At 39.5% G+C, this 60,948-nt stretch overlaps 1 protein-coding gene across 2 annotated transcripts; it reads right to left on the bottom strand.

Annotated features, from left to right (window-relative positions):
* Positions 1-347: 347 nt before the first annotated feature.
* WNT3 (Wnt family member 3) lies at positions 348-12,660 on the bottom strand. 2 transcript variants are annotated; one of them, XM_039331586.1, is made up of 4 exons: positions 12,093-12,660; positions 7,278-7,543; positions 5,884-6,369; positions 348-1,993 (listed from the first exon to the last, which is right to left on the bottom strand). In XM_039331586.1, exons 1-3 carry the CDS (start codon positions 12,388-12,390, stop codon positions 5,890-5,892), a joined length of 1,044 nt encoding a protein of 347 aa, XP_039187520.1. In that variant the 5' UTR covers positions 12,391-12,660; the 3' UTR covers positions 348-1,993; positions 5,884-5,889. The 2 variants fall into 2 exon arrangements, with proteins under 2 accessions (XP_039187520.1, XP_039187519.1); XM_039331585.1 differs by lacking the exon at positions 348-1,993 and having other exon boundaries at positions 4,863-6,369.
* Between the last annotated feature and the right edge of the window lie 48,288 nt (positions 12,661-60,948).

Below are 60,948 nucleotides of genomic sequence, written 5' to 3'. Positions count from 1 at the left end.
AACTAAATGGTACAGATAGCAGAGCACTCAAACCACACTGTAGGGAATGGTTTGACAGATAAAGCCAGTTGAATGCATTTGGTCAGCATGATATAGTGCCACGTAAAATTAGTTAGACCAGTGGTGGCGAACCTATGGCACGGGTGCCAGAGGTGGCACTCAGAGCCCTCTCTGTGGGCACACGCGCTGTCGCCCCACTCCTAGGCCTTCAACTGGTTTTATAAAACCTTTTCACTTTAGGTCGCCGCCGTTGTGTGCAAAAAAAAAAAAAAGGTTCAATCAGTCAATTTCAACTTCTCGCGGGGAAAAAAAAGATCTTGCAAAGTTGGAATTGATTGATTGAACTTTTTAGTCCTACCCAGTCTGCCATTACCACTGCAGCCACGCCCACCTGGCACTCGATGCATAAGTGGGTTTTGGGTTGCAGTTTGGGCACTCAGTCTCTAAAAGGTTCGCCATCACTGAGTTAGACCATCTTTTATGCACAATATGTGCTATTTCAAAAAAATAAACAGTTCTAATCCATTCCAAATTTTTCATTTGGAATTAAATTCTCACACCTCTGGGATACAAAGTGGGACACTTTGAGAAGGCTTAAGAAAACAGCATTATGCACAAGGGGTGCAAATGGCAAATTCCAATGAAGCCAGGATCTATATTAGTTTGGACCAGAAGGAAAGAAACTGTAAGATAAAGCAGATGCTAATTACATATCTCAAATACTTTGGAACACTTTGTAAGTATAAAATCTATCCTTATTAGTAACAATCATCCTTAATTTTTCAGTAGAGTTCAAATAATTGGTTCAACTTTAGATGGGTTGACTTAGTGGTACCACTGCAATATTTTGGAAGGAGTCAGAAGCAAAACTGTGTGTGAGAAAGATCAAAATAATAGAAAACTTAAATAATGCTCTCCCTGAAATTTTAATAATTTTAAGAAAAATGTGTCCTGAAGTTAGCAGGCAGCACTTAAATCCATTCAGTTGGAAAAAAAGAGTATTTATAGGAGGGGTAGAAAGCTAACTTAGAAAGTCTCATTGTCTCTATGTAAAGGAATTAGAACACCCCAGAACAAGATAGTTGGTAGTGTCCTCTAGGTATCCAGAAACATGTAGGTTTATAAATAAAGGTAAGCAGTATCAACATTGTCTGAGTATGTTCGATGTTCTCCAGGAACCATGACATTTTGAGACGAATACTTGGTGCTTGAATGAGGAGAGAGAATTGCTCACTTGAATCATTGGAGGGAGAAGCAAGAACAATAATTAACTTTGTTGGTTAAAACAGAACAAAAAGAACATGCCCCATGGATTGGTTGCCAATCATAACTCTTTCTTCTATTAATTCAGTTTAACTCAGCAGTCCCAAGCAGGTTTAGATAGAAATTTGGATTTTGAAGAAGGAGCTGGCTGCTGATATTTCGGAGTCTCACTTTCCCTTCTTCTAGTCTCTATGTATTCTGGGACACTAATATTTAAAGATGTATGGGTACGCATGTGTGTTTGTGCATATTAAACATAATGTGTTTTTCTGTATGATGGATCACTGTTAATCAAAGGACTAAAAGTTGTACTAAGCAAAAGCTTGGTCAATTGAAAAAAAAATGAAATGCTGTCACTCTAATATTTCAACTCCAAAATCCAAGCTATGTTACAGATTTAAAAAACTTGATTATAGGGCTATGTATTTGGAAATGGAAGGAAGATTCACATTAAATTATTCATAAAATAACTGCACTTGATGAAGAGTTTAGGAAGAATTGCCTGCTATCATTTGATATTCTTCCTTTCACATATTTTTGAGCCTAGCTCTTACTCCTGTGAATTTTTAACATCATTTACCACCATGAATAGTTACAGTGAGTGCCACATTAAACATTTTTGCTCCTTTTTAAACAAATATATTCTCATATGTGCAAAACAAACAATCTTTAAATATTGGGAACACTACCTCAGGAACTTCAGAGGTCACCGCAGCCGCCATAATGCAACCTGTTCAAGAAGAAATGCAGGTGTTGCTAAGTAATCTGAAGAAGTCTGGTTGGATTGTTTTCAAGGACTTTATTTCATCATTGCCTGCCTTAATTGAGAAGGAAGCTGGGTGTGCTATCTTTTTCTCTTCTCCATTGTCCAGTGTTCCCAGACAGTCTCTCACTTTTTCTTTATCCTCCAGCTATACCATAAAGCTCTTTCCACAGAAAATTAATCAGCAAATGGTATGATCACAATTTTTTGTTGTGACATTATGAACTTTCCTAGTTCCTTGTCTAAATTGTGCTTCTCTTATCTCTGAATGGATTTGGTTTTCCTTAAGTTAATAGCGTTCACAAGGTGAGATAGAAATATGACTTCACTTTGAGAGGAACAAGTTAGTCTATTGACCCTATACTTTTTTCTTATTCAAATTTGTCCCTTATTTTTGCAGTATTGTTTAGAGATCTCAAACAAGGAATCCACATGAAAAAAAATTCAACCACCATAGTTGGACTAATCTCATTGACACTCATATTTGATTTTTTTTAACAACTTTGCCTTCAATCCAATTGTGACCTATTGTGATGTTAAGAGCATTTCATACTTTGAATGGAAGCAAAGTATTGCATTTGCAAGCATATTTGTTCATTCAGATGTTGTCTAATAATCTGTGTTATTTTGGTCCATTGTTCAAAATAAAAAATATATAGGTTCAAATGCTTATTATGACAAGCTAAGTAGCATAAAATATTGGGCAGCCATTCGAATTCTTCAGAGAACTTCTTATTTGAGCTTGATTTATGACTTTACACGTTTCCACTCTTCTAACTGAAGTTATGAAAGAAGTGGTTTAGTCAATTTACCATTTAGGTCTCCTCCAAAAGTTGGAAATTGAATGGTGATACAACCCCAATTTTGATAACTCTGCCATGCTTTCTGTATTGTCCTTTTGCTCATAATTCATTTTTCCCCAACATGGGTGAGTTCCAGATATAAAGTTCCAGACAGCACAAGAACCAGATCGGAATTATGGGCCTTATGGGCAAGCACATCTGAAAGGTAGTAAGATGTTGTATCTGTGTTATTGTCAGTCTAATTAATGTGTTTTTCTAAATAATTTTATTTTTTTCAGTCCTCACAGAATTATTTCCTTCTGTATTTCAAACACAGCCTTATTTGTTCTCCCCATATGATTTAGCCTCTCATATCTTGTTTGCTGCTCTCTTGGGTGGTATTCTCCAATCTTAAGAATTATATGAAACCTAGTTATTGGGATAGTGACATATCCATGTTCAGTTTTAGAAAATATGCACCCTTTTCAAATTCCAGCGTCCTTTGTGTTCTGCTGAACAACTATCCTAGGAAGATCACATTTGGGGCACCACTTTGCATACTTGTGTATGAGAAATAGTAGCTAATTCCCAAAAAATTGGGAAAGAAATCTATAGTTTTAACTTAGGGAAAGTTCTACATGGCACTAAAATTCATGCAAGATTTTATTTAATAATGAGTGCTCTTGCAGAGCATTTTGTGTTTTCTGAGCATTTCATGTAATGAGAGCAAAGGAGTCTTCACAAATGTTTCATATATGAGAGATATCCACACTGCATGCTATTTAAGATTGCTTAGGATGGAGGTGAGCTTCAAACTGGAGACTTTCCTTCTTATATTCTTTAACCACTATTGCAGTGGTTCTCAACCTTCCTAATACCGCGACCCTTTAATACAGTTCCTCGTGTTGTGGTGAGCCCCAACCATAAAATTATTTTCATTGCTACTTCATAACTATAATTTTGCTACTGTTATGAATCGTAATGTAAATATCTGATATGCAGAGTGTATTTTCATTGTTAAGAATTAAACATAATTAAAGCATAGTGATTAATCACAAAAACAATATAGCAATGCTCGCTGGAGAAGCTCTTCCTTGCTCAAAAATGTTGGGAGGGAGGGAAGGGGAAGGAAGGAAGGAAGATTGAAGGGGAAAGGAAGGAGATGGAGAAGGAAGGAGATTGAAGGGGGAAGGAAGGAAGGAAGGAAGGAAGGAAGGAAGGAAGGAAGGAAGGAAGGAAGGAAGGAAGGAGAAAGATTGAAGGGGAAGGGATGGAGATAGAGATGGAAGGAAGGAAGATTGAAGGGGAAAGGAAGGAGATGGAGAAGGAAGGAGATTGAAGGGGGAAGGAAGGAGAGAGATTGAAGAGGAAGGGATGGAGATGGAAGAAAGGAAGGAAGGAAGATTGAAGGGGAAAGAAAGGAGATTGAAGAGGAAAGGAAGTAAGGCGAGATTGAAGGGGAAGGGATGGAGATGGAAGGAAGGAAAATTGAAGGGGAAAGGAAGGAAGGAAGGAAGGAAGGAAGGAGAGAGATTGAAGGGGAAGGAATGGAGATGGAAGGAAGGAAGCTTGAAGGGGAAAGGAAGGAGATGGAGAAGGAAGGAGATTGAAGGGGGAAGGAAGGAAGGAAGGAAGGAGAAAGATTGAAAGGGAAGGGATGGAGATGGAAGGAAGGAAGGAAGATTGAAGGGGAAAGGAAGGAGATGGACAATGAAGGAGATTGAAGGGGGAAGAAAGGAAGGAAGGAGAGAGAGATTGAAGGGGGGAGGCACTGCCAAGGACGCACAAGCAGCTCCGCACAATTGCCCAGGGAGAGAGGGAGGCTCTGGCGGAGAGCCTGGTGGAGAGCCAAGCAGAGGCATATCCACCTCAGAGCCGCTGGCCGCCCTCTCACACCCGCCAAGGGATGGAGATGGAGATGGAAGGAAGATTGAAGGGGAAAGGAAGGAGATGGAGAAGGAAAAGGAAGGAAGATTGAAGGGGAAAGGAAGGAGATTGAAGGGGGGGAAGGAAAAAAGGAAGGAGAGAGAGATTGAAGGGGGGAGATGCTGCCAAGGACGCACAAGCAGCTCTGCACAATTGCCCGGGGAGGGGGGAGGCTCTGGGGGAGAGCCTGGTGGAGAGCCAAGCGGCGGCACATCCGGGGCCTCGGAAATTGCGTGGAGGATCCGCATGCCTCGGAGCTGCCGGCTGCCCTCTCACACCCGCCAACCTGGAGCCCCCCATTCTCATCCCAGCACCTCTTGCCCTCTCCCAGCTTGCCCCCGGGACTTGCCCTCCTCTCCAGCCTCCTGAGCGCCATCTCAGTGGTGGGGTCGCAGGAGCCCCTTTCCATGCCGCACAGCCCATCGCACGCAATAGGGGCATGGCCGGAGCACCAGCTCCCGCTCGGAAGGCGCTGCTTCTCCCCTCCCGGCCCGGCCGGCTGGCCTCCGATGCACATGTGGGCATCGCCACCACCTCGCCCTCTTCCCCGCCCCCTGGCTGCTTCCAAGACCCGGAGCCTGGCAAGCCGGGAAGGAGCCGCTCCTGCCTAGCAGCCTCACGGCCGCGCCAGGTGCTAGAGGGCCGAGGTGACCTCCAACGGCGAGGGAGGCTGGCCGGGCGGCGCGGGGAAGGCTCCCGCGCGGCACGGAGGGCAGCCAGGGATGGAGCGTGGCCGGGCAACTAGGAGGCATGGAGACCGACTCGGTGCTGCAACTTAGCTCAGCTGGCAGCGCCAGCAGCGGCCCAGACCCGGCTCAGCTTGGACCAGCCGCTGAGCCAGCCCAGGGTGGCGTCGGGGCGCGTGCGATGGCGCTGCGGTGGCAGGAGCAGGCGCTGTCGGAGGACAAGGGCACCCTGGAGGCGGAGGAGCCAGCAGAGGAGGAGGAGAGCGGTGATGGCAGCGGCTGGATAGAGGAGCAGTGTCTCGGTTTCTAAGACCATCGGAAATATGTGTTTTCCGATGGTCTTAGGTGACCCCTGTGAAATTGTCATTCGACCCCCAAAAGGGTCGCGACCCACAGGTTGAGAACCACTGCACTATTGCAGCAACAAAATTTTGTTCTAGGTAGTCCTTTACCCCATACATACCTTTTCTTATTTGCAGGTATGAACATCATAAACACGAATGCATTCCTGGCAGCTGACATAACAGCACCAGTGGAAAATGCAATGGCATTTCTCTTTCCTTTTCTCTGTTCTAGTGTTATGGCCACGGCCACAGCAGAGCAAATCACACCCATCAATCCCATGTGAAGTCACATTGCACATCCTGTCCCTTGTACCAAATGACCCAGTCTCAGGGTTGGGTTCACAGAAATTGGGTGAGTTCTCATAATAGACCAAGTCATGTTCTGTTGGTGGTTTAAAGAGGGCATACTTGGCACGCAGTGTCTCCACCCAACCACGGGATTCCCGATGCTTTTCTACCACCATCTCCGAAGCACTGTCATACTTGTCCTTCAAGTAGTCACCAATAGCCCGAAAGTCTGGCTGGGCCCACCAGCATGTTTTAACTTCACAGCTGCCAGACAAGCCATGGCATTTGCATTTTAAATGCATGTGGTCCAAGATAGTCTGCAAAAGAAAACAAAAAGTCAAGTGACGTAAAACTGGGGAAGTTTTTAGGATCTCTTCTATACAATTTTCATTAGGACAATTTTGTCCTTATAGTCTTTTGACCTGCTGATAAAATACAAACTCATCTGTTCTCTCTTCTAGAGGAGTAACTTTAGTTTGACCAATGACTATTAATCAAACTGTTAGGGTATTGTACTCTTCTAAATTATTTCTTCTTAAACAGAACTATTTTATTTTAAGAATTTATAATGAATTGGGATAGTATGAATTTAGAAACATAATCAAAATGGATCGTTCCTCAACTTCATGCTGTCAAGATGTGTTAAAACTCAATTTGTATCATTCTCAGACAGCATGGCTTTGTTGACAAGGGGTGGCGGAAGTTGTCACTACAGCCTGCCTGGAAATGCAGGCAATCATTCTCTTATCATGATAGTTTAAGCAAATACCTTAGGAATTTGGACAAGCCAAAATGTAATTGAACTCTTCAACTGGCTGGTCCCTTGCCTGAGCCATCAAATACTTCTCTCTCTACCTTTTTTTTCTAATCTCCAGATAATGCTATTTCTTAGAAAGCACTATGGACATATAGTTGCCTTCAGGACAAAGGTTTTTATATGTTTTTCTTCTATTTCTTGATCGGTCATGAGCCATGGTGACAAGAGGAAGATGATTGAATGGCAGGCCTTGAATGGCTGCAGCTGATAAGGAGAAAAGAGAAAATAAGTTTCTATTTGTCCACTGATTGAAGCCATCAACAGTGCTTTAGTCTGGATCAGAGGGCTGCTGAGATTTGGGCTCTTGCATTGGCAATTTTTTCCAGCAGTGAATCCCCAGGAATGCAGAGCACAAGTACTCTGTTGCTCATTCTTTTTCAGAAGAATATAAAGAGGGGAGGCACTCACTGTTCTTCCAGCTTCATTATTGTGCCTGTTCATGGCAGAGCGAGCATCTGGACGGTTTTCTCGGGCATCTGCAAACTCTCGTGAGACAAGTACCCCGAAGTCAGCATCTTCACTGCAGCCTCCCCATTTCCATCCTTCACCAGGTGGTCCCTTATGGTGTGAGTCACAGCCACAAATGGTGGAAGTACCCTCAGCACATGACCGTGTGACAGCAAATGCCACACCAGCAGAGGCAATGGCATGCACAAAAGCTGATTCTCGTGTGGCTGCAAAAGGGTAGAAAGTCCCAATTTAATTACTTATGAATAATCAAAACCATTCCATGGCAAAATAAATATATGGGAATATGAACAATTAAAAAGTACTAAAGTAATTCTATTTTTAACTATATACTGTAGCACCAGAAATCCTAGGTTAATTCCAGCATTACACTGAAGTGATCCTTATAGCCATTGCTATAGAAAAGAATTTAGCAAGTGTCTTGCTTATTTCAGACATGAAAATAATTAGTTTCCTTGGCCAACTGAAGCTCTTAAAGTAGCAGAGACGTTATTAAAACAGAGCACCAAGATTAATATGCGGGACAATGCAACAAAACATGAGGAAGTTACTTAGCTGATCTCTCCAAAATGACATAGGAAATATCTGACCTTTTACAATTGTGGGTGGCATAGTGTTAAGATGACCCAGTGAACATGTTCTGTGCAAAACAGACTCTTAGTTGGCTACAATGAACAGTCTTTTGCAAATAACTGGATCAATCATTTACATCCCAGCATTAAAAATGTGCTCCTGCCCTTACTTTCTTTCTATCTTTTTGACGGGTTTTGTACTTTCATTAATTTTTAATAAAATACTAGCTGAGTTGACTTGACACATTGCATTAAGCCAGAGCCTAAGCCATAAATGTGGAAAAACACCACTTTTAAAAGAGGAGAAAAGGGAGAAGACTATCATTCTGACTTGGGTTTGAAGAGTCTTCTGGCCCTTTGAGGTTAGTTTTTAAAATAAAATAAATGTGAAAAAGTGAAATTTATCATTTAAATAATTGTCCTCAGCAAAAGTTTGAACAGCACAATAACTAATGCAGTAATGCCAAGGGTAGGCTCCAGTGAGGTAAATAATTCTTCCGCTCTGAAAAGGAAAGTAGTGGGAGAAAGCGACTCTGTTTTCATTAGGCAGGATTCAAAGTTTGGGAAATAAACTCTAGGATTCAAAGTTTGGGAAATAAACCAGAGTAACTGGATCTGGGATGCTATCTTAAGAATGGGAATCCAAGGGTAATGCAAAACTGTCCTGGAGCCTATGTATACGGAAGGATCAGCCCCCATTCCACTGCCCCCTCTCAATTATACCCTGGAATTCTCTTGCAGATGGGAAGAGGGGGTTGGGGATAGCTGGGAAAGGCTTCCCAGTGATACAAGTGAAGTTCTCAGAAGCATCAAGGGGCAAGGGGGGAGCAGAGCTTGGGTGGATTAGGGACTCTTGACAGAGCTTCACTGTCATGGCCTCCTATCCAGACCCTGTTACCTGCTGGGACACTTGATTTGCCATTGTTTGTGGAGTGTCACACTGTATTACCCACATAATGTGGAATGTTTCCGCCAGGCGCGGTGGTGCCCATGCTGGCATTCTCTGCGGCCACCTCTTGGCAACGGGGCCTGTGCTCACCCTGCCCTGCCATCCCCCTGAGAGCCCACCAGTCAGGCTCGGAAATCTCTATTGAGTCCTCTAATGCTGTTTCTCCCCTCCTGAGCTCTAAGTGGCCAAAGGGCGTGTGAATGGTGCGGGGTTGTGAAGCAGTTCGAGGCCAGGAATGATATCCCTTGCTCTGGTGCACAGTGGGGATTGCAGCTTAGCTCTTTTCTCTTGCCCATAAGCTCATTTTCTCTCCCTCCCCACCGACTGTGCTGCCTTGAAATCTCTGCCATTTAGATCCCAGCTCCTCTTTAAATGCAAATTTGTCATCTGTGTCACAGCTGAAAAACACTGCTGGGTTATCACAATGCTATAGGCCATTTGCAGCCTGCAAAGCCAAGCAGTCTTCTTTTCTCAAAACACAGAGGCCCTCGAGATACAGGTTTTGTTGTACTTATTTGTTCCACAGAAATGTGGGCAGGCTCCTTTCCTCAATTTGCTACGGAATTCTAAAATAATTATCTGTAAAAATAGGTTACACATTTTAACCTCACTCCATACCATGTGACCCAAGTGTTTATTTTTTTTCCATACAACCCACTCACACCTCAACCCTTTCACCTGTCTTTTTACTTTCTTAGGCTGAGCATTTCCTGGGGAGAGAATCTTGTGTAGGGTTCACATATTTGCTGATTGCCCTATACAAAACAAACAAAAGTCACATGTGTATACAAGGATTTGTGCTATTTATTTATATCAACAGAACTTTATTGCACAGAAAAAATATGCGCATCAATCTGCACCTCCACACTAAAGTGATTCTGACAAGACATAAATTTATCCTTTTAGTGAAAAGCAAGTCATCCTACACAGGTAGTTCTTGGTATACTACCAAGTTATTGGTATACTAAGGAGGCCGCATTGCTCAGGCTTTTTTTCTGGATTTAAAACACAGAACAATTCTTGCTGTATTGCTAGATTTCCAGATCAGATGGATGCGTGTCTCAATGAAAAGAGTGTAACTAAATTGGAGCTCCTTATTCATTCAGCCAAAACAAAATAAATAACCTATGTCTATTAAATGTAGTTAATTTACTACCTCAGATCCTATTATAGTAACATTCACATAATGACGTTATACGTAATAGTTCCTGGATGTAGTTATTCTGTAGAAGTCCTGTTTTTAAATGTTTGAAATAATAGTCCTGACAGCCAATTTGATGTAGTGGTTAAGGCATTGGCCTAGAAACTGGGAGACCATGGGTTTTAGTCCCATCTTGGACACAAAGCCAGCTTGTGATGTTGGACCAGTCACTCACTCTTCATCTAGGAAGAAGGAAATGGCAAGCCATTTCTGGAAAACCTTACCAAGAAAGTATCCCTATGCAATCTCCAGAAGTCAAAACACTGACTTGGAAATGTGTGTGTGTGTTTCTGCGTCTGTGATGTTTGTGTATGTATGTGTGTTTATGTATATCGGTGTAAAAATAAGTAAACAATTTAATATTGCTTCTGAAAAAAATTAAGTACTAACTACTTACATAATGTTGCCAAAAAACTAATACGGATGTTTATTTAGTCATTGAAAGTTGAGATAGATTTTATTCAAAATAGTACCGCATAAGTACTTTTGTATAGGATTGTTTCTTTTTTAGTATGAAAGATAATGTACACATTTTTCCTTCTCTTTGCATGTAATAAAATATAAAATGAGATTTACCATGCAAAAACATGGCATTTCTGCAGCACTTCTATTTCACTTGATTGGGACATACAGCATGAAATAATAATAATAAAATGATATTATTATTTGTGTTTATTAATTAGGAAATAACAGTCCAAAGAACAAACAAAAAGAACAATCTCTTTGGAATTTTAGTTCCAGCCAGGAACCTGGGAGTTATCCAAGTAACATCATGTAAAATGTGCTCATTCAAAGTGTTTTTTTAAAATTCACAATTGATAAAACCAAATCATTTAGTTCTCATAAACATTTACTTAATTATAAATATTTGCTTAATTAAGTGAATTTGTTGTTTTATGTAATGCACATGGGGACATCTTTGCAAACTCTCCCCTCCCCCAATACTTACTTCTTGCTAACAGTAGAGCTCTATATTTTACATTTTTCCTATTCTTTTTTTTGTGTTCTTCTACCCCCAGGTATTGCCATATCTATAAAAATTACTTCTATCTTTTCCATTGCTTTATATATAGTGCATTGTGTTCTAGATGGTGATCAGTTTCTGTGTGAAAATCCCACAATTTTTTAAACACCTTTTCAGTAACTTTCTCAGTTTTCTGAAGAAAACATATTCAGTAAACTCAGAATTTTTTGCTAGCAATGCAGCAAAAATAATGCCTCATTCTTTGGGCCTTGAAGTTCTATTCATTTTCTCTGGACTGCTGAAGTGAAATTACGTTCTCACAAAATGGTCAGTTCTTACAAGTAGGACAATTTTATTTTAAGATATCTCAGTTATTTCCCTCTTGGGAAATGTAGATAAACATTGGAGAAAAGAAACAAACAAACAAATGAAAGAAACCTTGAAATTATGATTAGCACTTACTTTGAGATACCTTGACTCTGGTTTACAAAATAACTGAATAATCTCTCTCCCTATGAAAATATATTTGGGGATATCTTACCATCCTCTTAAAATTGCTTCTCTGGCATATATGTTTCCTTTAATTTGTTCAGGACTACACTTTGCTACAGTATGGAACTGAATTCATGTGAAGTATTAGAATTCAGTTTATAGAATTCATATTAAGACTTTAATATGACCTATATACAATATTTTAAAAGAGTCTGAGTTCATAAATTACACTATGCCATAACAATGGTGGTTTTAATATATAATGTATTAAACCATTTGTGGTTTACAAGCCAGTATTTATGATTTAGCATGCAGAATTAATTAAATCACAATGACTTATTCAACCAAACATAGGGAAGTCAACTATGGCTAAGCACAATATGTGAGTATAGTCACTTTGGTTTTCTTATCTTCATCTAACCATTTTTTGTTCTGATGGAATTTATTTTCCAATATCAGAGTCTTTCCCAGTCCTGACCCTACAACGTTCCTAATACTTGGAGAACACAGAAACTATTCTTCCAGCATATAAAACATGTTGCCTAATGCCCCCCCCCCAGCATACTATGTATTATACCTTTATCTAGAACAGGCCCAAAAATAGCCAAGCTGTCATCAATGGTGGTGCAATTCCAGCGTCTCCCCCGGAACTGATGTTGGCACTCTTGAATTCCCAGCTTCACACCTTCCGCCACACTGGGCATGATCTCAATGTAGTTTCGGCAGAAACGAAGTTGCTTAGGCACTAAGCCAGGAATTGAACCACAGAGAATTGGCTGAGAGCCCAGGGATGTATATTGCTGGCCTAATGCAAGGGACCTGCATGGAGAGAATAGATATAGTCTATAGCTGAAAGTGTACTGGGCCTCCAACATGTCAATTTCCACTAACTTATGTTTGTCCAAAGTGGATCTCACATAATAATTAATTAATAGATTCTGCCCTTGAAAGACATGATGATTACTACATCTTCTTCTACATGATATTTAGTTGAGAGGGTTACACTCAGAAATCATTGGTTTATCTATAACATAACTATGTTAGCCAAATGCTTCCTTCTTCAACTATTCCTACTGAAGATTTGTTAGACTTAATTTTGCGTAATATAGAAACATTTTAGCATAAAATTGGTAATTTACATACTGACCCAGGATAACTTGTTGTTTAAAATATTTCAGTTACCTTTTAACTTTTTTTTTTCAAATGAGCAATATTTTTCTGCAACAAGGAAGTAGGCAATATGAGGTTTTCATATAGGAAGAAGGTAGCTCCTATCAAATTAAAGATGCAATGATAGATACCCCAGAAGAGTCAGAAAACTATTCAGAATATTCATAGTCAGTTTCAAAGTTAGACAAAAAATTCTAACTGCATACACTGTAATATGATTTGTTTTGTATTCTTAATGTTCAATATCTTTCTCATTTGAATAAATCCAGGCAGGAAATCAGGATATTTTAACACAAATGGCCAGAGAATTATCTTATCTTAAACCCCAAACCATGTTTATGTTAATGTATTTGAAATAGATTCTGGGGAAAAAATGCCATTTAATTTTACACCATTTACTTAGAATAGCGGTATCCAATCCACATTGGCTAAATGTGTTGGGAATTGATATCAAAATATCTTGAGGTAATGTGGAAATATCCAGAGAACCAGTTGTTAAATTATTAAATAATTTAACAACTGGTTCTCTGCCCTAATGACCATTTTAAGTATAAAAAAATGATATACCGAAAGGTAGTTTATTATTTCATGCATTTAATACTTAAATAAGAACAATAAAAGAGGTACACAAAACTAGATTATGTTACAAGAAAGAGTTTTAAAATATTAATGAAAAAATATTAAACAATACCTGACAAAACAATAAAACTGTTATTTAAGATATTTCCATATTGCTTCTTGATTGGCGTCCTCACTTGCAATTTTCTTCACTTTTATCCGAGCATCATCAGCTGTGTCATTTATCCTTAACCATCTGTTCACTGTAAGAGTAGAATCTCAGTTGTGGCAGGAAACTGCGAGGCTCGTTGCTCTGATAGTACCAGTGCTGCTACTTGCGGCAGGAGGGTGCCCAGCACATCACGCCGATGGCGGCGGTGCCACCACTCACACCAATGGGCATGATGAGCCTTGCGGCCTCCTGCAGTGAGCAGCAGCACTAGCGCAATCTGTGTGAGCTACGCAGTGTCCTGGTGTGAGCAGCAACAGTGGTGCAATCAGTACAAAGAGCCACACCACGTCCTGATGCGAGATGCAATGGCACAATCAGCAGAAAGAACAACACAGCGTCTTGCCATGAATGGCAGTAGCGGCACAATGTGCCACGTGGTGTGTGTTCACAAGTGGCCATAGAAGAACTCAGATTTATCATAACCAGTTCGCCGAACTCAACAAAAAAATAGGTATCAATTCTGCCAAACCGATGCGAACCAGCTGAATCCCACCATTGGAAATATCCCAATTTGGCTGGGATAAAATTTATATTTGATGCCAATACTCTGCCTGATGAACTTCACAGTCAGGCAAGCATTAATTCTGCGTAAATGATTCATGCCAAAAAATAATTATATAAACAATTATATAAATAAATGATCAAAACTATATTACAGTATAGCATAAAGTTCTAAGTGCTTTTAGACAGCTTAAATTCCATCATTCAAAATATTTTTCTTACAACCTGGAGGCACCATTACTGAAGAATTACAAAACATTACTTTTGAATGGGATAACTGTTATCTCTTCTTTGAATTATGGTTTGCTCCATTAATGAATATAATTTTATTTGTTATATTTATATTTTGCCTCTTCTCCAGGAGCAAAATATGGCTTATCTAAGAATCTCCCTTCATTTTACAACAATGATTTTGCAAGGTCAGTTGGCCTGAGAGTGAGTGAGTTCCCATGGCTAAAGAGAGACTTGTACTAGCTTTAATCCTTAGGTCTTATTTATTTGCTTAAATATGTTTATTTGCACAGATATAGGCAGAGAATATTAGAATTACACATTCATTTCATAGGATATGATGGTAAAGTTTAGGAAGTGGTACTTTAAAAAAATATGTTTGTGAAGCCAGACGATGTCTCCCTGCCCCCACCCAAATCCTCTAGAATGCACAAGGGCCCTTGTAGTACATGGGCAGGCAAATAAGTTAATATGTTGTTGTTGTTAATTGCGAAGTTGTGTTCGATCCATCGCGACCCCATGGACAATATTCCTCCAGGTCTTCCTGTCCTCTACCATCTTCTGGAGTCCATTTAAGTTCACACCTACTGCTTCAGTGACTCCATCCAGCCATCTCATTCTCTGTCGTCCCCTTCTTCTATTGCCCTCAATCTTTCCCAGCATTAGGCCCTTCTCCAGTGAGTCCTTCCTTCTCATTAGGTGGCCAAAGTATTTGAGTTTCAACTTCAGGATCTGGCCTTCTAAAGAGCAGTCGGGGTTGATCTCTTCTAGGACTGACCGGTTTGAACGCCTTGCAGTCCAAGGGACTCGCAGGAGTCTTCTCCAGCACCATAGTTCAAAGGCCTCAATTCTTTTGCGCTCAGCCTTTCTTATGGTCCAACTTTCACAGCCATACATTGCAACTGGGAAAACCATGGCCTGGACTATACGCACTTTTGTTGGCAGGGTGATGTCTCTGCTTTTTAGTATGCTGTCTAGATTTGCCATAGCTTTCCTCCCCAGGAGCAAGCGTCTTTTAATTTCTTGGCTGCAGTCCCCATCTGAGGTGATCTTTGAGCCCAGAAAAATAAAATCTGTCACTACCTCCATTTCTTCCCCATCTATTTGCCAGGAATTGAGAGGGCCGGATGCCATGATTTTGGTTTTCTTAATGTTGAGTTTCAAGCCTACTTTTGCACTCTCCTTCTTCACCCGCATCAAGAGGCTCTTTAGTTCCTCTTCACTTTCTGCCATTAGAGTGGTATCATCTGCATATCTTAGGTTGTTGATATTTCTCCCGGCAATCTTAATTCCAACTTTTGTTTCATCTAGCCCTGCCTTTCTCATGATGTCTCTGCATATAAGTTAAATAGGCAGGGCGACAGTATACAGCCTTGCCGGACTCCTTTTCCAATTTTGAACCAATCAGTGGTTCCGTGTCCAGTTCTCACTGTTGCTTCTTGACCCGCATATAGGTTTCTCAAGAGACAAATAAGATGGTCTGGTACTCCCATCTCTTTAAGAACTTGCCACAATTTGTTGTGATCCACACAATCAAAGGCTTTTGCATAGTCAATGAAGCAGAAGTAGATGTTTTTCTGGAACTCCCTAGCTTTCTCCATGATCCAGCGTATGTTGGCAATTTGATCTCTAGTTCCTCTGCCTCTTCGAAATCCTGCCTGTACTTCTGGTAGTTCTCGATCTACATACTGCTGGAGTCTAGCTTGTAGGATTTTAAGCATCAACTTACTAGCATGTGAAAATGAGTGCAATGGTGTCGATAGTTTGAACATTCTTTGGCATTGCCTTTTCTTTGAATTGGAATGTAACTGACCTTTTCCAATCCTGTGGCCACTGTTGAGTTTTCCAAATTTGCTGGCAAATTGAGTGTAGCACTTTTACTGCATCGTCTTTAAGATTTTGAATAGCTCAGCTGGAATACTGTCACCTCCACTAGCTTTGTTGTTGCTCAGATTTTCTAAGGCCCATTTCACTTCACATTCTAGGATGTCTGGTTCGAGGTCAATGACCATCTCATTGTGGTTATCTGGGATGTTAAGCTCATTCTTGTATAGTTCTTCTGTGTAGTTTTGCCATCTCTTCTTAATCTCTTCTGCCTCTGTTAGGTCTCTGCCATTTTGGTCCTTTATCATGCCCATCTTTGCATGAAACGTTCCCTTCATATCTCCAATTTTCTTGAAAAGATCTCTGGTCCTCCCTATTCTGTTGTTTCTTCTATTTCTTTGCACTGTTCATTTAAGAAGGCATTCTTATCTCTTCTAGCTACTCTCTGGAATTCTGCATTCAATTGGGTGTATCTTTCTCTTTCTCCTTTGCCTTTTCGCTTTCCTTCTTCCTCAGCTATTTGCAAAGCTTCCTCAGACAGCCATTTGCTTTCTTGCATTTCTTTTTCTTTAGGATGGTTTTAATTGCTACCTCTTGTACAATGTTGCGAACTTCCATCCATAGTTCTTCAGGCACTCTGTCTATCAGATCTAATTCCTTAAATCTATTTGTCACCTCTACTGTATATTCATCAGGAATATGATTTAGTTCATACCTGAGTGGCCTAGTGCTTTTCCCTACTTTTTTTCAATTTAAGCCTAAATTTTGCAACGAGAAGCTCATGATCTGAGCCACAGTCAGCTCCTGGTCTTGTTTTTACTGACTGTATAGAGCTTCTCCATCTTTGGCTGCAGAGCACATAGTCAATCTGATTTCTATGTTGACCGTCTGGTGATGTCCATGTGTAGAGCCGTCTCTTGGGTTGTTGGAAAAGAGTGTTTGTTATGACCATCGTATTCTCTTGACAAAATTCTATTAGCCTGTGCCCTGCTTCATTTTGTACTCCAAGGCCAAACTTGCCTGTTATTCCGGTTATCTTTTGGCTTCCTACCTTAGCATTCCAATCCCCCATGATGATAAGGACATCATTTTTTGGTGTTAATTCTATAAGGTGCTGTAGGGCTTCATAGAACCGGTCAATTTCATCCTCTTCAGCACCAGTGGTTGGGGCATAGATTTGGACTATTGTGATATTGAATGGTTTGCCTTGGATTCGAATTGAGATCATTCTGTCATTTTGGGGATTGTATCCCAGTATTGCTTTTCCTATTCTTTTATTGACTATGAAGGCTACTCCATTTCTTCTGAGGGATTCTTGCCCACAGTAGTATACCTGATGGTCATCTGAGTTAAATTCACCCATTCCTGTCCATTTTAGTTCGCTGATTCCTAAGATGTCGATGTTCAGTCTTGTCATCTCTTTTTTGACTACGTCTAGCTTGCCTTGATTCATGGATCTTACATTCCAGGTTCCTATGGAGAAAAAATCTTTACAGCATCGGACTTTCCTTTCACCACCAGATATATCCACAGCTGAGCGTCCTTTCGGCTTTGGCCCAGTCGCTTCATTCTTTCTGGCGCTACTAGTACTAGCCCTCTGCTCTTCCCCAGTAGCATATTGGACACCTTCCGACCTGAGGGGCTCATCTTCCAGCGTCATATCTTTTTGCCTTTTAGTACTGTCCATGGGGTTTTCATGGCAAAGATACTGGAGTGGTTTGCCATTTCCTTCTCCAGTGGATCACATTTTGTCAGAACTCTCTGCTATAACCTGTCCATCTTGGGTGGCCCTGCACGGCATAGCTTATAGCTTCATTGAGTTACGCAAGCCCCTTCGCCACGACAAGGCAGTAATCCATAAAGAGGAAGTTAATATAAAAACACACAAAAAAGTTAGTATGGCATGAGTTTTATAAAAAAAAGTAGATAATCTAAGAAAATTAATCCCTTCTTCCTTCTCTGTTGAGCAAAGGAATCTCATGTAACTGTTCTATTCATGGTCAGCTTCCAATTTTTATATCCTTCACCTCCTTTTCTACTGCCAGAATATAGGCTACCTCCATGTGGAAGTATCCCCCCCACACACACATACAGGTAGTCCTTGACTTATGACCACAACTGAGCCCAACATTTCTATTGATAAGCGAAACAATTTTATGACCTTTCTTGCCATAATTGTTAAGTGAATCACTGCAGTTGTTAAGTTAGTAACATGGTTGTTAAGTGAATCTGGCTTCACCATTGATTTTGCTTGTCAGAAAGTGGCAAAAAGGTGATCATATGACCCTAGTACACTGCAACTGTCATAAATGTGATTCAGTTGGCAAGTGTCAGAATTTTGATCTCATGAACATGGGAAGACTGCAATGGATGGAAGTGTGAAAAATGGTGATAAGTCACTTTTTATAGTAACTTTGAATGGTAACTAAATGAACTGTTGTAAGTCGAGGACTACCTTTACTGTACACTTTTATTAATCTGTAAAAGCTCCATTGTATGTTGATGGCATTAATACTTAAGCCTAGTAAAGCCTAGTAAAGTGCTGCTTTCCAAACTATGTGGCCGGTTGGTTCATAGTATCAAATCTGCTATACTTGGGTGCTCTATAGACTATAACTTATACTGTGCTTAAACATTTGAAAAAGTCATTTTCTTAGTTGTTTAAAAGGATGAATGTCTATAACTTGGGCTGGTCAGTTTTTTTTTTTTTTTTGCCAAGGGAGCTATCCAAGAAAAAGTGCTGAATCTGAGCTTCTGGGGTTTAGTACCTGCAGAAGAATTTTATTACCTCAATGTGTGCTGTATGGTTTGACCTAGCAAAGTCTTTGTGACTTATGTTCAATTTAAATTTATCAACTTTATTTTCTGGTTCAATTTTTCCTACCCAGATATTTTCAACATATGATGAATTGCAATTTGTGTCATCTCTACTCAATACAGATTTTTAGAGCTGTCACCCAAATGCCACAAGGATTAGTTAATAACTGCATGACAAATTGATGGGGCAGTGAGAAGGGCTTTAAACCCATTATCTTAAATTCAAACATAGAATCTAAGAAAAATAGGAAAAGAAATAATTAAAAAACAATAAAATTATTTTATATTATGTAGTTTGCAGGTGGGAGACTAAAAGTATCATAAGCCTGATTTATATTGAGAAACATTAATCATTCATTGCCTAAGAATGGAGTCCAGAGGCATTCTTAGAAAACAGAGTGCTAGAAAATAACACTTTACCTTTCAGCCAAACAGCAAGTGGCACATTTCTATTTTTTTCCCTATTCAAAGAGTCTGTCGAAAATTAAAACCAATTATTAGCAAACCAAAAGCCCCAAGAGTGTTATGTAATGCCTATTATACACATATTGATTATTCCTATTTTACACTTCTACTCAAAAAGATCCTTTATTGGGAAAGAGTTTTTTGGCTATCCAGAGTATTCACAGCACTAATTCGGGGTCAGCCCTTCCAGGCAATCCAGACAAGCAACCAAAATCATAAACATTAATACTTATCTTTATTGTAAGGTTATAGTAACACAACCATGCAACTCTGAAAGCCTTTCTCCCTTTCCTTGCCTTAATTTCAGAGAATTAGGAAGGATCCCTTCTGAGATCCCTTTTCTGCCCCCATTTCTTCTGTAGGCTGAGATATTTCTTGTCTGGCCACTGCCGAATCTGTGGCTCCTTTTTCTCCTGTCTTCTAACATTACTTTCACAACCCATTACAGCAGGTCATTCCCCATTTGCTACATAAATATAAAATGAATTGTTCCATGTCATTTTCATGTTTTACATGCCAGTACTATCAGTTGAGAACCAATACAACATCATAAGTTTATTGTCCTTTGACCAGAATCAGTAATGTAGAATTAATGGCTTAGCTTCACAACTTCTTGCCTGAATCACTAGCTCACAGCATGTTCCATAGGATTACTACAATGGAGGGGGGTGGTGGAAATACTGCATCCTGCAGCTTCTTGAAAGAAAAGAGGGATGCGGTCATGATAAATTATCCACTCCACTCACTTGTATTGCTGGTTCTGAACTGCTTTTGCACTTTGCTTCCTTTGCATGTAAATACATAGATGAAGCTACAAACAGATAAAGCACATAATCCACAAGATTTCCAACAAAGAAACAGAAAAACCAAGAACTCAGACAGATACACAACAGGAACTCAGACAGCCAGTTTGCTGTAGTGCTTGAGGTAACAGGATAGAAGCCAGGAGACTTGAGTTCTAACCTTGCCTTAGGTGTGAGAACTGGCTGGGTGGCTTTGGGCCAGTCACTCATTCTCAGCTAAAGTCACCTCACAGGATTGTAATTGTGGAGAAAATGGAGGAGGAAGGGACATTATCTATGTTTGCCATTTGAGTTATTTATAAAAACAATAAAGGTGGGACATAAATAAATTCATACCATGATAGGAGAGTTGTATTAATGTATGGAAGCCATAGGTCAGAAGGAGTTTGGTAGCACCTTTTCAGACTAAATCAGTGGTTCTCAACCTTTTTAATGCTGCAACTCCCAACCGGTCGTAAGTCGAGGACTACTCAACCGGTCGTAAGTCGAGGACTACTCAACTGGTGCAGCATCGTTTGCAGAGTGGGACTTTTGGCGGGCTCAGCAGGGCAGAGACAGCCTGGACAATTCCTATTGGCTTTTGAAAGCCAATAGAATTAGACTCTATTCAAGAGAGTCTATTCTATTGGCTTTCAAAAGCCAACAGAATAAAAGGGAGTAGCACAGCTAAGGAAAAGGGGGAAAAAATGGCGGACTGCATTGTTTGGCAACCCCTGTGAAATGGTCGTTCGACCCTAAATGGGGTCCCGACCCGCAGGTTGAGAACCGCTGGACTAAATGTTTTATTAGTTATAGCATATTTTTGTGAACTATAGCTCACTCCATCAGATGTATGGTGTAATTAGGTCATGGAAGCTTATAGCTTTTAATGTGCTAGTCTGAAAGGTTATAGCATATTCTTGATTTTCAATAAAAACACACAGGCATTTCATTTCAACAGACAAAGATCTTTCTCCAATTCCTCATAAACATTTGGGCAAAAAAACATGCCACCAAAAAAATAGAAAACAGATGGCTCAGATATTCCAAAGTTGATAAGATATTTGGAGTAGTATGGCTAGCAATATTATGGATGTCTGAAAAATAAGCTAGGAATGGGCCAAACAAACCTTGTTGACTTGATTATATGTATGAAGTGGCTGATCATGGTTAAGACATTACTTGTTTTACTAAGCCACAGTAGATTCACATATAGTACAGATCAAAAAGGCTTAGTATAATGTGTGAGTGGAATCGTTAATTGAACTGAAATAGAACGTAAGGATTTTAGCTTTTTTTTTTTAACAAACTATAAGCACATGAATTACAGTGTAGGCAAAATGGTCTGGTTCACACATCAGACTTACCCCAAAGCAAAGAAACTACAACATAATTTTGTGTGATGAGCTGTTAGACCATGTATTTGTATGCAGATGTAACCCAGCTAGAATAGAATAGAATAGAATAGAATAGAATAGAATAGAATAGAATAGAATAGAATAGAATAGGAGACACAAGGAATTTGTCTCCAATGCATAAGCTCTCAGAGTAATAATAATCATAATAATGATACCAACAAGAGAAGGTAGTAGAAATGATGAGAAGGATAATAGTAATACAGCCATATTAAATGAGTAAATATACCTAAACATATGATTGTACTGTGGGAATTAGGTGTTCAGCAGTGATGGTACAAGGGAAAAACTTTCTGTGTCTGGTTGTGCCCACATTATTCCTTTTGGAGCTGAAAAACTAATTAAATTAATTACAGTAACCTCCCAACTTCATTCATGCAGAGGTTTTTTTTTTCTTTTGCTCTCAAATGAGCAAGTATCACATCAGCTGCTATCCTAAGTACCTTCTCTCCTGTAGTTTAATTCCTCCAATTGATGTTTATGTTGAGTTATTCATATCACAATCCCATACAATCACAATTTCAGTCAAGAGGGAAGTCAACATCGGCAACTAGCCGTAAAGTATTAACACCAAGTACCTGTCTGTCTAAATATACAATGGCTTATATAAGTAAAACAACTGTAACAAAACAGAGTATGTAGCCATCTTCACTAATAAACCAAGTTAAAACTTGTAAAATGGAAGATTGTAAACTTGTAAAATATGTAAAATATCAAAATTCGAGTCCGTATGTTTGAAAAAAATGAAATAAAATATAAAATACAGATGTTATTTGAAATCTATAATCATAAGATTGTGACTGAAGATTTCTAGGGTGCTATTTTCTCTCTTTTCCAAAGTCTAAGATTCACACACAAAATAATATAAATTGATTTTACTATCGCAACATTACATAATATTTGAGGACTCTCTTCTAGAATCTCTAAAATTAATTTCAGGTGGAATGAATGGTAATTCTGTTTCCATCATTTTAGTCTTTGCTTGCTACTAGGTATGTATGTATACTTTCATTTAGTCACAATGCAAAAGGAATCAGACTATACTTGCTTAATCAGAATAATATTTTTGTTTGCATGGATTTAATTAAATATCCATCACTAATATGCATAAAAAGGGTAGCTAAAATTTGGAAGAAACTCCATATGTGAAGAGATCAAGAGAAAGTCCATAACAATTAAAATAATGCAGCTGTGCTGCTCCAGAAATAAGACTAAGGAGTTTGCATGGAACCTGAACATTACCAGAGAAATAGAAAAGTTGAGAATTTCTCAATTTCCAGTTGAATGCAGGGGTGTGTCAACAAATGCCATTGTCTGAACTTTATTATATTTATTATATAATAAATACAAGAGGAATGTCCAACAGCCTCAGATGTCTTAAGGACTTTATAAAGCTTCTTTTCTTTGTGATCCTTTCTTTTCTCCCAGCTGAGAATGCTTCTTATCTAAATGGCAACCACCGGGGTTGATGGCATCCTTAACCCTAGTGGGCCGTTTCCTTGGCTACCTCATTAGAAGATGCTTAAATCCTCTTGTTCCTATAATGGGAGGTTTCTACTATAGACCTCCACAACAGAATCAGCCCACCATGTAAGAAACACAAAATCACCCACATCTGTACAGTCAAATGTACCCTGTAGCATCTATGACAATTTGTGGAAACAAGCTCCATCAACTCAATAGAACTTGTTTCTGAGTAAGGTCATTTTGAGTCTGGCTTCCCAACTCCTCCAACCATATTGACAATAAAATCTAAAATGCTACACATTGCCCCTAAATGCCTTTTTGTGGCATTCACTAGTATAAAAGGAACTGACTTCTCATTTGGGAGATATATGTACCAGTATATACACTGGAGAGTAGAGCAGAGATAGGGACCCACTTTTCTGTTACAAGTTGCATTCTCTTGAAGGTAATCTAGTAATGCCAGTGAGTGGTATCACAGCAAAAATATGGCTAGGGATGGTCTTTCTTCCTTCCCTTCAGTGGAGTATGGGGTTAGTAAGATTATCTGCAGATTGTGGCAAAAAAAAAAAGTGAAGCTAGGACCTAAATGGTGCAAGTGAAGCTCTATGTCAATGGCATACATAAAAATGGGTGTAGTTTTGATTTTGATTGACATTTTTCTATAGAAATACCCGTTAACTGAAAACCAATTAACATTGATAGGCAAAAAAAAATCCAGCACTTCCTAAAGTAAATTGATTCTTCGGCTTAGAACTAAAAATTAGCTAATGGACTAATCTAATCTTAATGGACTAAACTGAATCCTAACAAACACTGCTAGCCTTGTTTCATGAAACTGTCTTCATTGGATTTTAGATTTTTAATGCAAAATTACTGGGGAAGTATGATCCTGGATGATCAAATCAAATCTTCATTATGGCACAAGGAAGGTAAGGTACACTCAATTAAAAGCACAGACGATACATAAAAATTATGAAAAGCTAGAAGATATTAAATATTAAAACAACAAGTATATGCTATAAAAAAGAAGAGTAAAAGAATCTAAAAGGAGGGTTAGGAGTATTAGATGGATGTAGTGGTTAACAGAGAAAGATTATATCTATCCAATTACAGAGTACTTTAGTATGGTGAATTAGATGCTGATTAAATCTAGAGCGTGGCACAGCTCATCATCCAACAAATTTTAAGCACTGCTGCACAGAACTTGGCAACTTCCTACATTCTAGCAGAGTTGGTATCTAAAGCACAGCTGGGTGGTATGGAATTGCCCTTTGCACTCTGGATAATTATGCAATAATGGTGAGATGAGGATGGTACAAATTTCTCTGTAATACAGAGGTTGGAGAATATGCTCTGCATTTCCAGAGCCATAGGGGCATTGTCTTTCAGGGTATTAGCCTGGGGCCCTGGCTAGATCCAGTTGGCTCTGTGTCTGCTACATGCAATTTAATGAGTGCTTTGGCCTGATCATGTCCCACACCGGACAGAAGATCTGGAGAGAAACCCAAGAATGAAATTTTAGTTCTTAGTGCCTATTACCATGTGGACTGAAAATCATCACTCACAATTACAGTAATAGGGCAAGGCCAAGGGGAAAAAAGGATAAGTCTGAACCAATATAGTATGGTTATCCATACTCTAACTTCCTCTTTCATAAGACCTATCTCTAATCTCTGGTTCTCTTTGCAGTGCTGTTTTCCTGTTCTCAGTATTATTTTAAGGCCAGTGAATATTCTTGAAAGTATTGCTGTATTGTCTGCATGGAATAGAATAAGACCTGTCTTCCAGAAAGTTTTGGGAAATGTGTTATGGAAATGAACTATCAAAGAGTAGCTATAGAAACTGAGTAAGAGTGGAGCCATATGCAGCCTTTCTTGATGCCTTCCCCAGTTTCAGTGGCACTGGTGAGTTGGCCATGCGGGGATTCCTGGTTGATGAACATTTCCAGTGGACATTTTCTACAATAAATATGCTTCAAATTTTGAAAATGCTCAGGAGAAAACATCAGGCCAGGTTTTGGGAATTTGTTGGCAGGTCAGGATTGAACTTCCTATGACCAGGGCTTTTTTTTCTCATAGAATGTTCAGAATGGAGTTCTGGCACCTTTTTTGGATGGAACCTTGTAGGGTAAGCAAGGTGGGTTGTATGACATGTGTGAGTTCCGGGACCTTTTTTTTTTTTTAAGAAAAAAAGCACTGCCTATGACCATGTAAGATTCTATTCAGTGTGGGAAGAGGTGTGGCCAATCCTCTCTGTCTTTGCTTTGGGAACAGCATCACCTGTTTGCTTGCCTGAACTCTCTGCCCCAGGGAGCTGATTAGGCTGAGATAATTTTTCTTTAGCAGGCTGCTTGTTTTGTTGTTATTACCTCTGGAGGGAACCTGACTTGAGGGCAAGAAATGACTTATTTTTAGCATCCAGGCTGCGCCAGCTAAGTTGTTGGCACCAATTCCACTCCTGCCAAAGAGAGATGACAAGTTAGGTCACCAAGTGTCCTCCACACCCTATCCAAATGAATGGCTGACATAAAGTTGGAACATTCTTGTTTGATTATTCCAAGGCTACAGTAAATTCTAAAGCCAGAAATGGTGCTAATGATGGGGAAACTTAGAAATGAAGAATAAGATGGGGGAAATAAGCTCACATAATTTTGGTGGCTGTAGTGGACGTGGACCAGTTAAAAAGAGGAACTAGCAAATTCTTTTAAAAAAAAGTTTTATTGAGTTTTATAAGGTTGAGGAAGGGATGGGGTCAGTATGGGAATTAAGGTTCAGGGTGAGAGTCAGGGTTGGGACAAGGATGGGAACAACAATGGGGTTGCCCTCCACTTACATTTTCAAGCTTTAGCAAACAGACTATTGTCCGGTTACATATGATCAATGACACTAATTAATATAATAGTAAATAGCTATGATAAATATGGGAAACGATAATCATAAACAACATCAGTACATATCATTCATCTTACTAATATATATTCACGATAACATATCACATTCATTTCTCACTAGTTCGTTTTCCTAACCATTGGTAAAAATTATCCCATGTTTTGAAATAAACTGAATCTTCTTTCTCTTTATTCTCTAAAGTTAATCAATCCATTTCTGCACATTCTAAAATTTTCTTAATTAGGATCTCTTCAGTTGGTACATTTTCATTTTTCCAATATTGGGCAAATACTATTCTTGCTGCTGTCAATATATGCAATATTAAATACTCATTCTCCTTCTCATACTTGGCTCCTAGAATTCCTAACAAAAACAATTCTGGTTTAAATTCTATCTGTATTTTAGTCATCTTTTTCAACCACGTATGAATCTTAAGCTAGAATTTTTTCGCTCTAGGGCATATCCACCAGATATGGTAATAGGTACCAGGTTTTTGTTTACATTTCCAACAATTATTCGAAGAATTTTTAAAATTTTCGCTAATCTTACTTTATATGCCATCTATAAAACATTTTATACAAATTTTTTTTATATGAAGTTGCTTTAGTCAATTTAATGTTTCTATCCCATAACTTTTGCCAATCTTCTAAATTTATAGAATACCCAAAGATTTTTGCCCATGTTATTATCATTTCTTTTACTTGTTCTTCTTCCATCTTCAAATTTAGAAGAAATCTGTAGTTTCTTAATCAAGTTTTCATCTGTTTTTAACAATATTTGATCTACCTGTAAAATCCCATTGTCTTTGCATCTTTTTTGTATCTTGTTTGAATTTGCAAATAAGGTCACCATGCTAAGTCAATACCTTGTCATTGTAGATCTTGTCTATCTTTCAATTTTCCTTCCTTGTCCAGGATATCTTTGTAAGTTATGACTTTGTTATAGTTAATTAAATTTGGATAAGCAAAAGCTTCCATTGTCGAAAGCCACTAGGTAGTTTAATATAGATTTTCTGCTTTATTTTTCCCATTCTGAAAGGAGTACATTCCTTATAAAGGAGTTTTGGAAGTAACAACAACAACAATAATAATAATGTTGGAAGGGACCCTGGAGGTTATCAACTCCAACCCCTAGCCCAGGTAGGTAACCCTATACCATTTCGGACAAATGGCTGTCCACTTTCTTCTTAAAAACTCCAATATTGAAGCATCTATGTGTTTTTGTTTTTATTTTTCTCGTACCATAGGAAGGCATGCCAACCAATTTGTAGGTCATGCCCCACTAGGTACAATAGTCTTTTATTTCTCAGCGTTATCCATTCTTTAAGCCATGGTAAGATGGCTGCTTGATAATATAGTCTCCAGTCCAGGAGTCCAAATCCTCCACTATTTTTAGCTTCTTGTAACATTTTCACTTTAATTGGTGCCTTCTTCCCTTGCCAAATAAATCTCAATATTGTTACATTTAGATCATCAAAAAAGACCTTTCCCAATTTTACAGGAATCGTTTGAAATAAGAAGAGTACTTTTGGCAGAACATTCATTTTCACTGTGGCTATTCTTCCTAGCAGCGACAGTTGAAGATTTTTCCACTTTTCTAAGTCTAGTTTTATTTGTTTCAACACTCTTTCATAATTATCTTCTTTTAATGTTATACATCTTGCTGTTAAATAGATTCCTAAATATCTAACTTTTTTGACTATTTGTCAATTTGTCTTTTTTGTAAGTTGGGTTTTCTGTTTATCTGTCTTTTCTCTATTTGTTTTCAAACCTGCCACTTCTCCAAACTTTTCTATTTTCTCCAACAATTTAGTAGCTGTTTCTAGTGGCTCCTCCAAAATGAAGACCAAGTCATCTGCAAAAGCTTGTAGTTTATATTTTTGCTCTTTTATCTCCAGTCCTTTGATTTCTATGTCTTGCCTAATATTTCTGGCCAATACTTCCAGTGTTAGTATAAATAGCAGTGGGGATAATGGACATCCCTGTCTTGTACCTTTTTTGATGTCAAAGTTTTCTGTATAATCTCCATTTAGCATTATTCTAGCCAGGAACTAGCACTCCAGGAACTAGCAAATTCTCTTGATTCCAAAGCACTCTTTGCTTGAGAACCTGGAGTTGGCTTCTATCACTCCATATTTTCCAGATGTGTTGGATTAGACACGATGGCTATTGAAATTCAACATATCTAAAAGGCATGCTGGGGAAGACTGCTTTGAAAAATCTAAAGTAGCTAGTATCAACCTAATTGGACAAATAGGCAGTTTCTGATAATGCCACGGATGCCACATTATGGGATCTCAATCCTTAATCAGAGCAGTTTATAAGTTTGCAGCATATTTTGAAACATCTCCCTTCTTAACCCCACTAATAGAGATGGCTCTATTAAACTGTTGTCTTCCACAATTTGATGCATCCAGCTATGTTGGATTTTTATGTTCCAGCACCTATTCAGCAAGGAAAGCTTGCATTATGGATCAGCAGATTCTTCCTTCTCAGATTACTTTCCTCCACTTCCAATCACTTATCTCAATATTCTATTTTTGATGTGATGAAAATATATTTTTTTATTTTTTTTAAAAAAGCATCTATTAATACATACCCACAGATTTCCCAATTAGCTGGAAACTACAATATTGTACCATGCTTAGTCAGCCTTTGTTCATTTTTAAAGTGGCAGGCTTGGAGACAATATACTTTGGCTTGTGAGCAAAGTGTTCCAGAAAAAAGCCATAGCAATTTATTAGGGACTCTTGTCTTATGTGGTTGTATGATTGTAGCGTACAGACTATCAGTTCCTTTTTGATTTATTCAGTGAAAAAACTGGTAGGCAAAAGCAAGTTTGCAAGTGAACTGTACAAAAATATAGTTATACTAGATCACTTAGGAGAGAAGTTTTCTTGATTGTATTAATATGGCCTGTTTTGGGAATACACTACCTAATTCCTGTGCAAAATTGCATACTTTACCATATCCATTAAAGTCAGATTGCAGCAGATACAGTTCTAGATACTCATTTAGAGGATTAGGAAAGCCCTTCTGGAGTGACCTAAATCGTACTGTTGGCTGTATTTTCCTGAATCCTTATTCATTTATATGCATATTTGCAATCATTGATATGTAGGAAAATCATAATTTACATTTTATTGGAGACAGTTCTCCACTTAAAGTTTGAGAAACAAAAGATGGAAGAGCAAGTGCTTTGTAGGCAATAGGCTAATCAAGTACACAGTTCCTTGATCACAATCTTCCTTCTATTTTGAGATGGACTGTATTGCCATTTAAGTTATCATATTTTTAAAAATTTGCATGCAGATTAAGAATGCAAATCAAAATAAGCAAGAAAATGGTAAGAGAACACCTATTCACTGCAGATGAGTTCAAATCACCAGGATCCAAGATTCTGAAAGGAATTGACAGATGTGTTCTCCAGCATGATAGATGTAGCCTCCACCAATTGGGTAATCAAAGCCCTCCTGCTCAGATTTAGACTAAGACCAAACTTTAGCCAGGCCTCCCTTGGGTGTTCCTTTCCCAGTTTTGTCTTAGTCTATGCTCAGAGAGGACACAGTTTTGTTAGCTCCTCAGCAATTGTCAGTTTAAATAGCTTCCTGTAGTGTACTCTTTACATAATTTTTGTTTTTTTAGTAAAGGATTGTGAATTAGCAACCTTGGAGAGTTGCTTTCCAGAGGGCCTAATTGGCCTCGTGGATCCTCGGAGCTTTGCCACTGAGGCATTTTTCAGCTCAGAGTATCTGTTCAGCACACCGAGGGAGGCTTCCCTTGTGTCTGATAACAATTTTTATTGCCAGCCTTTCTGGAGAATTCAGCCGATTACCAGAGCTTCTCTCTTGCCTCGTGGCCACGAGGCTCTATCCAGGATTGCACAGAGACTCCCCCAGGCTGCAGAATCGCAAGTAGTTTGTGGTGCCTTATAGCTGTAAGGGGGAAAGTGTGTGTAAGGTTCCCTCCGTCCTTTTGCCTGCCTGAACGGGGACTTCAAAGACGAGGCTGGAGAAGCTGTCTTACAACTCTGACTAAGAGGAGAGGCCATTTTTAGGCACAAAGAAGACCTGCGGCAGCCATTTTGAATTTGGTGCTGGGCGTGGTCGCCATTTTAAGGTTGCTGTTTGCCTCCAATTTAGGCCTAGCATTAGTGACTCACTGCGTTGGGTCCTCTTGGGGGTTTAGCTGTTGTTTTTTCGACGCATTGCTTCTCAGAGATTTATTACAAAAGTAAAAATAAAATAAGATAAAATAAAATAATAATAATAATAACAATAATAACACCTATTATCTTAAATTGTGGGGTTCCTGACCTGTTCTGTTTAGCTCCCGGCGCTGTGCCGGCAGGGCCCAGCAGACAGTTTTAGACAGCTGTTCTGGCTGTTTGCCATTGTGGTTGTCTTAGGGCATGGGAAGCTTCCCTCCCGGACAACTTGATCTGCGTAGTTACCCCCACCCCAGGGCTTCTCCTACCCAGAAAGCCTGGGCACAATGGCAGATGGTGAGTCTCCTCAGGCTTTGCAAGGTTCTGATATTCCCCCCACTCAAGCAAAACGCAGATCCTCTGATTCAAATACAGGGGGGAAGAAAAAAGCTAAAACCAAGCATTTATCAACCAAAGAACCCTCCAAGACTGCTGAGCGAGAGGCCTCGAGGAGACACCAGGCACTGGAGCAAGAGTTCTCCAAAGCACAAAGGCTCAGGTCCAGAGAAGCTGAATTGGTTCCCCCTGCTTCTCTGGCCAGCTCACCTTATGAGCCCTCACTGGTGCCGTCTTATCAAGCCCCCAGGGCAGGGTCTCCTCAAGGGGGAACTGAACAGGTCAGTCTATCTGCCCCTAGACAACATATCCCTATATCCCCTCTGCCAGGGCCTTCCATTTCTCCTGCTAACATTAGTACGCATACTCCTGAGACCACCGCTGCTGGTGTGCCTTCAGCTGAGCGATCCTTATGGGCTCAACAGTTTCAGAGCTTTATGCACCAGGCCTTCAATCAATTCATGTCTTCTTCCTTAGCAGCTGGTCCCTCACAGGTTTCACCTTCTCCACCCTTGCCCGCAGACCGCACTTTACGTCCCCAGTCAGCGGGTTCAGGTATTTCTGAGACTTCATCTCAGTTTGGGGAGACTGAATCTGTTGACCTGGTGACAACTGAAGGACCTATGTCTGAGGATGAGGAGGTAAATCAGGATCCAACCCCAACATCGGGGCTTTTTGATCCAAACCTATTCAAATCTCTTTTGTGAAAAGCCTGCACAACAGCCAACCTGGTCTCGGAGCAGGAACCCAAGCCATCTACCTCGGCTGCACAAGAGTCAAACCCTTTGTTTGTTAGAAAGGTGGTAGAGGAAAAACAAGTTCCTTGTCCAGCTGTTTTCCACGAGACGGTGGAAAAAGAGTGGACCTCACTGGCCACCCTACCCTCTCCTAGCAGCACAGAAAAGAGATTGTATAATGTATCTTCTGCATTCTCTTCCCTTCTAGAGGTTCCCACAGTGGACGCTCCATTAACATCTTTGTTCTCCACATCCACTGTTCCTGGAGACATGGCCGAACATCTCAAGGCGGAAGATAAACGTTTTGAGTTTTCTCTCCGCAGGGCTCACCAGGCCTCTGCCTGGGCCATCAGGGCGTCTTCGTCCTCGTCCTTTTTCGCGAGAACTTCTATCATGTGGCTCCGGGAACTACAGGCATTAATTCCTCCAGACCAGGTACGCGCACATCATACTCTAGGTAAACTAGTAACAGCGGCGGAATACATGTCAGATGCTTCCCTCAACTCCACCAAATTTTCAGCCAGATCTATTGCAGCCACAGTTGCGTCCCGCAGAGTCATGTGGCTCAAACAGTGGAGGGCTGACCTAAAGTCAAGATGGTGTCTTGCTACAGACACCTACAGTGGCAAGAATTTATTTGGCCAAATCCTAGAGCCGTGCCTGGTTGAAGGGAAGGATAAGAGAAAAACCTTAGCTCATCCGTCCAAGAAGACGGATAGGAGACCTCAACAAGAATTTTGCAGGCCTTCAGGGCCGGAAGTTCTTGGGGATGGAGGCAGCCCTTTCGATCAGGGCAGTCCTGGGATTGGCCCAGAGGTTCCCGATCCTTCTCCCCCAGACAGGATCGCCAACAGGACCGCCAGAATTCAGGAGCCAGGGGTCAGTTCCAGACCAAGCGACCCTTCAGGGGGGCGGGAGGCCGTCCATTCTGAAGGTCTAAGTGACGCCAGATTGGACCCTCCCATAGGCGGACGCTTAACCCTGTTCAGCGACACTTGGGAGGTCACCACAGACGATACCTGGGTGAGAGAGACCATAAGATTCGGTCTAGCCCTAGAACTAAAGTCCATACCACCAGACCTTTTCCTTCAGTGCCCCGCCTCAAGACACGCACACAAGGCCGAACTAGTAGACACAGCAATATCACACTTATTAGAAATAAGAGCCATAGAATCAGTTCCTCCGGAACAAAAAGGAAAGGGGTTCTACTCCATTCTCTTCGTGGTTCCCAAGCCCTCAGGGGGATGGAGAGTGATATTAGATCTAAAGGGATTCAACCGCTTCCTAATCTACAGGAAGTTCAAAATGCAGTCCCTCAGGTCCATTCTAGCAAGTGTCAGGAAGGGAGATTACCTCTCCTCCATAGACCTGACAGAAGCCTACCTTCATGTTCCTATCAGACCACATCACCGCAGATTCCTCCGCTTCTGCCATGCAAACAGACATTATCAGTACAGGGCACTTCCCTTCGGTCTATCCTCGGCACCACGGGTATTCACAAAGATACTGGCAGTATTAGCAGCACATCTCAGATTAATACCGGTAAGAGTACAATGTTACCTGGACGATATAATCATCCAGTCCAGTTCATTCCACACTGCTCTACTAGATCTACAGACCACAATAGAGACACTTCAGAGACACGACTTCTCAGTAAATTTCAAGAAGAGCCACACCACCCCTACCACTTGGATCTTGCATCTAGGGGCGGTGATAGATTCAGACCAATGCAAGGTCTACCTCTCCCAGGAACGCAGGGACGGGATCAGATCCTTAGTTCGCAGAATCCAGAGAGAGAAGGTAGTTCCCCTTGTCCAGTTGTCACAGCTGTTGGGGAAGATGATTTCTTGCCTAGGAATAGTGCCATGGGCCAGTCTTCATTCCAGACATCTACAATGGTTCCTGCTTCCCTTCCAGAAGTGGAACATGAGTGCCTCCACACGGAAGGTGAGAGTTCCGTACCACACTCTACAGTCACTCAGATGGTGGGGGTCACCAGCCATACACAAGGGGACATTCTTCAAGGAGCCTCACAGACTTATCCTGACCACGGACGCCAGTCTGTTCGGTTGGGGAGCGCACATGCAGACACATATGGCTCAGGGTCAATGGTCCAAGCACGACCTCACGCACAATATAAATTGGCTAGAACTCAGGGCAATACACCTGGCTCTTTGCCAGTTCTCCAACATAGTGAAGGGGAATCATGTTCTGGTAATGACTGACAATGTCGCAGCCAAGGCTCATATCAACAGACAGAGAGGGACCAAATCTTGGTCCCTCATGCAGGAGGCCCTAGCATTGGGTCTGTGGGCAGAATCCCATCTGAAATCCATCAGAGCAGAACACATTTCCGGGGAGGAGAATCGTCAGGCAGATTCTCTAAGCAGGGAGACGATAGACCACTCGGAGTGGCGATTGGAACCGAACCTCTTCAGGGAAATATCGGAGAGGTTCGGGCAGCCTCAGGTAGACCTGTTTGCTTCGCCAGCAAATGCTCAGCTTCCCAGGTATTTCACGCGGTTTCCGTCACGGGGGGCGGAGGGAACGGACGCGCTACGCAGCAGATGGCCCAAGGGACTTCTGTATGCCTTCCCTCCACTTCCCCTGATTCCAGCTGTCATCAGGAAACTCCTATTAGCGGGGGCAGAATTAATCTTGCTGGTCCCACATTGGCCAAGGCGTCCTTGGTTTGCAGATCTCGTGGACCTATCGATCTCCCCGCCTTGGAAGATTCCTGCAGATCGCATCTCCCTCAGTCAGGGTCAGCTCCAACATCCGGACCCGCAGTGGCTTCAACTAGCCGCTTGGCACTTGAAAGGGAGAGCTTAATTAGACAGTCCTATTCGACTGGAATGATTGCTATAATTCAAGCCTCCAGACGTCCCTCCACTAACAGGATCTACGATGCCACGTGGAAAGGTTTCTGTGCATGGTGTAACACCAGGAGGGTCAACCCACTGGCTACCACCATTCCGATATTATTGGACTACCTTTTAGACGGACTAAACAGGGGACTGTCTCACAATACCATCCGTAGGCAGATCGCAGCATTATCCACGGTCCTCATTTGCGAGGATCAGGTACAGCTATCTCATCATCCAGCTGTTATGGCCTTCCTTAAGGGAGCCGTCCCCCTGTAGTACACAGATATCCCACATGGGACCTGCCAAGGGTTCTGCAGGTTCTTACCAGTTCACCATTTGAACCCATCAGATCTTGTTCACTACACTTCCTTTCATTGAAAGTAGCCTTTTTGATAGCCATAACCTCAGCAAGACGCATCTCGGAACTTGCTGCACTCTCGATCAGGGAGGATCTTTGTGTTTTTCTGGATGACAGAGTGATCCTAAAATTGGACCCTTCTTTCATTCCGAAAGTCAATACTAGCTTCCACAGGTATCAAGATCTGATTCTTCCGGACTTTTGTCCGCGACCTTCTCACCGTCTTGAAAGATTGTGGCATACATTAGACGTACGCAGGGCTTTGCATCACTATGTGAAGCGAACTGCTGCATTTCGTAGATCGGAGGCCTTGTTTGTGTCTTTCCAACCTTCTTCCATGGGTCTGAAAGTATCATCCTCGACCATTGGTAGATGGATTAGGGCCTGCATCTCTCACGCTTACAGGACTCAGTCTCTTCCTGTTCCTCCTCACATCACTGCTCATTCTACACATAGTGCTGCTACATCTGCGGCCTGGTCCACTCAGGCCTCGATTGAAGAAATTTGCAGGGCAGCCACCTGGGCTTCCCCCTCTTCATTTATAAGGCATTACAAGCTGGATAAATTCGCTGCCTCAGACGCATCCTTCGGCAGAAGGGTTCTGCAGCAGGTAGTCTCTACGCATGAGCCACAAGCCTAGACTTCCCTCCCGACAGGGACACGGGTGTCTTTGGTATGTCCCAATCGGTGGAGGCTACATCTATCATGCTGGAGAAGGGGCGTTGTCTTACCTGAACGCCTTTTCTCAGCATGAAGATGTAGCATCCACACCCACCCTTAACACTTAGTCTAGACAGATTTTTTTCAGGAGGAGCTACTGTGTCGGACCTAATGAATGCTTCGCCTCGACAAAACTGGGAAAGGAGCACCCAAGGGAGGCATGGCTAAAGTTTGGTCTTAGTCTAAATCTGAGCAGGAGGGCTTTGATTACCCAATCGGTGGATGCTACATCTTCATGCTGAGAAAAGGCGTTCAGGTAAGACAACGCCCCATCTCAGAACAACGAAACCATATTTTTCAAAGATAATGGAGCACCAGGGAACTACCAGTTGACTAGAAAAGGGATGATGTAGTTCCCAACTTCAAAAAAGGGAGAAAAAAACCCTGATCCATGGAATACATACCAATCAGCCTGACACAATAGTTAAAAAGATTCTGGAAAAGATAATCAAGCAATAAATCTGCAAACACATAGAAGCAAATAAACAGTCTACCTCTGCTCACAGAGCCAGGAGTTTGATCCTGACCAGCTCAAGGTTGATTCAGCCTTCCATCTTTCCGAGGTCAGTAAAATGAGGACCAGGCATAACCAGAAACCAATATGGGTTTGTCAAAAACAGATCATGCCAGACAACCTTATTGCATTCTTTGGCCAAGTGACAAAATTAGTGGATCAGAGGAATGCTGTGGATATAATTTACTTGGACTTCAGTAAGGCATTTGATAAAGTAGATCACAACCTACTATTCGGTAAGATAGAAAAATGTGGGTTAGACAGCATCACCACCAGATAGATTCGTAGCTGGCTGACTGGCCATACTCAGCATGTGGTCCTCAATGGAACTGCATCTACATGGAGGGAAGTGTGTAGTGGGGTGCTCCAGGGCTCTGTTCTAGGCCCAATGTTCTTCAACATCTTCATCAATGATTTGGACGAGGGGATAGATGGGGAACTCATCAAATTTGCGGATGACAATCAAGCTGGCAGGAATAACCAACACTCCAGAAGACAGGCTTAAGATACAGGAGGACCTGGACACACTTGAACACTGGGCACTATCTAACAAAATGAAATTCATTGGTGAAAAAAGTAAGGTTATACATTTAGGCAAGAAAAACCAAATGTACAGGTATAGTATAGGGGGTACCTTGCTCAATAGTAGTAACTGTGAGAGGGATCTCGGAGTCCTAGTAGACAATCACTTAAATATGAGCCAGCAGTGTGCTGTAGCTGCCAAAAAAGCCAACACAGTGCTGGGCTGCATTAACAGAGGGATAGAATCAAGATCACGTGAAGTATTAATACCACTTTACAATGCTTTGGTAAGGCCACATTTGGAATACTTCATCCAGTTTTGATCACCATGATGTAAAAAAGATGTTGAGACTCTAGAAAGAGTACAGAGAAGAGCAACAAAGATGATTAGGGGACTGGAGGCTAAAACATATAAGGAACGGTTGCTAGAATTGGGTATGTCTAGTTTAACGAAGAGAAGGACAAGGGGGGACATGATAGCAGTGTTCCAATATCTCAGTGGCTGCCACAAAGAAGAGGGAGTCAAGCTATTCTCCAGGGCACCTGAAGGCAGGACGAGAAGCAACAAATGGAAACTGATCAAGGAGAGAAGCCACTTAGAACTAAGGAGAAACTTCCTGACAGTTAGAACAATTAACCATTGGAACAACCTGCCTCCAGAAGTGGTGAATGCTTCAATACTGGAAGTTTTTAAGAAAAGACTGGACAGCCATTTGTCTGAAATGGTGTAGGGTTCCTGCCTGAGCAGGGGGTTGGACTCGATGACCTCCAAGGTCCCTTCCAACATTATTATTATAATTATTATTAAATCTTATTGAAATTTTTGACAATGTGACATAGTTATAGGACAAGAGAAATGCTGTGGATATAAATTTCTTGGACTTCAGTAAGGCATTTGATAAAGCAGACTACAACCTACTAATATAGAAAATGTGGGTTACATAGCATCACCAACCACATTCAATATGTACTCCTTAATGGAACTGCTTCTACATGGAGGAAGTATGCAGAGAAATACCCCAAGGCTCTGTCTTAGGCCCAGGGTTCTTCAACATCTTCATCAATGATTTAAACAATGATCAAATTTGCAGATGACACCAAGCTGGCAGGAATAGTCAACTCTCCAGAAGATAGGCTCATGATCCAGAAGAATCTCGACAGACTTGAACATTGAGCCCTAACAAAATGAAATTCAATGGTGAGAAAAGTAAAGTTCTATATTTAGACAAGAAAAACCAAATGCACAGGTATAGAATAGATGGTATTTGGCTCAATAGTAATAAATGCAAAAGGAATTTTGACAATCACTTAAATATGAGCCAGCAGTATGCTGCAGCTGCCAAAAAAGCCCACAGAGTCCTAGGCTGCATTAACAGAGGGATAGAATTAAGATCATGTGAAGTGTTAATACCATTTTATAATGCCCCGGTAAGACCACACTTGGAATATTGCATCCAGTTTTGGTTGCCACAGCATAAAAAAGATGTTGATATTCTACAAAGAGTGTAGAGAAGAGCAACAAAGATGATTAGGGGACTGGGAGTTAAAACATATGAAGAAAGGTTTCAGGAACTTGGGTATGTTTAGTTTAATAAAAAGAAAGACTAGGGTAACATGATAGGAGTATTTCAATATCTGAGGGGCTGAAGGCAGGACAAGAACCTGAAGGCAGGACAAGAAGCAACGGATGGAAACTAATCATGGAGAGAAGGAACCTAGAACTAAGAAGAAATTTCCTGAGAGTTAGAACAATTAATCAGTACAACTATTTGCCTCCAGAAATTGTGGGTGCTCCAACACTGAAGTTTTTAAGAAGATATAGGACAACCATTTGTCTGAAATGTTATAGGATTTCCTGCTTAAGCAGTGAGTTGGACAAGAAGACCCCCAAGGTCCCTTCCAGCTCTGTTATTCTGCATCTATCCTATTAACATGTATACACAAATATTAAGCAAATGCCACTTAGGTCTTTGCACAACTTAACTAAGCTAAAACCGATCAAAATATATTTAAGATTAATACAATATGTGAACCCATTCACATTACTCTGCTCAGCAGTTGTATGATACATGTAATCCAATAACTAGTTTGGGATGAAAGAATTTCCAGTCCTTTATTCAGATTGTTCTGCACTTTTGGCTGAATAAAGATCTGACACCCAGGAGCACTCATGACAATACACTGTGAATGGAAGAATCCAACCTGCACAGAGAAAGCACATAACTATGGCAAAATATGCCAGTCAGCCTTCAGATCTGTGAGTATAACAGCTTGTTTTAAAATATTGAGTAATTAAAAAGCAAATAAACCAATAGTGTCCCATGAGATATAGGCAATTCTTTGGCATATTATTTTTATTTGTGTGTCCATGCCACATAAATCAGCAACAGCAGCAACAACAATAACAACAAAACTGTTGTCAGCAGAAATGCTGCAGTGGGCAGTAACTCCCTTTTGCCTTCTATCTTTACTTAGAGCCTAGAAAAAATAGTCACAAATTGATTTTTCTCCAGAGCATGCATTCAAATAACAATCAGTACCATGGATAAAGACACTGTAATTACCCTAATCACAACTGAAGCCATGGTTCAGTTTTGAATGCCATGCTAGAACCAGTCATTATATGCTTTAGTGTGTCAAGCAAACTAGATTATGGCCTGCGTTCATACATAATCTATCTAGTATTGGATTTATAAACTACCTGACTACATAACATCATGCTAAACCACAGTTTACTTAATAATGGATAGTTGAAAAATGTTAAATTGGCTGGATTTGTCTGAGCAAAAAACAAATTACTTATTGGCAAAGGGAAGCTTAATGTGTGAACCTCAGCAGTATCTGCCAGAGATTACTTCCAGTGAGTGTACAGCAAGCTAGATGTCCCCAAAGAAACAGAGATGGCATTAAGGCAAAGATCCTAGCCACTGCGATCTCTCCAGAGAAAGGAGAGACAGCAAAGGAGAGAGGGTGGGATTGCTTCCATGTACTCTACACCAGGGCTTTTCAACCTTTTCACCCATTGTACCACTTTTAGGATATGGCAGTATCCGAGTACCACCAGTCGCCTAGCAAGGTGTCAAAAACTTGATGAACCCCCCCAAAAGGAAAAAAGTGATAAAGTACAGGTAGTCCTCAATTTACAACAGTTCGCTTAGTGACTGTTCGAAGTTATAATGGCACTGAAAAAAGTGCCTCCCAAGCCACAGCCGAGCAAGACACCTGCCTGCCCACACGGCGGTGCTCTTCCTCTTGTCCGAGGTTTTCATTGTTGTGAGCATTTCTGTTGAGGATTGGCAGTGGGAGTGGGGTGGGGGTGTTTGGTTTTTATTCCCCCCGTCTGATGGGTGGTTGCAGCAGGTTTTGGTCACTTCACATGACCCTGGGACACTGTGACCATCATAAATATGAATCAGTTGCCAAGCATCTGAATGTAAATCACAAGACCCTGGAGATGCTGCAACATTACAGCTGATTGGTTCTTATTCTGGGCTTAGCAGAAGGGCCAGGATCAGCGCCAAGCTCTAGCTGGAGCCTGGCGCTGATCCTGGTGCTTCCACTAAGCCTTGACAGCCCCGAAGCGCTGAACCTGGCACTTCCGCTAAGCCCTGACAGCCCTGCAGCTCTAGCCATCAGGCTTGTGTGTTGCTGCCACCAGTTCAGCTCATTCCCCTCCCCCGCTACCACTTTTCTAGGATGGTCGCATACCACCTGCCAGGTGCCAATGTACTACCGGTGGTACCCGTACCACTGGTTGAAAAGTCCTGCTCTAGACAGCTGTTCCTTGCAAGCAGACAACAGGAACTGAGGTTTTTATGGTCAGCTGGGGAATGAAGCATCTGAAAATTCTATAATGGACACAAAGCTTGGCTGAGTCTCATTTCTTAATCACTCTTGGAATCACTTTTTTTTTACTGTTTTACTGTTTTTACTGTTTTTCAAATATTAAGGATCTCCAGAATGACAAATTTGATAGTATTCATTGGGTGAGTTTAAGTGCAACTTTAAAGACTTAGCAATTTTGAGGAATAAATAACTAAAGGATGATTAGAGTATTGTTTCTGGAAAATTATAAATGGACCAAGAATCTTGATTGATTTGAAATGAGATTTTGAAATAAATTCTTCCAGTGGGAAAATGGCTTATGTTTAGAATTTGGGGGGGGGACATGTTAGGATGGGACTTTAAAGGTTGGTCATGAGAGGGAGCTAAAAAGAAATACAGGTAGTTCTCAACTTACAATCATTTGTTTAGAAGCTGTTCAAAATTACAATGGCACTAAAAAAAGTGACTATGATGGATCTTTGCACTTACAACCATCACAGCATCTCTACAGTCATGTAATCAAAATACAGGCGCTTGCCTATCAGCACTCATTTATAACCATTGTAGCACCGTGGAGTCAAGTGATTACCGTTCCCAGACAGCTTTCAATAAGCAAATCAATGGGGGAAGACAGATTTGCTTAACAACTACATGATTCATCTAACAACTGCAGTGATCCACGTACCAAATGTGGCAAAAAGCTCATAAAATCAGATATGATTCACTTAACAACTGTTTTGTCAGCAATGGAAATTCTGCCCTCAATTGTGATTGTAAGTCGAGGTTCACTTGTAAAGATTACAGTTAAAGAACACTTATTTGATTTGTTAACAAAGAATGGTGCAAAATATTTTAATCTTCAATGATACGGAAACAATGGTCTCAGAAATTAATTTTAAAAATGTCTGCCATTAAATATAGACTCTGTGAATTATGTTATGGAAGAAGAATATATACTAATGGAATTTTTGTAACTTGTCTTTTTTGAGACAAATGGGGAAGTTATTCTTTTTTCTTTTTTGTAGTTTTATCTCTACAATTGTAATACTTAATAACATTTTTAATGTAAAAAAAAATCTGCTAGAGATGAATCACTGCAAAAAGTTTAGAAGACTGAGAAATATTGTTCAAAACTGTGCCCTTATCCTATCTCTGAATCTGGTTCAATCACCAATATTCTGTTTTATTTCATTAAAATATTTTAATGCTACTTTAATTAAAATATTAGCTTCATATAAATTAAAAGCTGCCAATGGACAAATCAGTACGGTATATGCACTTAAAATATTCAGGAACACCATTATATCATAACATCTCAGCCAAAGGGGATCTCTTTGTAGTAAAGTAAGGATAGGTAATTCTATTCTACTCACACTCATTATTTCACTTGATGTAGGGCAGCCTCAAATCATAAAACCCTATTAAATTCACACGTTGCATTATTGTTGGTTAAACAAGCCACAAATGGCTGAATTCATTCTACAAAGTAAACCATATATCAATGGTTGGCTTGAAACATCATGCTAGCACAAATCAAACTATTATGACTATGGCAGTATGTGAATTCAGGCATCATCTTTATTATCTCACATTAAAAGTAAAGGTGAAATCTGCACCATGAAATTAATGAGAAGCATATGACTTATGTATCAGTCTATAACCTTGGCCTTGGACCCCAAGTAAAGGAAGTTACAGGGGGGGGGAAATCTTCATTCCTTCTCTCTTACCAACACCCCTCCTAATCCTTGCCAAAGGGTCAAGTGGATTGGTGGTGAGTGTCAACTGTGCAGACTCCAGCAAGGATGTTACCAGAGGAAAATATTCAACTCCTCTACAGTAAATATTAGAGACTCCAAATATGAGTTGAAGTTGTTCCTCCCTCCTCCAGTAATCTTCCTTGCCTCACTTCATTTTGTAAAGGAGATCATCAATGTCCAAGGATGGTGAAGGGAAGGAAAATACAGCTGTTCCCCAATCTCTTTAATTTATTATATTGTGGGATGTGTGTCCTTGAATTTAATGCTTGGCTTCTTCGGAATCAGATTTTTTTTCTTCTTATTTTCGTTACTTACAACATGTTATCTTATCTTGCAGTTACTTTGATATGAATGAGTTGCAATAGTTTAAGCTTCGTTCTTTTCTTTCTAATCAAAGCTTGAGTTTTAATCAGTGAGTAGCATAGTGCAAAGTATACCTCACAAAAAGATAGAGGGCTTATGATACACTCAACCATAAATTGTCCAGCTGTTTTTTAGTGATTTGTGCAAAATTGTGTTGGTTCAATTGGTTATATGAACTCAGATGATTAGGTAGGCTAAAAGCATGATTATTCATGATTAATCATATCTTGGCTATATACTTTAACTCTTCCAGTGAGTTCAGGTTTATCAGTTCAACCTCTGAACTAAGTGAAAATAGATTCTGTATAATACTAAGCCAATTTCTGTAACCATAATAGGTTAAACAAGCCCCAATGCTCTTCACATAAAGCTGTAAGACTATTCTACAAACAATGACTGTTCCAACAGCACACTAAATGAAAACCAAGCAACTCCATAATTAACACTAGTCAAAGATAGTATCAAAGGTAATAAAATATTGTAATGGGTCCTGGTTTGTCTCTAGAGATTATTTTTTCAACATTTCTCTACTTTTTTTCTTATATATATTAGATTGCAAATGAATGTATGAGGATTATTGATTTTGTTTGATTATCTCAGCACTTGGAAAGCTTTTGTAAATAAAAGTAAAAAAATAAAATACACTATTGCAGAAATATCAAGTTAAATCACAGCAATTTACCTTTTATCAGTTCATTTGCTTGTGATCTTAACTGCTAATCTGTCTGTTTTCCTAAATCATGTTGTTAAATCTGAATCAAAGGAGATGCTGAAATGGAGAAGATCCCTCCCCCCTTTTATATGTCTAACCCCCTTGAGAAGAGAATTCCTTAGTCTGAGAAATCTAAATCCCACAAGCACCTAGAACTGCAACTTTTTGTTTTAATAATAATCTCGGTGGTCCATTAGAAGTATCAGGATGAGTTTTAAAAGTGTTCCATTATTTTCCTGTTGAAGTCACGTCTGGTTTCCTACTCTGAGTGTTGGCCTGTCCTAATCGGTTTTAATGTTAAGAGTACATTAGCTTCCTCCCCTGTCGTGGCCCAAAGAAAGGAGAGGTTTAAACATTTTTCAGAAGCCTTGTCATCTTTTATCAGATCCGCCTGGAGCTTTTATGTCGGGAGCTCTCTTCTCTTACTGTACATTAGCAGCTGCATTCCAGAAAGTTGGGTCAATTCCCTTCGCACCTTCCGGCCACTCTGAGCAGCTTCCCAGGTTCATCAGCCGTGCCTCGCTCTTCCCTCGCGACTAGCCAGCGGCCCTTCTCTCCAAGCCAGCCTGTTTTCCTAATTTCTAGCACAAGCATTTCTTACTTCACAGGGAGCAAATGACTCCAAGTGTCGGCAAACAATTACCCCATTCGAACCCGATTTTTTTTTTAAATCTACGGGGATGGTGCAATCGTATGGAATTCAACCATCATTCCCACCGAGATCGATCGATCGATCGATCTGAACTCTCACAAGGGTGTGGAAGACTTAACTTGTAAAGCCCATGTCCAAGAAGGCATGTGTTCACAATGTTTTCAAAATATGGTAACCGGGAGGGTAAAATATAGAATTTGTTGCAATCGAATCATAGTTTTGAGCGAGCGGGAATCCGTAATTTAAAAACTAACGTATGTTTATCAGTTAATTTTTGCTTGGCCTCTGGATCTTTTAAAACATACTTTAATAGAACAAGAGTCGGGAGTAAATTTTAATTACCTCGAATTCCACGGAGACTTAAAGGTTGTCCCTAATAGTTCCCAAAGTAATAAGGAGGCGAGTTATAGTTAGTTCTCAGCTGCTCTGGACGAGAACCTTTCACTCCTAAGAATGAACAGTTGATCTGAATTCCAGAAAAAAAAAAAAAAAACCACTTTTTAAATCTTCCTTTTCAGCCAGTTTGAATATGAGTAAAATTCAGATACTGTATTGTTCTTTTTCCCCTGCCTTTTACATTTAAATAAATCTGGCTGTCGTTTGTTTTATATAACTTTTAACATCTAACTGCCTGTTTTTTATACTAATTTTAATTTGTTTTATTTATCCTACATTTCTGATGCAATCCTACATTGCATCAGAAATGTTTATCCAAAGGTGTTGTTAACAGTATCTGTGAGATGGACTGTTTTAAATTTGTCTCTAATGCCCCAAAGGAAGATTGAGGTAAATTTTATTTCCTGAATTGTGATGGAAGCAGGGGAATAGAAATTAATCAAAATTTATCCAATTGTGCCTTAATTCGAGAACATGCCTGACTCTAAACAGTGTTTGAGGGCATCCATGATTTTAATTTAAAAACTTCTAATCACAGGCCTAAATTGAATGATTTAAAAAAAATCTGAAATTAAAAATGCACATCTTGAGAACAATCATCCATGGATATTAAGCAGACCTGTAACTACTCCTTTGCAAAACCAAGCCAAATATAAATGCTAACAAGGAAATCTATTTCATGAGAAAAACCTCCTTTGTGGAAGAGGAAGCCAAATAGAAATGTCATATTTGAATTCAGAGTGTTTCATTCTATGTACAGAAAAGATAATTGATTAATTATCCAGCAGTGCTCTTCCTTCAAGGCTTATGAGGACATCATTTAAGCAACTTTATGTAAATGAATTACATGTAGATTACTAAACAAATAATAAGCAGTTTTAAACATTTTATGCTGTACTATTCATGTAAACATGTACGTACATTTCCATCATAGGAAATGTTAGAAACATGGTAATTATTAATATATACATTATTGGCAATTTCTAACATTTTAGCTAGCCTGATGGAAAGTTTCAGAAATATCTGTTTAAAAACAAAGGAAGAGAGATATCCATTCATTACATAGTAGATATCTTTCCCAGGGAAACTATGGAGGATAATGTTATAAATGCTGTTGTAATTTATTGATTCCAGAATTTTGCCAAATGTCTTACTCTACCTCTTGAAATCTTACAGATGAATTTCCAACTGATTTCATTTATTATGCCCACTTAAATGGGATAAATTTTCAAATATGAAAAGGCTAAAAAACGACAAAGGTTACAAAAAAGAGGAGAGTTTAATTTGCTTAAAAGGTAAGATGGAATAATATATTTGAGAATGTGCAAATGCTTCTCTACATTTTCCACACAATCATTGGACAGATGTCAGATGGATTATTTTACTTATCCAAACCTTTCTTTAAAGTGAACCAGAAAATGCCATGGAGGTGCATCTAATACTGTATTTCTCAACCTATTTCTAAGTATTCAGTTACAGCACTGATTATCAATATTCAGGAGGGATAATGCCTTGCGGGCTGAGAATGATGGATATTTTAATTCGGCATATATAGAAGGAGTCAGCTTGAGAAAGGACACTCTAATGGTGGGTTTCTGTAGATTGACGAGTTGATCAGGTTGTCTGATCTTTAGCTATGGTGAATGTTCTACTGCCATGATTCAGCTCAAGAATATGAGCTTTGTCCCATTTAATCATCTCTGCACTTTCTTCTTTGATAGATCTAATTTCCAAATTCATTTGCACCATCTGGAATTTAAATGTTACTGATACTGATTTTGGATATGCATAGACGTAATTATGGCTCATCTCAGTGGTTAGACTCAATTGCTGTTTACCCATTGGCTGGCACCCAACCTGCCAATGGGCTTTTGGCAATATCAGTTGTCAATATCTGAAGCCAGCAGGCAAAACGTTAAAGATGAAATTCAACTGTTAAAAGTATTGTTGCCTTCCCAACCACCAAGATGGCATTGTGTCACATTTGACAGGCAGGGAAAGTCTGATTTTAGTAGATTTTCAGTGGAAGGATGCAAGTACTAGAAATAGTTCAGAAATAGTGATTAATATGATATGATACCATTCATATAACTTTCCAGGACCAAATCAAACAAACTACATTGTAGTTTCTTGTAATGACTTAGTACAATAAGTAAATCCAAACTGTGTACTTTCTCCTATCACTAGGAAGCTGGTGATGTGTTCTTACTGCAATCCATTTTTTTTTCTCAAGAGTGCCAATGAAGTTAAAAATAATTCCCAAAGTCCTCCACAATTCCTATGGCATTCCTGTATTTTGGGTGACCTTACCTCCTGGGTTTCAAGGATGCTTTCTAAAGAAGACCAGGTGTTGAATTATAAACTGAGGAATGTTCAGTAGGATTGTGTAGATGATCCAGGGCATTCTGTTATTCTTCCTCCATTCAACCCCTGGTTATATTAGTCCTGGACTACATCACTTTGAAGAGGCAAATCCATCTCCAGGTCCATCAGAGCTCTAAAAAGGAAGCAGCCCTCTGCAGGGACCAGAACCCAGGCTGAAAAGATTATTGCACCTTCTGTGGTTTGTACACATATTGCAGCATTCTCAGAAGCTTTTCAAACTGTATAAAATTCAGTGAAAGAAACATATATATGTGTGTGCATGTATGTGTGTGTGTGTACACACACACACACACACAGTTCCAAAGCATGATTAACAAAAAAAATCACAGTAGATTTACTCCTTTTAAATGTCATTGTACTTGATACAATTCTAAAATTTGACTTTTCCCATTTCTTGCCCCCTTTTTAATCAAATAAGAACGCTACCACCTATCCTAATGATCAGGCTCCTCTCCCTCTTTTCTTGAATTATAAGTCTGATTTCTATAAGGTATGAGCTTGATTGTACAAAAAGCAAACAATGTAAAGATCATTCTGTTGAAAACCAGAGAGGTTTTGGAGAAACTAGCATCTGAATTCAACTATACAGTAGATACTTCTCTTTTTCATTTTTTTTAAAGCAAACATAGAAGGGATGTGATTTAAAGGTCAGCCAGAGGTGAATGTTTTTTAGATTTCCAAGAGTAGTTCTGGCAGATTGAAGATCATATTGGAGAAGTACTTTTCCACAAGTGCGAATATTACTAAGGTGGGGTCAAATATAGAAATATATTGGCATAAAATATAGCTTTTCCACTTGTATCTTAATTTTTGTGGACACAATTTAAATCCTATATATGGCAGCACTTTTAGTCTTGGATCTAAGAATTGACTCAAAGATGCTTTTCAAGAGGCAACTGAACTTCCTTTGTTTTCTCCTTGAAGATATTTCGCTTCTCATCCAAGAAGCTTCTTCAGTTCTTCAGTTTCTTGGATGAAAAAGCAAAATGTCTTCAAGTAAAAAACAAAGGAAGTCCAGTTGCGTTTTGAAAATAACCTTTGGGACAACTATGACCTGGATGATTGAAAATCTCCATAGACATTTAAGAATTTACATCTATGCTGGCCATTGTCTTCTCATATGCCTAGGAAAAGCCTATCATACCTAATACCTGCTTGGGTCAAATATAGCCAGATCACCCATATCCAATTATCTAGCTCTTCTAATATGTGACAATATAACAGTGTACACAGCTGTCATGACAACCTGAGATGATGAGCTACAGAGTGCTGGAGAAAAATACATATTCTCTTGTCTGAGAATCACATTTTTTTGTCTCTCAAGTTGGCTAAATTTAATAGTGCTACAGTATTACTATACAGAACTACATTTTTTTTTGCCTCCTTCCTTCCCCCCCCCCCAAGTTCCAGGCAATTTGAAACTATGCAACTTGCCTTTTTCACACTTTTTGAGCATATTCATTTTTGATTCCCAGCATTAGGTCCCTAACTAGCTTCCTCATTGCCTTCTGCACCTTGGATTTCAGATCTGTAGCTCAATCAGATTGGATAGATACTGACTCAAGATAAGTCTAGGTGATCAAAATTACTTTCTCTGGACAGATTGTTTAGTTTGAAGAATTCTAAATCTTTTTTAAAAAATGCTGAATTATTTTGTAATCCAGAAATAAATTATGATTTTTCCATTTTTTATATGTGAAAGTTGATTGCTGCCCCATATTTTCTGTCTGACAATTCCCCCCCCCCGCTATACATTAATAAAACCAGTACATTGATATTTTTATGCACTTGGACTTATTCATGCAAAATTGATGCATGGTTATTGATGTATTAATTTTTATGATTGTATGTTAAATGATTATTTACTGACTGTCTTTTTAGGCTGGAATTATCCTGAAGAGGGACTGAGCATTTGCGAGAAACTTGAATAAATTCAGATCTTTCCCAATTCACTTAAAGCCTGCTGAATAATGTAAGATACAGGAACATAAACTTTCACATCAAGTGAAAATAATCACTTGAATTTGAAGGGAACTGAATGACTAGAAGTTAGAAATCATGCAACAAAATAAAGTGCGAGAATTGCTGTGAAATGCATATACTGACTTACAGCTCATTATCAATTATGCTTTCATTTGTTCATTTCTGAGCCTTGTTTTTAATGTAATTATTACAGCATTTGGTCTATACAGTACTGGAAAATACAAGTGAAAAGCATAGCTCAATTGCTGTGATGCTTTATACATTTTCTATAGATAATTTTTGTTATCCTAAAATATGCGTATATGCATACTGTTGTTGAATTATGTATGTCTGTATTTTAAAATCCACAGGCTTAATCCTTTTTATTTGAGACAAAAGATATCTACTGGAAGAATAGATTTTAGGTAAAGGGAAAAATTAAGCAGACTGGAAGAAAATAGATCTCTTGAGGTGCTTCTCTCTACATTAAGAAGGATGATTGGAAGGGCAAAATTTTATTAAAATATCAAGATTTTTCTTTATAATTTGAAATTCTTAACTTTAAATAAACAACACAGCCAGTTTCTGTTTACTAAACTAAATTCTCTGAATCAATTCTTTTTGATGGTTCTACTTGTAACAAAACATTTGATTCTTAATAATTTACAGCTTCTTTTATAGGAAGTTTGTTTCATCAAACCTGGGGCTAAAAGAGATCTGATTAATCTAAATTCTGACAGGAGAACCTTTTTGACCCTGAAGATACATTCTGGTTGTGCTTTGCATATATGAGTCATATCCATTTGGCAAGGAAAATACAAGTATTTTTTGATATTGCTGTGATTTAATTTTTCTCAATTATTTTCATATAATCAGACAAAACAAGGCTAAAAACATTGCTAGATGTACTGAATGATATCCTTTATTCTTTATAGTAGGCATCTGAATCAAAATTTTACCATATAACTTATTTTTCAAAATTAAACCATTTTTAATTTATATTCATAGCCCACTTTTGATAATACTTAAAAAGATATCAAGGAAAAATTTACATAAAAGGAAAGCTTAGAAAGTGATAGTGGAGGGCCATATTTAAATTAACTCCATATTGAAGCTGTTGATGTTTAACACATTTTAGTATAAGGAGATATTTTAATTAAGCAACAGGAAAAATCGACATTAGATTATTAAATGCTTAAGTATTTCTAATAGCCTGAATTTTGATTTTGCTGAAAAAATCCCAGATCACACCATGTCCCAATACAGGAAAATGAATCTTTGGCAAAATAATTTTTAGCTTTTATCTTCTTAGTTTGATTAATTGGAGTCAAGATTTTTATGAAGCAAGCAGGAAATTAAAATGTCAAATTGTTGTCATTCCCCAAAAATATTGAAGTTAATTTTGGTATTTTTTCTGCAGATGTTGGCATCATTAAGCAAATAAATTTAAAATGAAAGAGCACATTTGAAGAATCATTTTATATAGCACTGTTAATAAACATTTGTGATCTGCAGGAAAATTCCTAATAACAGTGAACCTTGATGGTAATTTTATGTTTCTATTCCTTTCATTGATTTTCTTTACAATTCCTGCTGCTTATAAATTATATTCCAATGTATTATTCTGATGCTACAAATGATTGAGGCAGAATCAATGCTTTTCAAGCTAAAGGAAAAAGTCAATTACTATCACTCTTCCAAAATGAAAAAGGCAAAGCGAGCATGTAGGAACTTTGCACAAATTCTGAAAAAGTGAAATGAGAAACATGAATCAAGATGAAGAGAGAATGCAAATAAATTGAAGTAGGGAAAAAGGAGTAAGCTGCCAAAAAGTTTGAGATGAGGAGAAAAGAAATCTTACCACCAAATAGGGTAACCGGCTAGGACCTTTGTATCACCGAAGAAAAAAACTAAAGTTAATCCAAGCAGGTGGTAATCCATTAGTCCAGGCTTGGTGCTGAGGAGAAGAGCACTCTCCACGGAAGTTTGCAGAAAAACATTTAAGGACCAAAAACAAGAAATCAAAACAAAACAATCCCACCCTGAAAAAAAAAACAGGTCTTTCTGCCCCCCACCCTCCCCCCTCATATGTACACACACCCACAAAGCCAAGAAATATTCCTGAAGTGGAAAATGACTTTATGCTGGTCAGAAATGCACCTCACTGAACCTTTTCCCCCACCCACCCCTGACAAACTCCCAAAGCTTCTATTAAAATGTGCTGTGCTTTGGAGATGTCAGGAAGCATCCAATCAGATTGCACGGCCTAAGGTGAGGGATGAGCCTATAGTTCAAGGCTGTCAGTCATCCCAACCTTTCTCCACACACACACACACACACACACACACAGACACACACAGCAATGTAGTGCTTGTTACAGAGAGTAATAGGCAAATCTTGAAAGAGAGTTTTATAGTGTATTCCTTTTGTGTCCCCCCCCCATTTTTTTTTTAAACTCTCCATGGAATGTACAGTTTATGGCCATGACATGATTAAGCTTGGAAGGTAAGATGGGAATAAGGAATCTCTTGAATTTCATTGGTATGCCTTCCGGGGCTCCTTATGTTTTCGTCTGCCAGTTGGATGGCAAGTGCAAAATGTGAATTTGCAGCCATTTAAATATATGCTTTTTGATGTTAAAGAGCTAATATATGAATTGCACTATATTTCCTACCTTACATCAAGGTCTCAGTTCACGATAAGACCTATTTTTGAAAATATTTTTCTTAAATCCTTCAGATATTTATATGTTGAGATGCAACAAGTTGGATCAAAAAAGGTTAATTTACCCTCACAAGAAGAAACCACTTTCTGAATAATTTGTTTCCTGTGAAATGTCAAAATGCATGCTTGTTTCTATGCTGTTATTGCTGGGTCCTTTGACTGTATGTAGTAAACTTTTCACTCATTCTTTCATTCACATATTTAATGGAGAGAGCCGCATGATAAAATTGATTCTAAACATGAACTATTGACTATATTAATATGCTTTTGGCAACATAAATTTCAAAACATATTAGCAAAATATTAGCAAAAACATATTTATGTCAAAAGTTTCTTCTGGCTGTCCTGATTCTAGTGCTATTTGCATACCATAATATTATTAAATGAGAAGGAAGAGAGCAATTTTTAACTACATATGTATTTTAGCCAATGCAGGATTAAGATTTCAGTTATGTACATCGGACAAATCCAGGAGAAATCATTGATGAACTTAAAAAGATTTTATATGTTCTATAAGAATATGTGCAAGAATAATGTAGAAAAGAAAAGAAAAATGATCATTGCACCACCTTGCTGTATATAGGAAGCTGATTATATCCTGAATATTTAATAATATGAACAAGCAGAGAAAGATTCTCTTCCCTTGGACCCCTCCTTCCTCCTGAATAATCTCTAGAATGGCAGGTGAATCATAGTATTTGAAATCAAAGAAATATATTTCATGGCTGTTAATATCAGTAAACGGAATGCAATCAATGAGGCAATATTGTGGGTTATGAGAAATAGTTCAGTATGTCACACCCATGAGTGACAGTGACAATCTGGAGTCCTGATCCTGTCAGCTTCGGTGGATAGCATGAATGTCTCCTCTGTCACTGCATTTCAATTATGGATTCCCTGAAGAAGCCCACCTGGCGCCATCTCTGCATGTTTGGTTTCAAGCATGTAGCCTAAAGCCTGCCTCTAGAAAAGGATAGGAGATGCTTTGGATGTGATTGTTCTTTCATGGTTCTATTGAAGGACTTTCAGACAATTCATGTATTTAGAAATAGGCATATTTCTTTTTTCATTTCTGTTTTTAATTGCTTTGAGAAAATGAGGCAGAAATGGTTTAAGTAAATAATTAAACCTATTCAGTTGAAAAACATAATTTTTTTATCTATAAGACAGTGAAGGTACATAACCTGTAAAATTGCCTTGGGGGAGGGGATTCCATTCTCAACCAAAACTATACCCCATCACCACTTGTTTGTGTGTTTGGATAAAATATGACCACTTTTCCTGCAATTTCAGACTCAGCATATTTTTCTGAGAGCCAATTTTGTACAAAATTGAAGATGCTGTATTAACATCAAGGAGATTTGGCTCCAAATTCTCAATCAGCCACAGAAGCTCCCTAGGGGACTTTGGACCAGTCATTCTTTCTCAGCCTGACATAACTCGCAGGGTTGTTGTGGGGAAACAAAGAAAGAGGGAATGATTAAATCTAATGAATAACTGAATATATAAATAGATAAGTAAACAAGTTTGTTTTACAAGCAGTTTTCTGCATTCAAGCTATTGCTCTTTACAGAAAATCCCTGCATGGAATCTGGAAACTAAATGGATTGGGAGAAAGGATTAAAAAGATGTTTTTACTCCTGAACAAGGGATTGTAAGAAATGAGGACCCTTCAGATTTGTTAATTTCTTAGGCTAATAAGGTGGTTATCCAATCTTTTCACTTATGCAAATGGTTTTCATTATAGGAATAAAGAATTACGACTGATTTATCTTCAAAGGCCTGGATGATGTACGTGTCACAACTTGTGAAATTTAAAAATTCATAATATAGCTGAACACTAAATTTGATGGATTATTTCTTTATAAATAAAACTAATGAGCTGATATCTTATCTTTGTCCTGTGGAATCTGGAATTTTCATCACAAATTGCTTAAGCATGAATAATGACAATACTAAACTTTAAAAAGAAAAATGTACAGGTTTTTTATATTAAAGGATATATATGCTCTCAAAATGAAAATTTTCCTGCTTTTTATAGGAACAGAAGACATTGTCTTTTACATGGTTAGGCCACTGATCTGTGTAGGTCAGGACTGACCTGGTTCACATCATTCATAAAGTCATCCTGTGGTTTTTTTGGGGATTAAAGTGTTGTGTAAGCCCAGCCAAATATAATTTAAGACAATTGAACACATGATAGCAAAACCTAAAGTAAATGGCAGGCATTGATGTAAGTATGTTTTCCAAGAAAAGCACCACTGGATTCTGTTCCCTTTCAGCTAATAATGGATTCCACAGTGTACATATAGAACCTGGAGAGATTGAACGTGTTAGCTAAACAAGGTGCTGTAAACTTAGAAGAAAACATAATTCCTGTGCAGTGTCTCCCAGTTCAGACCAATCTTGCTTTTATTAGCTGGATGAAAGTTTCTGTTCTGTTTGAAAGCCTGCTGCAGCAACTAATAACACAGAGGGTTCAGAGCAGCAATCAAAGGAACACAAAGACTATTGATTTTTAGCTTCAAGCAAGTTGCTTGATTTCCAGTGAGCAGAAGAAACAATCAGGCAAAAACCGTTCAAACCTTGAAGCTTAAAGAAGTAGAAAACAGTACCAGCTGATCAGGAAAGCATCTATTGGTTTTTAAAGAAGTTGTTTAGCCAAACAGTCCCAAGCAGGCAGGGAGAGGGGGTGGCGTAGCTCCTGACAGCAGCAAGATTGGCCCAGTGAGTAGAAGATTGAAGAAAGCACTTGTTTATATTTTTATACTCTGACAGGTGAATGGATGATGGCAATCTGCATCAACATTATCCTCCTAGTTCTTTGAAAGCAACATTTAGGTAATGGGTTATCTGCATTTGGCCTTTTTTTTTTCTTTCCCTGATTTGTTGGTGTCTGTTAGTGTTCATAGCACTCCCTCCTAACTTTGTGACTCATCCCAGATTTCAAACACAGATTTGAACTTGGATCTCTGTTGTCTTAATCCAAACCCAAAACAACTATATTACACTAGCTCTCTTTCACGGTCCCTCTAGTCAACACAGATAGAAAGTCCTGTGTACAATGTTATGTATATGCAGGTGGTCCTTGAGTTACAACCATTCAGTTAGTAACCACTCAAAGATACAACAGCACTGAAAAAAGTGATGACTGTTTTTACAATCTTTGTTGCATCTGTGTAGTCACATGATCAAAATTTGGACACTTGGCAATTAGCATGTATTTATGACAGTTGCATGTCCCAGGATCACGTGATCACCTTTTGTGACTTTCTGACAAGCAAAGTCACTGGGGAAGCCAGATTCACATAACAACCGTGTTACTAACTTAACAAGTGCAATGATTCACTTAACAATTGTGATAAGAAAGGTTGTAAGATGGGGCAAAATTCATTTAACTATTGCACAGATGTTGCAACATATCACAATTATTTTCACATTGCTGGAGCTGGGGTGGTTGCGGCCTTCGCAAGATGCAACCAGCCCACAGGCTGGCAGTTAGACATCCCTGAACTATTGTCTTGCTTAGCAACAGAAATTTTGGCTTAATTGTGGTCATACGTTAAGCGCTTCCTATATTTTAAAATTGACTTTGTCTATACTATTAGGAAAAAGAATCTGTCCATATTGATGGTGCAATGATAAATCAATGAAGCACATTTAATTAGCCAATCTTTAGGACTGAGATTTTAAGCTGGGGGACATGAAGACCCTGGCTAGATAAGCAACTTTTAGCAGGAATTATAGCACTTCCCAGTTCTCATGGATCATCATGAATATGGATCTATTCCATAATGATGAATAAAAAATAAGTGGTTAGTATCAGTATCCTTTATTTATTTTTTTAATAAAGTAAGGAAGGACAAAATGAAGGCTCCCTATCCTCAGTAGTGTGTGGGAATTGAATGTATTCTGCCATTTCCATAGATTAGATTTAACAATTTTCTGCCATGTTAAACTACTTAGAGAATCTGATGGCTTGTTCAACATATCTGGAGGGTATTAAATTGTGGACACAGAGACCACTAATGAAAGATTCAGGTCCAAAGGAATACTGGATGTTGACCATAAGTAATAAAGAAAGATTTTGTGCCTTCTGGCTGGGTATATATAGCATATTGAACCACAATGTGGTTTGCTGGGAGTAGTGTGTTTCTGCTACTGCAGTCATCTGTAGCTGAGTTAACCAATTGTGATTTTAAAAAACCTGGTGTATCATGTGAATCTAGTCACTGTTTTGGATGGATTTTTTTTTTTTTTTTTTTAATTAGGGCATCTGGTTTATCTCTATGGGAAGCAGAGGCATGATGTGATGCAGCAGGGACTACATTGTTTTCCTGCTGGGAACATCCTTGGTTTAATTCAGTCAAACTTCAGCAGCCCCCCCCCCCTAAACATGATTTAGAGAGGTTGTGATTCCATGAAACTGAAGAGCTCTCATCTCCTGTCTGTGTAGCTTTTCTCATCTACAAACCTCCCCCTTCCTTCTGTTCAGCCCTTTAAAAAAAGTCAAACTGTAAATGGCCACTGGATTGTGCTTCAGGGTATAAATTGAGTTAAGGCATTTGCCTCTACTTGTTTCTGCATTCTGCAGCATAATGGGCCTGCTGCCCTTCCAAGGGTGAAATTCATCCACTAAGCAGCTGTCTTGATTTCCCTGAAAATTACCTGGGGCAAGTGGTAGCAAGGGGATTTACTCTGGTTTTGGAAGTCAGTTGAGCGACAAATTCAGAAAGATACCAGAAAGAATCTGGGAAAAAAAAAAACCCTCAGCCCAAAGCTAGACAAGAAAAAGATATGGCATGACTAGTTCCAGTAAAGTTAAAATGCCATCTTTCTGGAAATCAAAAGGAAAAATGGAGTCTGTAATCGCCAAACTAAAAACTCTAGAGGGGTTTTTAGGCCAATGGAACCTGTTACTTAAATAGTTCTCATGGAACACCATCATGTTTTCACAGCATGCTAGGGTTCCAGGGCATCACTTTGCCCTGGTGGATCAGACCACAGCTCCATCTAGTCCAGCATCAGGTTTCCAAAAGTGCCAAAACAGATCTACAAGCATAAGGAGGCACTCTTGTAGACTGGTATCTGATATTCAGAGGTAGACAAGCTCTATATTTGGGAGGTCCTTTTAAGTATTTGTTTTCCAAATCAGTAGTAAAGGAAATCAAAATTTTGTGTTTAATTATGTGGCCTACTAAAAATTTAAAAAAGTACAGAATTTCTTAAGGTTTGTAATTTCTTTAATAGGTTGTAATGCATACTATATTTTTGGCTATTGCTGATTATATGAAAGACCCTCACAAGTTAAACCTGAAGAAAAATGAGTGATAGACAAGATTTCTACAATACAGTATGTATGCATGATCATTGCTAGGACCCATCCCTTTTAATAATTTCAACTAGATAGCCCACTACTTGAATGGCATAACTGGCCCAAAATAGCAGGAGATAATGAGGTATAGGAGTTCCATTTGAAATCTAGAAGTAGACCAAAGCAAGATGAAGGAGCATTATATATATACTCTAACCTTGAGTGGAAAAAAAGATCAATTTTAATTCACCTTTAAATTTTAATTTATAACTGAAATTGCTTTGTCTTGAAGGAGGAACTACTCTAATAAAAAATAAATAAATAAAACACCACCAGGACTAACATCTGAGTAAGACCAGATTCTCACTGGTCTTCTTACTGACCTTCAATACCATAGTATCATTTTATTAAAACTGAAAAACAGGTAGATCCCCTCTGATCTTAAAGACCTCGCCTTGGGTTAGCTACTGCAATTTATTTTGCCCTGGACTTTTGAAAAGAGTTCAGAAAATGGTTCCAACATCAGGTTAGATTCTTTTAGTAACCACTGTTCTACTTATACTTTCATGTCTTATAAGACAATTATATCTTTAAAGGCTCAACTAAAAAAGCTGGCTTTAATTTTTGGAATTCTGTCTTAGACCTTGAGTGAGTAACTAACTAATTAACTGACTGACTGACTGACTAACTATTCCCTCATACATGAACCTTTACAGGTGCCTTTTTTACTGAAATGCAGTAGGCAACTACCAAGAAAAGAACTTTTTAAAAGTGGCGTGTCTTTTTTGAAATGTATTTACTAGAACCAAGTATAAAAACATTTGTGTCATTTGCATGATTTGAATTATCAAGCAAATGGAATAAATTCTCCGGATAGTCTGTTCCCTGGTTTTTTTTTCCAAAACAATTTTTATTAGTTTTCCATTTTACACCAACACAGCTTAAGAACACACGTGGAAACATGGTGATCCATTTTTTTAAAAAAAAAAACAATAACATAGTAAATATATACCCATTATTTCTTAAAAATTTCCCTCTCTATCTATATAGAATATTATAATCAAATTAATACATTTTCAAATGAATTCATTCATTACTATGTCTAACCATCAATTGCATTAATCAATAAAAAAATTTTAATCTATAAAGACCTATATTTCTTCACACATTTAAACTTAAGCTTAATGAACTCCATTTATTTAAAAACATTATAATCAAGTCAATATCTTTCTAAAACGAATTCATTCACTAATATAACATTTCATCCAAATTATATAATTAAAAATAAACTAACATTCTCTATCTATTGTTATAGGCTCATTAAAACATTTCTAAAACAAATTTTCATTAAATATATCACTCTATATAAATTTCATTAATCAATCAAAATTTACAAACTCATTATTCATCCCAAAGATCCTGTATCATGCTTTCTTAATTTTGCAAATATTTAATCTTAAACTAACATATTCATTTACTATTCAGGTGCCCCAAGTGTTTTTTTATTTAAGCATTATTAACTCCAAAAATAAATTTTTCTCTTTCTCACCAATCTTCTATTATTTTTCATTGTTTCTCCAAATCTCCAATAATTAATTCCATCATTTCCCATATTTTAGTTCTTTTCTCATTATACCATCTCTAAGTCCTAGTCCAAATCAATCCAGATCGCTATAAGGCGTTTACCACATTACTGCAATCCGATTTAATATTTATATCTTATTCTGGGTTTCTTTCTAGTCCAAACAGGTTTCCATAATCGGGCCTCCGTCTGCCACACTATACACTTCAAAAAGAAAGCTCCCATTGTGCATTTTGTTAAATTAGTATAAAAGTTTTAATTAATCTGAATGACTCGTAGCAGAACATCATTTCCCCTTTCTTTTAACATTGAATAAATTTTACTTAAAATCCTTTCTTTTATATCGTCCTCTTTGATCACATGTTTCTCTTTTTTTTCTCTTATTTCAAATTCAAATGGCTTCTGCAGGCCAACTTGTCCTTCTGAAGCGAGATCATCCAGTTCCTTATCATAAGTCCTTTGTCCGTTGATATCAAGTCTTTTTTCCAAAATCAATTGATTGTCCAATTGTGTGTTTACTTCTTCCACCTCGGTAAGCAGGGCACAAGCCTCTTGTGTATAAACTGATGTTTCACTTAGTCCTTGTCTTTTGCCTTGTCGATATAAAGAAATCTCCTTTGAGCAAGCAATTATCATCTCCATATTTTCCAAAATTTTGTCCAAAATATACTTATAAGTAAGATCTACATCAGTTTCCTGCATCTTTATTATCTTTCAAATCCTTTTAAAGGAGACTATATTTAAAAAATGATCATAATATCCATCTCCTCCCAGTTTCCTCGCCTTTTTCCTTTGTACAAAATGAAAGCCTTTCCAACGAAGAAAAGATAGCAAGTACAATGAATAAATTTGTCAGAGAGTGTCCCCAGAAAATAATCAGATGTTCAATCCTTCCAGACACCATAAAGGTAAAAGCAAACAATATTCTCCAAATATTATAAAAAACTTTCTTGAGGCTCCCAATATCCAAAAATAAAATCAACGATTAAAACAAAAATAAATTTAATCCTTTGTGCTTCTCTTCCCCCATTTAAAAAGCTACTTCACCAGAAAAGGGAATAATTCCAAGAGAAGAAAAAAACTTTTCACAGGCATAAAGAAAATAGAAGTGAAAGGAAAGCCTCACCGAGTTCTCCACGGTGGGTCCTTTTGCTTAGCTGATCTTATGGCTTGTGGTTGGCGCAGCTAAATGATCGGCCATTTTACTGGCAGATCTTTACCCTATTGGCCCAAAGGAGATACTTGGTGCACAGAGGATGATGACGCTCCTCTGCAACTATCCAAGAAGCCTCCTCAATGATAGATGCTCCTCCAGAGCATCTTTTCGACCCTCTAAGAGGTCTACTGGCAGGGGAAACTCGATCGGCAAAGGTACGACTCCCTTCGCTCAACCGCTCAACCACACCATCGCAAACCGGAACTGGAAGCCTCCCGTCTGTTCTCTGATTTAGTGGCCTCCTCTCCCTCCAATTAGTTCATAACTATGAGATTTCACTGTATTCAGTTGTCAAATAAAGTTTTGTTTTAATAAATGGAAGCTTTATGCTGGTCCAAGAATGTTTAAATTTTATTACTATTTTTCCTCTATATATGAATTTAATTGGCATTTTACGTATATGTTATTAATATAAATATATAATATATAAATATTTTTGATTAGGGTTTTATCAAAGTTTAAGCAGAGGAAAGGTTGGCTAAATATTGTACATTATTTGATGGTTTGATGAGTAAGCCAAGAGTGCATGGCTTGCAGTTCATTCTAAGTCAGCGGTTCTCCACCTGTGGGTCACGACCCCTTTGGGGGTCGAACGACCCTTTCACAGGGGTTGCCTAAGACCATCGGAAAACACATATTTCCGATGGTCTTAGGAACCAAGACACTGCTCCGCACTGTCTCCGCATGGCCTCCTCCGCCATTTGCAGAGAGAGAGAGAGACAGAGAGGCACTTTTGCTTCCCTTCTCTCTCTCTCTCTCTCAGGTGGACTTACCTCCTGCAGGGCTCCTGATTGGCCCTGTGCCTGGGTGCCTCATCCCCTGGGAGAAGCGCAGCCAGGGCCTCATGGCCTTGGAGCCCCTCGGGGAAGCCCCAGGATCCCTGCTGGGAGCGACCTGCTGGAGGCTCTGCTGAGCGGGCCAGCCCTCCTGCAAGCCATGGCCCAAGGGAGACCAGCCCCTGCGATCCCCAGCCAGCCCGACCATTGGACCTGCTGGCCGGGAAGACGCGCTGAAGTCCAGGGGAAGGAAGGGAAGGAAGGAAGGCTGGGAAGGAAGAAGGAGATGCAGCAAAGGTAGGAGAGGAGAGCTGCCTCCTGGGGCCCGGCGCTGGCAGCGGCTTCCTTGCCCTCCTCTTCCACCTCCCCTTCTTCCCCTGCTGTCTCCAAGGCAGCTTGGGTGGGCGCCGGGGCAAGAGGGGTGCCTGGGGGGAGCAGCCGGGCTGGAAGGGGCCGCGCGGCATCAGCCCCCACCATGGCTCCATCAGATGGGCGGAGGGCAAGGCCGAGCAGCATGGAGTCCCGGCTGGGGTGGCAGCGGTGGTTTCCTCACCCTCCTCCTTTCCTTCTTCTTCCTGTTACCCCCTGGGTGGCTTGGGCGAGTGCCAGAGCAAGAGGGGTACCTGGGGGGAGTAGCCAGGCTGGCGGGCCATGCAGCACCAGCTCCCACCGCAGCTCTATCGATGGACGGAGGATGAGGCCAGACAGTGCGGAGTCCCGGCGAGGGCGGCGGTCAGGCCAGGGGCAGCGAAGACCCCTGATGATGCTGCCGTGCTGCCGCTGGAGCCGCTGCCTCACATCCTGCTCCCCCTTCCCGCCCGTTCAGATGAGGACGTGGCAGGGTGGCGGCCGTGGCAGGGGCGATGGCGAGGAACCCCGATGATGCTGCTGTGCTTCTGCCGCTGCTGCCAGAGCCACTGCTCCAATCCTGCTCCCCCTCCCCGCCTGTTCATCTGAGGATGCAGCAGGGGCGGCAGCCGGGCTGGGGGCAGCGGTGAGGAACCCTGACAATGCTGCTGTGCTGCCGCCGCTAGAACCGCTGCCTCCTGTCCTGCTCCCCCTCCCCACCCGTCTGGCTGAGGACGCGGTGGGGCAGCGGCCAGGCCAGGGGCGGCAGCGAGGAACCTGACAATGCTGCTGGGCCACCGCTGCCAGAGCC

This window comes from Crotalus tigris, unplaced genomic scaffold, assembly GCF_016545835.1.
Source record: "Crotalus tigris isolate CLP2741 ecotype Arizona unplaced genomic scaffold, ASM1654583v1 scf7180000024437.13266115, whole genome shotgun sequence".
NCBI lineage: Eukaryota > Metazoa > Chordata > Lepidosauria > Squamata > Viperidae > Crotalus > Crotalus tigris.
The sequence above is the reverse complement of the archived record's forward strand: the minus strand, read 5'-3'. Positions and strand labels throughout refer to the sequence as shown.

Bases quoted from the DNA above. Each gene is read 5' to 3' on its own strand.
- WNT3 (XM_039331586.1), bottom strand. From the start codon at position 12,390: ATGTTGGAGGCCCAGTACACTTTCAGCTATAGACTATATCTATTCTCT. The intron at 7,544-12,092 runs GTATAATACATA...ACCCTTTTGCAG, and splicing joins TGGGCCTGTTCTAGATAAAG to CCACACGAGAATCAGCTTTT. The intron at 6,370-7,277 runs GTGAGTGCCTCC...TTTCTTTTGCAG, and splicing joins ATAATGAAGCTGGAAGAACA to ACTATCTTGGACCACATGCA.